The sequence below is a fragment of the Aulonocara stuartgranti genome, assembly GCF_965226115.1.
Source record: "Aulonocara stuartgranti genome assembly, chromosome: 23".
Lineage (NCBI taxonomy): Eukaryota > Metazoa > Chordata > Actinopteri > Cichliformes > Cichlidae > Aulonocara > Aulonocara stuartgranti.
In genome coordinates, this window is record NC_138958.1 from 29125469 (window position 1) to 29197557 (window position 72089).

Genomic DNA, 72089 nt, shown 5'->3' on the forward strand with positions numbered 1-72089 from the left:
AGCCATTAGAAGAGCTACACCAAAAATGTAAACTTTGTGGTGGTTATAGCATTCATTGTTAGATTTTATAAATCCCTGCACTACACTGGGTCCAACTAGGTAATGTTAGAATATGTTACTCTGAAAGCAAATTAAATTGGTGGACTGATGCATCAACAATGCACTGAGGAAAACTGATTGTGGTTTGTGCTAAGCTGTAGTGCACAGGACACTGTATTAAGAAAGGTGTGTATAAACCTTCAGATTTGAGCAGTTGTAATATACTGCTGCTGATCTTGGAGAGTTTAAAGAATTACATCATAGCACATCATGAAATGGCAGCACCAACAGTCAGTGTCCCTCGTGCTGAGCTGCTGCCTCAAAGCTTCACTGGCAACGAAATGCAGACTTAGCCCTTATGACAGTTTTCCAGGGATGTGGTTTCCCCCCCATTTCATAAATATCCACAGTGCTACCATAAAGCAGAACTGTAAATGTAAAGCTTATTTGTCTTTTTAAGCGCACATGTAAATTATCTGTCCTGCCTTCCATTCCTGGTCACTGGATTAACTCCAGAAACAACTCTTGGTTTGTTCCAGGTTTTTGCAAAGTTGTTCAATAAAAAGTGATAGTAAAAGTAAAAGACCTGGGCTAGGTCATGGGAACAAAAGTATTGGATGTTTTGTTTTTTATAGGGGATCTTCCTCCTGTTCCTAAAGAACACTGATTTATTGCTAACACTATTAATGAATACATTAATTATTATTATTACATTTATTTGGTGACACTGAGTGGCTTGAGTTGGAAGGAGGCTGGCTGTCTGTCGATATCTCATATTATCAGTTCAAGGGAAAAGATTCAAGGGGTGGCTGTAGCTCAGGTGGCTGTAGCTCAGGTGGCAGAGCAGGTCACTAATCAGCCACTAATCAGAAGGTCGGTGGTTCGATCCCAGGCTGCCTCCTGGCTGCATGCTAAATATCCTTGGGCAAGATACTAACCCCATGTTTGCCTACTGGTGGTGGTCAGAGCGCCTGTGCCCGGCAGCCTCGCCTCTGTCAGTGCGCCCCAGGGCAGCTGTGGCTACAATGTAGCTTGCTGTCGCGTGTGTGTGAATGAGTGAATGACTGAATGTAGTGTAAAGCGCTTTGGGGTCCTATGGACTAGAAAAGCGCTATACAAATGCAGGCCATTTACCATTTGATCACTCCTCGTGTACTTGCCCTCTGCTGGCTAAAATGGTTTAACCTCCTAAGACCCGAACTCTTTCATGGCATTCATTTTTAATTTCTCTTTGCTATTTGGGCTGATTGGAACCTGACGAATGTAAAAACAAAGAATTACCTGATTTTTTTTTTCTTTTACCTGATTTTTGTTTCTGAGAAAAATGAGATCCACATATGAGGACGTTTGTTTTAAATTTCAATAGTGGCAGTATAATGTCCTCGTAAGTGGATATCAGGCCCCTGTAGAGAAGAATTTTGTATTTTGGTCTAGACAACCCAAAATATGATGTCCACATATGTGGAGTCCAGGTCCTAGGAGGTTAAGAGGACCTCTCACTCCAAAGTCAACACTGACTCAGAAAGACACTCATATCATCGCGACAGTGAAGCAATTGGAGATGGCAGCTATTGTTTAAGAAAGAAATCAGCATCAGCTGTAATTCTAGCTTCAGCTTGATACAATGCACATGTTTGGAGTCGCTGCCTGTTGGAGGTCAATGAAACATGAAGTGCAGGTTAGAATGGCTGTCCTGCAACAGTTTGATTTACATCACATCACATATAAACATCTACTTCAAGAAGAACTCCAGAGCTTGACTACTTTTGTCCATGTAAATGAAGCTCCAGGAAGCCTTCTGGGTTTCTAAAATCTGATAAGCGTTCTAAAGTGATGCCACTTGAGATGAGATCAGTTGTGCTGAAGACTTTAAGTTTCCTCATGGACTCCATTTTAAACACAACAAGAGAATAGCGCAATAAAAATCTGCTGTAATGCAGTTGAAGGGCATCCAGAATCTTTTAAATCAGACATTATAAATTATAGAGTGACACTGACGCCCTTTCCCTTAACCCAGAGTGAGATTTCCTGTATTCGCTATCAGATTATAGGTCACCAGATTTCTCCAAGGAAACCAGCATAAACACAGTCAGACACTTCCATACTGAAGCAAATTGTGATTGCCATTTTTGGTGGGACTGCCAGTTTTCTGACTGACTGCCCAACTTCTCCTGGTAGTTCGTGCACTGACCTCTCTCGCTCCTGCTCCAGCAGGTTGGTGAACTCGTCACTCTTCTTTATGAACTCCCCGTGGTTCCTCTTCTCATCTTCCAGCTTGTACAAGGTCTGCTTGTGTGATTGTTCCACCATCAGCAGCTGCTCTAGCATCCGCCGGTGCGTCTCCCTCTGCTTCTCCACTAGCTTATCCAGCTGTGATGGGAGCAAATAAAAAACATCTGTCATGTCTGGACTGTACTGCATTGCTTGGACAGTGGATTAGTAGATTAGAGATTTTGAGTGACTGTTTGTTACCTCTGCCATGGGTTTTTCATAGATGTCTTCCTGGAAGATGTCACACTTGCCCTGGATGGCGTCTCTCTGCAGAGCTTGCAGGACCTTCTGTGGTGTGACAAAACCATATTTGGCCTCCAGCAGGGCCAAGTCAATCTTCTCTGCCTTCAGCACTGTGATCACCTCATCTCTGGCCTGCAGTGAGGGAAGAAAAGGAATGTGGCTGGTTTGAACTTTGTATTGCAGGATTAATATGCAGTGGAATAAACTGTTTTCCTGCTAATGTGCAGCAGCAAGATAGCAAGAGTCTACGTTCTGCAGTTACCATGGATTGTATGGAAACATTGTGGAGCACTGTTGAAGTAAATTGACAAATATATTAGGATTTTTTTATTTTTGTGCATAGATCCACCTTCTGTCATTTATTTGTGTCTACATCACAGGGACAGTAGTCTAAAGAGAAAAGCCCAGACCTCCCTATCCCTGCCCACCTCCTCTAAATTGGCAGATAAATCACAGAAATATTGAGCATTTTTCACTCATTACAGTTTTTCTCAGTTGCTTTGGTGCATTTCTCACAACAGAATTGATCTCTGCACCACTACTAAGGCTCTTCTCAAAACAATTAGTGCAAACTGCAAAACATGGTGGATAACTTGCAAAAGTGAGTCACTTCATCAAAAAGAAAAGTCAGTTGTTCAAAATAAGTAGTCAATGCTTCAAAAGCAAGTCCCTTAATCAAAACAGATAATACATTCATCAAAAGCAAGTACTTATATCAATCAAAGTGTCAGGGCTGTCACAATTACAAGTCATTACACCAGCACCTTTGGTCACAAAATCAAATGGTTTGAACATGTTCTCATTGTGACGGATTTCTTTGTAGGTGCTTCCCAATGACATGTCAAGTCTGGACAGCATGCATGGCATGTTGAAAACCATAAATTGTAAAGGAAAATCAAGACACTCCATATGCACTCTTGATAATATTTAATTGAAACTGTTCACAGCATTGTGCAAACTGGGGAAATACAGTAAATCAAACATTTTACAGCAAACATAAACTCACTTAGACAGTAAACCTCACTCCAGTGGTTATGAAACAAAAAAACAAAACTGAAAAACAGACACTGCTGCATATCAATCATTGATATCTAGACGCTCCCGTCTGTCTGCCCACATATTTGCATCAACATCACAGCGAATGTCAGCTCTATCGATGCATCGGGGAAAGTATCTTCTGGAGTGTCAACTCCACTCTCTGCAGGACTCTGCTGTGATGTCATCACAAGCTGCATCCATAGCTGCTAGCAGGGTCATTTGGGTATGTGGATGCCTGTCATATACCTTCCACCTCCAGGAAGAGAAAAACTCCTCAATTGGATTTAGGAATGGAGTGTAAGGAGGAAGAAACTCCATAAGTATCCTGTCGTGTGCTGCAAACCACTGCCCGACTACAGCAGAGTGATGGAAGCTAACATTATCCCAAACCACTACATACATTGTCCGATTGTCACCAGGATCATCCCTTTCATTTTGTGGGATTAGGTCCCTATAAAGAGCGTCCAGAAAAGCCAACCGGTGTTGTGTATTGTATGCACCAATACGAGGAATATGGGTGTGAACGCCATTTTCTGAGATTGCTGCACACATTGTAATATTTCCTCCTCGTTGGCCTGGGACATCAATGGTGGCTATTTCTCCAATGTGATTTCGTTCACGCCTTTTGCAAGATTGAATCCCGCTTCGTCAAGATATACAAACGTGTGCAGGGGTTTCATGGAAACTCCTTAAAAATAGGGTTTTCAAAATGGGTGTACAAAGTGTTTGACAAGATGTTCAACAATTTTGAGTGCACTGACACAAGCAATGAAATGAAGACTATTAGTTGTAAGGACAATGACTATTCAGCCGGTACAAGTATAAATAATTGTGACATTCATGATAAAAGAAAGGAGATAGTGATGAATAGCAAGTCAAAAGTGACCATTCTTTAGATATTTGTACTTACTCAACTGCTTCATGTCCAAAGGCATTTGCCTTTGGACGCAATGAACATGAAACCGCCACAAGGTTGTGCCAAAACGACTACATGTTGTGGAGGTTGAACTAACTGTTGTGCAAAGTTTAATTCTGTTGTGAGAAATGCACCAAAGCAACTGAGAAAAACTGTAACATGAGCCAAACTGATTAAATCTAACAAGAAATGAAACGGACCAAGGCTAAACACCACCATTTACAGGATTACTGTTTCCTGTATAGATTCACATGCCAGAAACCCACAAAAGGTTTTTCTCTGCGGTGAAAAACACTGAGTAAGTTTCAGAAGCTATGCAAGCTATAGAAGGCCAGTGAGGGACCCAGAGTGAAAGCTGAGTGACTGTCGAGCCCAAACAGCCAGACTCTTAACTTCAACAGGTAACAAGCAGGTGAGCAGTCAGGCTGCAGCTGCCCTTTCTACTTGTTCACATTTCTAAAGCCGAATCACTGTGGAGATTGCTTTTTTGTGCTGGTTTTCATCTTTGCTTTGTGCAGCCAGCTTTGTATTCTACTAAGAGAAAGATCTTAGAGACGCGTGTGTGTCTGCATTAGGGATTTGTGTTGGTGTGTGGGGTTGTAGCCTCAGATTTATTACTTTTTACCAGGAGTAATTAAGTTAGGTACTGTATTACTTTCAAGAAAAGTGTTCAGTGTTATATTTGTAAAAAATACTTTTTTGAGTAATGACTCCAACACTGATCACAACAAAGAGGAGAAATGCCTCAACAGACTGGAAAACATTTGACCCACAGCATGCAATTCACTGTCATGAGTGTCATTTCTTTATTGTTGCTTAGCAATGGTGGTGACTCTCAAAATGGAGCCAATGAGAATCGATAAGGGAATCGATAAGGAATGAAATGAATAACTGATAGTGATAATGGAATCAATAGAAATTCTTATCAGTTTCCATTCCTACTGCCAGGCGATTCTCGGCTCTAGTGTAGGAAACAGGAAGTAGCCTCAGCTGTCAGCTGTCTGTTAACACAGACCAACTTGAGAGCGCACTAAGCCAGGGGCTGGTGCTATGTCTGCAGGCCTACCTGCTGCTTTAATGGTTATATGTTGTCTGGGCTAAATCCACATTCCCCTAGTCATCTCTACTGTTTGGGTTACCTGTAGCTCTCCTTCAAGCAAACTCAGAAGAAAGACAAGGTCATCACGGGAAAGGTCCCTGCCCTTCTCCCTTCGACCACCCTTGGCAGCGCCGCTGGCACTGCTGCTGCACCCACTTCCTCCTGCGCTAGTGCTCTTCTTGGGAGTCTTGTTGTTCCTCTGAATGGTGCCGGTGTCGTCTGGTGGCTCGCGGTGTCGACCGCGACGCTCTGCCCTTCCAGAGGGCTCATCTCGCTCTGTAGATCTCTTGCGAGTGTCTGCCTGCTGCGTCAGCTTGGCCTTGGTTACGTCCTCCAGACTGTTGCTGCGGGATCGCATGTTCGTCTACCTGTTCAGTGAGGAACACGCTTGTTACTGTCTGTATGCAAATAAATGTACATTTATATATTTGTCTTTTCTGTCATTCGTTTTTGCATAAAGTCAAGAGGAATGGAAAAGAAACTGAACATATAAAGTGTCTGAAAACTGATTTCATTCATAACCTTCAATTAAAGGACAATGTCACAATGTCATCATTTACATTGATTTTATGGGCAAATATTTTAGGCCAAGAGTGTCAAACATAAGGCTCAGGGGACAAAATCGGCAAAGACTCCAACTCCAAAAAACTCAGATGGGCAGTTTTGAAACAAGTGAAGAATTACATAGTTTTGACCTTTAACTGTATTTTCATTAGTTTTACAGCTTTTCCCCCATGGCCATTCATTCATATTACAACAGACAGTAATAGATAAGCAATTAAACAACAAAAACCTTTCTGTTTTTTTTACTACAACAATCCACATCATCATTATTATTATTATTATTATTATTATTATTATTATTATTATTATTTTAAAAGAGAACATCTGTGATGCCTCAAAGACCTCAAAGGCATTTACACTATTCTGTATCTCTTTTCAACTACAGTTTTCACCGCTTGTCAAATGAAGATTCTGAGAGTAAAAGGTCAACACTACTCGGACTGTATTCATTGACAAAGGTTAGCTAGGTGTTTAATCAGAGTTGCTACACTCTGCAACAGAACACTACAACATCTTCTGTGAATTACCACAAAAAGTTTAATGGCATGTCATGGCAACAAGCTACCAGAACTTCTTCTGTAATTTTACACATTTATTACGTATAATTTTTTGCGTGTCATGGCGACAGCTTTCTTTCATTTACTACAGTAGCTTTGTTGCAGGAAATCTGAGATGTACATTAGGACTTGCACTTCTTTCTCTAATACAAACACATCTCAGGGATTAAGGGTGTAGTTAAACTTCTTTATACGAATAGAAAGGGGAGTCTCACTGGTCCGGCCCACTTAAGATCAAAGTGGGCTGTACAGTGAGTTTAACATCTCTGATTTAGGCCTTAGTGGGTAAAGGTGCCATTTAAGAGCCCTCTTCAAATGCTTGACAGGTGCACTTGCAGGACTGGTTCTGCAAGCATATTTAAAGAGGGCAGAGGAACAATGAAAATAGTCCACCAGATATACTCTTTCAATGACAGGAAAAGTATTTAAGAGGGGACCTTTCTCATCAGTGTCTTGTCTTTATCCTGAAGCATGTTTTTATCAACATGCTGGACTCCACATGGGGATCTCATCACACACCATCAAAAACAGCAGATGTAACCTGTCATCGTCCAGAAGTAGGTCATAAACTAGACCTGCATCCAGTTCCATATTTGCAATGCGTACAGCGCGGCGGCATGTCGTCATTCCCTGCTGTGTTATTACTAGTCACTCAGCGGAATTGATTCATCATCACCACGTCGTACCACCGACCACAAAGCCCGATTAGTCCACCAATTTTCTGACAGCACCAGAACCGTTTTTGGACTCTGGACCTTTAGTCCTGTCGCAGCGAATTACCCAGAACTGCTGACAGTCATTAGCAGCTGGTGAATTTTCCCAGAAAGGGCTTTATTTATTTATTTTTAACATAGAAAAAGCAGCCAAAATCAGTCAGACCCCTGAGTTCTGTAGTTTTAATGTGTACCTACTCTGTTAGTTTTATATATGATGATAGGTGGGCCCAGAGTGTGGTTAGAAAAAGGGTTAACATTAGGGTAGATGATGTTGTGTGCTATGAATAAAAAGCATCGTGGCTACCTACCAAGGTCTGTTTGGCATATACAGTGTGCCTTTGTGGCATCTGGTTTAGGAATGGGCTATTCAGGGGCTCATTGACTATGACAAATCAAACTACAGTATGATAAATAGATGAATGCAAGCTACAAGCTTGTGGGCAAAGAAACCCCTTTGAAAGCTCTTTTGCAAAGTAATTTATTACTTTTTCAGCATTATGCTCGGCTAAAGTAAATATATTCAAAAGACAAACCAGAACTGAAACATGCTGAGACTCATTTGTGTTTGATGTCAGAGAGAATAAGCTGCCCAAAGGCATTAGATCATAATTCATCCGGCTCCACTCACATCAAAATGAGTCCAACTAACTGAGCTCAAAGTGGCAGTTCTGGCTAACAGACATATTTCACAACAGTATACTTGGTTACATTTATTTTGTCATTTGTAACTGAGCAACATAACATAATGCAATACTGTACTCCTGGTAAATAGATATGAAAGGGACAGTGACAGAAATACTGGGATTAGAGTATGTTGATTTTCTTTGAAAGGGAACCAACTAAAGCAGCTCGAAATGACAGCAAGGACAAGGAAAAGGGAGGTAAGATGCTACTAATAAACAGTTAATAACAGAACAAGTCATATATATATAGAACAAGTTATACATATACAAATACATATATATATATAGATAGATCAGAATCAGAATCAGAATGGGTTTATTGCCAGATGTTGAGGTTTACAACATTAGGAAATTGCTGCGGTGCTTCAGTGCAGACAATAAGAATTAAAGTGCTATGTAGAAAGAAAGATATGTGCATGAGATATACATGAGATATATACATGAGAGTAAGAATTATGAGTGCTACGTAGAAAGATATATACATGAGTGCAGGTGGTGATCAGTGCCAGACATGAAATGATGCAGTGACACAGCGTAGGGTCATGTGTTAGTGGCGGGGACAGTCATGTGGTTATTGTTCATGTGTCCAACAGCAGAGGGGAAGAAACTGTTCTTGTGGCGAGAGGTTCTGGTGCGAATGGACCGGAGCCTCCTGCCTGAGGGGAGCAGGTCAAACAGACTGTGTCCAGGGTGAGAAGGGTCAGCTGAGATCCGAGCTGCACGCCGCAGAGTCCTGGAGGTGTACAGGTCCTGCAGAGATGGGAGTCTGCAGCCAATCACCTTCTCAGCAGAGCGCACAACACGCTGCAGTCTCTGTTTGTCCCTGATAGTGGCTCCAGCGTACCACACGGTGATGGAGGAGGTGAGGATGGACTCGATGATTGCAGTGTAGAATTGCATCATCGTCCGTGTTGGCAGGTTGAATTTCTTCAGCTGCCTCAGGAAGTACATCCTCTGCTGGGCTTTCTTGATGACGGAGGTGATGGTGGGCTCCCACTTCAGGTCCTGGGTGATGGTGGTACCCAGGAAGCGGAATGAGTCCACAGAGGTGATGGGGGTGTCAGTCAGGATGATGGGGGGGAGTGGGGCTGTGTGCTTCCTGAAGTCCACAATAATCTCCACTGTCTTCTGGGCATCCAGCACCAGATAGATAGATAGATAGATAGCTAGATAGATAGATAGATAGATAGATAGATAGATAGATAGATAGATATATGTGTATATATATATACATATATATATATATATATATATATATATATATATATATATATATATACATATGTCTCATGTATGTGCAAACATACATGATTCTTTTTATGTTTGACTGATTCGTAGGTCAGATTTGCATGGCTTAACACACAAAAAGATTATCTGAAAATGGTCAGGTACAAAGACTGGACTGAAAATGAGTGAAAAAGCAGCCAATGTCCAAAGAAAAATGTTAAAATTGGAAGCAATGAAGGTTAGGTCAAACCTTTTGTACAGTACTATATGTAATGAAATACTAAAAGTCCATGTTTCATCTACATTGTGCTGTACTTAAGGCACGAGTAAAGAATGACAACATATCTGAAGGAGACTGTCATGGCCACCACTGAATGCCAAAAGTCAAGGTGTAGTAAATCATTCCAGCGCCCGCTGTTCTATCATATCCTCTTAGTGTTTAGATTTCAGACACACAGTTTGCAGTAAAAACATGTTGTAGGTTTTTGCTTCTTTATACGATTTAAAACTGTCTTTAAACTGCAGATTAAAATGAGTGGAGTCAGCCAACATCTGAGTTTACCACAATCGTATCTTAAATGTTTTTTTTAAACATCAAGGCAAAATGTTTGTGTAGGTGTGTGCCCCATTTTTTTAAAGCTCCAGTCAGAACAGCTGAGTCACTGACCATATCCCACTGCAGGCTTAAGAAAATAGGGTTTTTAAGAGGATTCCCACATTTTTAAGTGGCTTCAAAATAAAGATAAAAAAGCCTTTTAATACAGTCAGGTACAAGGACTGGACTAAAAATGAGTAGCCTGGAGAACTGTTGCTCAAGACCACTTTAGAAGTTACAAGAAAGTCTGACAGCTCAGAAGCAAAGTATGAAGAAATGAGGGGTGGATCAGAACTTTTAATTACAGTACAACAGTCAATCATTTACGTTAAATTTTATCTCAAGTTGCCTGACCAGGAAAGCCACTTCATTCACTTCACCTATAATAAAACTCCAGTTTCCTCTTCCATTTGTGTTAAATACAATTCTACTGGAAGCATTTTACATACAGTGAACATCTACTCAGAAAACAGAAGACCAACTTTAGGGCTGTGCATTCGTATTAAAAATTACAGATCACATTAGCTTTTAAAAAAACAACAACAACAACAACACATACCATGAAAGTTACAAAAGTTATTATTTTAGCCTATGTCATTCCAGCGTTGTACTCCTCCATCATCACAACAGGATGTCTGGCCCAACAGCCATATGTTTGAGTGTGGCTCAGCTACACCTGCACAGCATATTTGGTGATACCCCAGCTACACCTAGGCTTGTGATCTGTCCCCATGTGCACTCTGTTTGAACTGTATCTGCTTACTATTTAACACAAAGTTCAAGTCATATTTTTAATCCTAATACAGCCCAATTGGAACAAGGAAAGAAACAGTGTGTTTGACTCGACTCCTGCAGTTCGTGTCCAGCCTCTGTGTGAGGCCCTCTGACAGTTTATGAGTAAGAAAGATGGCTGGCTGATTGCATTGTGCACACTCTAGGCAAGGCGCCACATGATTCAGAGCTGAGGTAATTCCCTGCAGTCTAAGACAGACTCCACATCGGCTTACTCAGAGATCTGGGCTACAGGCGATAGACAGAGCTCTTCGAAATGTGTGAGCAAGTGTGTCTGTGAAGAATTAAGTAATGTGCTTGCAATATGTAAAGCAAACATGCGGTTCAGTCTGTGTCATCAGAACAGTAAGTGTCCTAATGAAACACAGCTATTAGTCACTACAGCACAACTGCAGCCTGTTCAAGTTCACAAATGCAAGATACATATTTGGGGCTGGAGAGCGCAGATTTGATCGGGGATTGCGCAACAAATCCAAGGGTCACAGACATGTAAAGCCCTGCTGGGATTCTTACATGTGCAAGTATCACGTATCTGCAAAATTTCCAAGATGGATCAGAAATACATCACATAGTTCATAAAAAAAATGAAAATGTTCACTGAGGGAACAGGAAAATAGCACAGGATCAGATCGGATCTGATGTTTCTCCAAATCAGTCCCCTGCAGTCCTGGTGGGAGTCAAATAAATTAGTTTTGAGATCAGCATTGTATCTCGGGTGAGTGATGTCCCTGATTTTTCTGATCTGTATTATTGGTTACAGGAAGCCAAGATGAAAGCAAAGAAATCTTTGGAAACATTCAAATGGGTGTGCGAAAGCAAGCCGGCCAGCTGTGCTGATGTATTTTTAAACAGATGGGAAACTAATTTGTTTGACTGTAGTTACAAAGCACAAAACACCTTTCTTTTTTCTTTCTAAATGTAAGGGGGTAAAAAAAACAAACAAAACGATTTGATGGAGCAGACTTCGGCTGATCGATGCGATAACACTGGAGTTAATCGCCGTTAACTGTTAAAATCCCATCATCTGCTCTGCAGCATCAGCAGCACCATCCAAATCTAAATAAACACAGGATGTAAATAGACATTGGAAGGCAGCAGTGCCAAGAGAAAGCAAAGCTTACAAACAAAGCAAGATAAAACTAACAACAAAAAAAAAGATGCTGTTTGGAAATTTCTTTCAGGCCTTCCATCACCCGAGGAGTCGGAAAAACAATAGCTCTTAAAAGCTGGTGTGAGGCCATATTTTCTCCATGACACTGTTGTTGTCAGCAGAGAAGGTGTGAAGACCAAGTTCCGGTAACTGGCCACCATGTGTGGACAGAAACCTCGGATAACACTGTCAGGACCATTTTAGTGATTGAGTTTCTATATGGGAGGCGTAGGAGGGTTAACCTGGGTTTGAATCCACCCATTCTCTGTGGAGTCTGCCTTTGTTACCCCTGTGATGGACTGGTGACCCGTCCAGGGTGTTCCCTGCTTCTTACCCTATGGTAGCTGGGATAATCTCCAGCACCCTGTGACCCTTGATTGGATAAGTGGAAGAGGATGAATGGATGGATGGGAGTTTCTGTTATCCTCTGTGTATGGCCAAAGTCTAACTGGGGAAAACGTTGACTGTGTTCGAAGCAGAAAACCAGTTCAGACCTGTCAATATTTCAGATGAAGTCATCGTATTATCCAACTGTCAACCTGCTGAAGCTATCGTGTTTCTACCTGTGATTCTCATATAATAACAACAGATCACCATTTCCATCTGCCGAAGTGCTTATTGACACAAGCAGCATGAATGAATGGGCGTGCGACATGTGTGAAACTGCCCAGGGATGACTTAACCGCGCTTTGTCCTCTCACTAATCCCATCCAACCAGAGTAAGGCGTGCTTGTCAGCGCGCTTTGAATAAACTCTGCTCATTTTTCATTTTGCAAGCAAAGATCAGTGCCAGGAGTTGATGTTATGATTAACAGGTGCTCAGATCTTATGCAACAGAGTTGGCCGCTCAGTATGCTTTTTGGCAATAAAGACAAACACACTAAAAGAGAATCACTCAAGCACAAACACAATTGGACACAGAGGGAAAATTAATAGGTGTGTGTGTGTGTGTGTGTGTGTGTGTGTGTGTGTGTGTGTGTGTGTGTTTGTGTGTGTTTGGTTTAAACATCTCAACAGCTTCTCATTTTTAGGTGTGTATACACTTACATGTGGGTGTGTACCCACACACAGAGCCCATGCTGGCACAGCTTCCTGATATAATTCGGCTAAGTGGTGTTTTGAGCTAAACAGTGAGTAAGCTAAAACAACAACAATCTTAGTTTTCCAGCTTGTAGACATAGACTGTATATAAAAGATGGGTGTGAACCATTGACTGTAGAAAACATGGACGACGCGACACCGCCTCCTACCATTGTGCAAAAATGAAGCCAAAATACCCCGCTTGTGGAGGCTGCCATCTTGCAAATTTGGAGCCAAAGTCTGCGCAGTAGTGACTTGAGGTGGAGCGACTGTGTAACGCTCCCGCCCACACACCCGCTGGACGTGACCGCAAACACGCCCCCCTACACTTTTTACGTAGCCCGGCTGCTCGAGTTTTTTTGCCGGTTTACCGCGACTGACGACTCGTTTAATTAAGGTAAATACAACCATGTCACTGTTATAAAAAAGACACACAGTTTATCATCTTATAGTTCTAAAATCACTCTGTTGTTAATTCGTTAGTTAGATTAGCCGCTAGCATACGCACTGTGTTGGAGGCTTGTTGCTAGCTAGTTAGCGATGCTACACACCTGTTACTCTTAATAGTCTTCAACACTTGTGTTTTTTTTATCCATTTTTAGACAGCGATGAGATCAGCTGCACACTCTACAGAGGCCCAGAGTTACTGTTAATATCAAAAATATAATGCTGTCCTTTGAGATTTTAACATAAGACTGAGTGTAATGGATCTAAACCTGTTTAAATCTTCAGAGCCCCTGGTAACATGGAGACTTTAAAAACATCAGCAGAACGTTTCAGTAGTGTAGTCTAATGTGTTCTTTTCATTTAATAATAGAGTCCATATTATATCAACAGATACATTTACCCTGGAGAGAAACTAGTGAGGGAGACCATCAGGACCAAGCTGGGTTTCCTGGGTCCAGAGGTTTGGAGAAACTTCTTCCCTTTCTTTCATCACAGCTGTCCTGTGCCATAAGTTCTGTTGACCCGCTGTAAGAGGCAAACACCAGGAAGACTGAAGCTCATGACATTGATCAAGCAGGACTCATGATCTTCGCCAGCAGCTCCCTCACAGGGAAATCTTCAGAGCTCCTCTGTAGGCCCGCCCCAGGAGATGGATAAACCCAGCATTTCATGAACACTGTGATGAGACCTTTGGTTTGTGTAATGTTATAAATACTTGGATACTCCCCAGAGGCTCCGGACTTTTACATAAAGATATTATATTCAGTCCTGTAGAAAGTTATATATTTAAAAATATGTGATCCTCTCTGGTTACTCTGGTATGAATAACTCTGCATCACTTTATGGTAAATAACACGTTATGTGTAAAAAAAACTGTGAAAAAATTCCAGATAACAAGTTTGTAGTTCACCATACAAGTGACGACCTTTGACCCTCATCAGGTTTTATTTAATTGTGTTAGAGAAAATCTCATATGCTCTTCATGCAGCTGAGTACATCAAGTGTTTAAAACAGAAGCTGTGCAGGTCTGAGATACAAACTGAGGTCCTGTTAATGCTGATATATAGTGACACAGTTACATGAGTGATTAATCCTTTTGTTTTTTTGTCTTTAACTTTATCAATAAAACAGCTGCAGCTTTCACTACAGCACGTGTGGTACTTTAACCTTTGTACTGTTTTCATCAGTTCATTTTACAGTTAACATGTGAACATGTTGGATGATCTGTCTGCTGTCACTCAATGGAGCTGAGGTCTGAATCTGAGGGCAGCTCCTGTAATCACAAAGACAACAGAACCATCAAACTCAGATATAAATTTTATCCCTCAATATTGAAATAAAGCTGATTCTTCTGTCCTCACACACTCAGGATCTGAAGTTCTTCTCTTACATTTTTTTCAGTATTACAGTACACTACAGTACTTTAAACCATAGTTCCGGATTAATGAGGAGTTACTGAAGTACAAGCTTTCAAAAAAATTGTTACTGCCTTTACAGATGTGGCAAGAGACTGAAAACATGCTGTTGTTTGCACATATTTAATAATCAGCTCTGCACAGGAGCTGAAGCAGGGTGCGGCCTGTTGCTTTTACAGTATAATACTTGTAATAAAAGTACAGTAACAGTAATTAGTGACTGAGCAGCCCGGGCGTTTCTCTTGATTTCTTTAGTAAATTCATTCCCCTGCACAGCTAAACGAACCCTGACAGCCGAGTGCTCATTTTAGCTAGCTAGGTCTCAGGAGCTAGCTAAGGACGGTAGTTACGGATTAGCTTACAAACATGTTTAACTTACCGAAAAAGTGCAGCGGGGCCTCGGGTCCTTCTGTCGGGTAGTCCAGTTTACTGAAGAACACCTCAGGCTGTCAGGTTAAAACACTCGGTCGAGTTTCCATAGCGTAAACGCTGGGCGTCCTCTCAGAGCCTACGCTCTATCTGCTGTTCCCGAACAGAGATACGCAAGTTTCTCCGTGACTGCAGCTGTCAGTCAAAGCTGTTATGATGACGTTTCACCCCAATTTAACATCACCGCGGTAGGAATTGGAATCAAACTTATGGGAAAGGAGACCCCTTGAACATCAATCAGCGTGATGAGAACTATTGAAAACAAAAGAAAGAATCTTTGGAAAAAAATTATCTAAGGAGAATTAATTTATTTTAGTCAGACCCCAGTCCCATCCGCTAACATGGAGGAGGCAGGGTTTATGACACCACCTGTTGGTTGGTGAAGGTGCCGTCTTGGTATTTTGAAGTTAAATGTGACGATCGACGACTAACCGTGAAGCTCAGGGGAGCTGCAGGCTCAATCACCACACAGCCCCGCCCTAAATCACGAGCTGCTTTGTCATCTTTGGGAGCAGACTTCACTAAATGAACATGGCACAGAGTTAATGTAGAGGTGAAGTGGGTGCATCCAACTATATACCACTAAGGAAGTCTTTACTGAGGTCATTAGTAGGGATGGGTACCGATGTCGTTCTGACATAAATGGTAGTAACCAGACCAAAAGGCAGCGCACATTTCGGTGCTTTATTTTGGAGCTTTTTTTTTCCTGGGATGTCACACACTTTGGATTCTAGCCAATCATTTTACCTTTCCAAGGATAGTATGCGGGCTCAGGTACGTACGTTCTTTTAGAGCAGAGCTACAGATTAAAAATGCCCAAGGCGAAGTGGTCAAAGGTCTGGCTGTATTTCACAGCAAAAGATGCAAACTCAGCAGCCTGCAACAAGTGCTTTAAGGTGATACTGTGCAAAGGAGGTAACACCTCGAATCTGAGGAAATACCTGGCAACGCATAGCGTTTTTTTAAAAGCCAAGAAATGCACCGTATTTGATAGCTTGCTGCGAGACCTCACACCGAGCATATCTACTGCGGGTGTGGTGCCTGTTATCGGACCCGGAGTTAGCAACATCCCCCAAGAACCCAAAGAGGAAAGTCCTGGCCCCTAGCCCTGCTAGTGTAGCAGAAATGATGATGATGGCAGTGTTCCAGATCTACTGGCGTTTAGATCAACTGGCGTTGGTCGAACAGATGTGTGGCAGTCTTGTGTTTCAGTAGCTCCTACCGACAAACCAGCAAAAAAACGCCAAATGTGTCACCTGTGACACTTGTGAGGTTGTCTCAAACACACTCCGTCAGTCTTGATGCTGTTGAACAACAAAATGTTTAAAAATGTGGCGAGTTTACCTGGTGATATCCTCATGCGCGACCAAATAAACCATTGAAATGAATGAAATGATATCATGTATTTATTATCAGCCTACATTTGTACAAAATGCCAAATGACATACACATAGTCATAAGAAATCACCATCCTGATATCAATACTTTTGCCCATAAGAAAAATGTCGTGAACAAATATATGACACACTAATATTTCACCAGTGTTGTAACATCACATGTCGTTAGCATTGTCTGCCTGTGTCTTCCCTCTGCAAACGAACATGTTAGAGTTGGTTGTGATATACAGTCTGCATAAGTGTGGTCAATCTAATAAACATTTGTAAGGAGACGGCAGTTACTGTGAATGTACAGCAGGTGATTAGTAATAAACAGTCAGACAATGACTCTGACAATCTCATTCAATCTTGCAGATTGAATGCACCTTCTGTGGAAAGTGGTACCACACGGTGTGTGTGGACTTCCCCTGTGCAGAAGGCGACTACAAATGTTGTGGGTGCTAAATAAACAGAAAAAATTGATCCCTGTTGTCTTTGCTTACTGATTGTTTTCAGTGTTGACAATCCACATTGCTGGCATTGCATCTTTCAACATGTTTGTGGGTAGATTTGGATGTACCAGGGGTTAGTGCCATAGCTGGACTGGCCATTGGGCATACCGGGCATTTGCCCGGTGGGCTGCTGGCGATTTTTTGTTTTTATGGGCCGATCAATTTTTTTTTTTTTGGAAGGGTATAAATAATGAAAGGTGTTGGATTGGCCAATTGGTCATGATCGACTCTGGGCTGGACCAATTACAACCGAGGAGGTCGGATGCACCCTCCCCCTTGTTTAGCAATCTTATAGGCGAACTAAAGAAAATGGAGAACAAAAAAAGGAAAGGAGGTGCAGAAAAAATTAGGGCCAAAAAGAAACAAGCCCTTCAGGCAGATGCTGCCAAATGTGTAAAAATAACTGAATTGTTTGGCGGTAGCTATGGCATAGCTTCCACAGATTTAGCAACATCAGCAAGTGGTGGAGGCCAGCAGGTGGATAAGGGAAAGGGGAGGCAAGAGGAGGAAAGACCCGAGGCGGCCGCCGGTCATAGTGGCAGAGGAACTGAACTTCAGGTAAGAAGTTATGACCTGCTGTCTATCTGTGTCAGATATAAACCAAGTTTAGTTGTAGTTTGTTTAAGTTGTGCTGACTTTTTACAGTCGCTTAGAATAACTGGTACTGCGTACTAGCTAGCATGGCGGAGTTTATATACTGCTGGGCGGGTGCTATGAAGTTACTGATAGTAAATTTTATTTTATGCTTAAGGTTAGTTTCTCAAACTCCTCAAAATCTTAACAAATTGTGCCAATCCTTACATGTTGCACCAGGCTGATTTATCATCTAAAGTGGAGAAGTCTGTGACAGAGGAGACAGAAGAGCAGCAGAGAGAGATGGAGCAAGAGAGAGAAATAAAAGAGCAGGAGAGAGAGATGGAGATGGAGAGATGGCTTTATGTCATCCATGAGGGATGCATTTGACATATGTTTCACATATTATAGCCCAACAAGTTACTTATAGCAATTTAAATTTTTTGGGAAGTCTGACCACAACGCCATCTTTCTCATTCCCCAGTATAAACAAAACATACGGAGGGAAGACGTGACCACGAGGGAGGTAAAACGGTGGACTGCCCAATCAGAAGCTACGCTACAGAACGCACTGGGACATGTTCAGAGCATGCGCAGTCGACATCAACGAGTTTACGGAAGTAGCAGTATGCTTCGTCAATATGCTAGCGGAGGAGATTATCCCCACTGCGAGAGTCACCACATTCCCAAACCAGAAACCGTGGATGGACAGATCGATCCGCACTGCAGTAAACGCCAGGACCGCCTCCTACAATGCGGGTCTCGCCACTGGCGATATGAGCGCCTACAAAGCGGCCTCATACGGCGTGCGGCGCGCAGTGAGAGATGCCAAACGCCGGTACCGGGAACGTGTGGAGTCCCACTTCCACCAGGGCGACACACGGAGTATGTGGCACGGACTACGCACCATTACGGACTACAAAGCCAGGGACACTGCGCCGATCAACGCCGACTCTGCATTCACCAACGAGCTGAATCAGTTCTACGCCCTTTTCGAGGTTAGCCAGACAGCTAATGCTATCTACCGCCTGACTACTGTAAAATTATGATATTATTTTATGCCATGTTATACCCCTAATTAAAGATTAAAATAACAATCTCATAAGATGAAGATCAGGGACCAACCCAGAAGTCACTGACACTTCACTAACTGTAAACTATTGGTTTAGGAATAAGTGATGGCACTGAACTTTCTATTTCACAAAAGTCAATTTATTTAGGATATCTGAGGAAGTACTGATTTTATTTGGAGACACAAAGGAACATTTGGCACTTCCCTCATCTCACATCTGTTTCATTGTTGTACCCAATCATTCTACAACTGAAATGCCTTGGACTGCTAACCATTTCAGGCAAGTGGAGTGAACCATATTTTGCTAGACTCTCATCAGATGGGGGCTTCCTTTTATTGATCTTTGGAGAGAAGTCTTCATTACTGGTATTATTCAGGTCTTGTTCACATGTTTGTCCCAGGTTTCTCAGCCAAGAGGAGCTTAAACCCCAGATACTGTGAGTTCTTTTCACACGTTGAGATCACTGATAACTCTCAGCAACGACGTGATCTCGTAGAAACAATTAGGTGTTATGGATTCAACTATAATTGCGACACTTATTTTTTTTTACTTTACTGGAAAACATTTCTGCATTTTACCCATATTTTATTTTTAACTCAAAATCAAAATTCCAGATTCTATTACATGTTGGTTTTGCACCAGATAGGACGACAGATTTCAGGTGGCCCTGTGTCTTTCTCTATTACATCTGCCACTGCATCTCGATAATCTTTGTGTGGCTTTTAGTGGGTCCTGACCCTCTCATATTTTGAAAAATCTATGTTTGAATCTCCCTTAATAATTGTGTTAAGAATTCTCTCCGCCTTTGTCAAAAGTTGGGTATTAGGAAAAAGTGAAATAAATATAAATATAAAGTCCCAATGTGTAGAGCACACATTAATAAATTAGTCATGTTCCCTGTGAAAGTAAATGAGCCTAATTCTTAAAGACCCCTGAAATTATTTACCAGATGTTTATTTTTTGAATAAAATAAAAATCTGAGTTTAACAAAACATTTTAATTGTAAATATCAAGCTTACCTTTCTTTCTTCCATAAAATGTGCTTGTGGGCACGCCAGCCATTTTGAAAAGGTGGGAAAAACAATTGGCAAGGCCACACCCCCACATATGGGATATAATTTTAAAGGTTCTGTTGTCCTCTCTAAGAAACATCAGGACTTAGAGGAGTGGCAAGTAGAGTATGAGAGCTACAAGCAAAAAACTAAATGTGTACTACAGTGCGCAAAAATGAATTACTGGGTCATCAGGGGGTCTTGAGGGACATTTATAAAACAAAAAATCCCACAAACCTTAAAAGTGCACTTGAAAAGCTCACACAAGAAGGTTAACCTAGCTTACCTAGAAGACCTCATCAGGGGGAGCACGCTCCCCCTCGTTGAAGAGCTCACCCACTTAACTCGCATCCCAAGAAAATAGCTAACCCCAGATAAGGCAGCGTGATGTATCCCGAGATAACAGGACTGGGACATCTAAATAAAGGTGTGAAACAATCGCCTTCAAAAGGTTATCAATTGACTTCAACCAAAATTAGGTACACTCGGTGCGGCAAGAGTTAATAGTTATTAGTCTCAACACCCAAGGATAATTAGAAGAGCATGACTGATATGATGGAACTGAGATTTTGTTACACTTAACTTTTGCAAAACATAAATAGAACTAAATTGAAACTAAGGATTTTCAGAAAATAAAAACTAGACTAAACTAGCAAAGAATTGGTAAAAACTAATTACAACTGGCAAAAAATTGAAAATCTGGAGTCGAAACTAAATAAAAGATAAAACCTAATGAAAATGGCGAAACGTTTAAAACTCTGGTGCAGAGATTGGCAAATCTGACCAGGAATGTTATAAAATGGATTGTCAGAACAGTCAGCGTTAAAGCCACTTTTGACAGTCCATACTAGGATGGCATTGGACATCTTGGGGGTGGAAAGGGGGTTGGTGTGACCAAGGTGTGTTTTGGCTTGTCGTATGTATATTTGAGATCATATGGCTCTGGATGGACCAGTTACCAGGGCATGGAAGGAGGACAGACTCATTAAAGGAGGAGAAGGCATTTCCTGGGATTGGAGATCCTCTGGGTGAGTGGTTGATTAAAAGCATGCATAAAATAGAAGTTATCTGTTGTTATTGATTGGTAATAGATTGATAATTGGCCTCATTTACAGCTGTATTGACTTGTTGTGGACGTAGTCGACTTCAGGTTTAAACACTTTAATTAACAGGTTGAAAATAGTGACATTAAAGGAAGAGTATGCAGCACCACCCTGTCAGACGCCAGTGATGGTGGAGCTCACTGATGAATCAGGTGAGCTGGATTCATGGCTGATTCAAAACTAAGATCCCCCTGCTGTGGTCAGTAAGGGGAGAAAAGGGGGAAATAAAATCAAGAATTAAAGAGGCATTTATAAACGTTTAGGTGTCAAGTGAAACGGGACAAAAGGGGGTGTTATACTGTTATTTTCAATGTCAGCATTATTATTGTATGAGAATCATGCAACAAGCATTGCATCGATGATCATTTATTGAAGCTTTTGACCTTATACTAACATCTGTGTTCCTGTGATTGTTATAACTTCTGATGAATCTTCCATTTACAGGTGTTAGGATAATGATATAATTTTTCATTGCAGGTGTAACCATGATAATTTTTATACATATTGCAACTTGTTGCTCATTGTAGAGTTGTGCTCAAGTTAATAAGGGTTAAAAGCTACAGTCAGCGCGAATGTCTGACTGATCTATTGAGGGGAAAGGCTTCGAGCATAGAAGGCCGCACGCGCTTACAAAACACTGATATCATGTTATTTTTTGTGATCTTTTCTTAAATTATGTCTTTAAGGTTAGTTTAAATAGTGGCAGTTAATTAAACGAGATTCATTAAAATATTAAATACCTGAGTCAGAACGTTACACGCGGATCACCTTAAGAGTCTGGGAAACTTTGTAGCTGCCTAACTTTTTTGAATGTTCTAGCTCCGTTGATTTGACACATTGGAATGTGTCAAAAAAGGGGGGAAGGTTGAGCTTTAACATCAAACAAGGATTATTTGAACATTTTATAACTTCATTTGTGTCTTTAATAATTTAGGAATGGTAAAGCTTAAGCTAATAGCGGTCCGAGAAGACGGACCTTTTAGAGAATCAGTGAAAAAGCATAAACTATCACTTTCATGTTTAATCATTACTCATTGAAATGAACTGAATAGCGTTTAGAAGATTTGTTAATTTTTTGTCTTTTGTTAAAAAGAGGGGTTTCAATAATTTTCAGACACACCTTGCAAATGTGCTTATAACGAGTTGGCACTCGGCCTTTTGAAGGTCAGAAGCTTCGTTCGGCGTGACTGTCCGGACTGATAAAGTGTAAGAAATGCCTTGAGTGCGGAGGGCTAAATGCAAACACTGCTTACACACACATAAGATATGATTAGAATAAGTCCCTGGGACATTCTGAATGTTTTAGACCAATTCTGAATCACTAGAAGGTCAGTAGATAAGAACATTAGATTATTAGGGTTAGGAAGAGAGGTGTTTTGGTTTTCTGTCTCTTACAGAGAAAGGAACAGACACCAGACGAGGTCACAGAGATGCGAGGATCCTCCGTAGCAGAGTCAGACACAGTGACTGCCGAGACATCAACTGGGTCCAAGGGTCATGGCGTTTGGGCTCCAGCTAGTCACCACAAAAGGATGGATCCCATAAACACAGCAATAACCATGAAGGGGTTGGCGGAAATCCGGGAACACCAGACCAACGAAGTTCGAGAGGCTTTTGGGCAAAAAGGGGACACCTTCCTGTTCCTTTTTCTGGAGGATACACAGATCGTTGTTTGAAATCGGAGCAGAATAATCCCCTGATCTGTGTTACGACTGAAGGGTTGTCTAACCCCTAAGGTTGAAGAATTAAGAGCAGAGGATCACCCAACTGGACGACACTGGTAGCTGCAGCAATAAAATAAAGGTTAAGAGCTCTTCGGACAGAGGTTCTAGTCTACGTCTGAATGGTATAAGGGAACACCAAATAAAGCTGTGGGAGAACAGGGGAGTGTCATCTGGACCTGCTATCCTTGTAGTAATAGTTTGTCTTGCACCTGACTTGCGCAAACACAGAGGTCATCTTACATATGGTTTGCCCCTCAGGGGGACAAAGGACCTCAGGAGTGAGAAGAGATGAACCCGGCCACACTGGGCTACAGGGTGTTTGTGAGGTCATTATTCTAATGACCTCATCAGGGGGAATTGTAAAATTATGATATTATTTTATGCCATGTTATACCCCTAATTAAAGATTGTGAATTATTATGTAGTTTTAGTTTGCATTATTCTCCTGAATTAGAAGAAGCTGATAACTATTGCATTAGTTAAACTGATTTGCATTACATTAAATTGCTGACTTGTTGTGAATGAATGATATTGTTTTATGATGCATTATATTGCTGAGTTATAAGAAATACTGTTCGCAGAAGGTTATTGTCTAATTTGTCTGAGTAGAAGAGAACAGAGTGTGCTGGAGTTTTCTGCCCCATTTCAGCAGGAGCAGATAAACAGGGAGCCAAGGTCGTAGCTTAGGCGCTGTGTGAGAGAGAGCATGTGAATGTTTAGGCTTTTTATGATAAGGTGGAGGCACCAGAGGTTATAAAAGTTTGAGCAATGCTCCACCATTTTGAGATTTTGAGGCTGTCTGCATCAGTGTCCATCTCCCACGTGTATAATCATTAAATCATCGTTTGACTCAACCCGGCCGGACCAGTGTTGTTATTGTGGTTTTTTCTCTTGTCTCCATCCCCAATATTTTGAACCTTAACACTACCGAGGACAGTGACGTCATCAGCGAGAGACCGGTGACCAACATCGCGGAGCATGATGTCCGAGCGGCATTGAGGAGAGTGAACACAAGGAAAGCGGTGGGGCCAGACGGCATCACTGGCCGTCTGCTGCGCTGCTGTGCTGACCAGCTAGCAGGTGTGTTCACTTACATCTTCAACGAGTCCCTGGCGAAGTCTGTGGTCCCCACATGCTTCAAAAGATCCACCATCATCCCTGTGCCCAAGAACAGCAAACCCTCATCCCTGAACGATTACCGGTCAGTTGCACTGACCTCGGTAGTAATGAAGGTGTTTGAGAGGCTGCTGAAGAACATCATCTCCTCCTCCATCCCAGACACTACAGATCTGCTGCAGTTCGCCTACAGATCCGACAGATCCACAGAGGATGCCATCGCCCACGTCCTACACACCACTCTCAGCCACGTGGACAACAAACAGGGTAACTATGTGCGAATGCTGTTTGTTGATTACAGTTCAGCGTTTAACACAATAGTGCCCTGCAGACTGTTCACAAAGCTCAGGGATCTGGGACTTAACAGCCGTCTGTGTGCATGGGTGTTGGACTTCCTCACTGGCAGAACAGCATCACTATCAACACAGGAGCACCACTGCTCTACTCCCTCTACACTTCAGACTGTGTGGCCACCCATGGCTCCAACACCATTGTGAAGTTTGCTGACGACACAGTGGTGTTGGGTGCCATCTCCAACAACGATGAGGCGGCCTACATGGATGAAGTGAAGAATCTGGCATCATGGTGCCAGGACAACCACCTCCAGCTGAACGTCGGCAAGACCAAGGAGCTGGTGGTGGATTTCGGAAGGGGTCAGCACAGAGACTACAAGCCCATTATCATCAATGGAGCTCCAGTGGAGAGGGTGCAGTCCTTCAAGTATCTTGGAGGTCTACATCTCCTCAGACCTGACATGGGCTGCCCACATTCAGGTCCAGACCAAAAAGGCTAGGCAGCGCCTGTATCACCTACGACAACTGAGGAAGTTCAGGGTCTCTCCAAAGATCCTCAGGATTTTCTATACAGGCGCTGTGGAGAGCATCCTCACACAGAACATGACATCGTGGTTTGGGAACAGCTGTGTGAAGGACCAAAAAGCTCTCCAGAGAGTGATCCGTACAGCAGAACGCTGCTGCAGGATTGCTCTCCCCCCGCTTCAGGACACCTACACCAGGAGATGCCGGATTAGCGCAGATACTGAAGGACCCGTCCCATCCTGGCAACAAACTGTTCCAACTTCTGCAATCTGGTAGAAGGTTCCGCATCATCCGGGCAAGGACAGAGAGACTCAAGAGGAGCTTCTATCCCCAAGCCATCCGGACCCTAAACACACACACCCGCCCTCTCACATCATCTATAATTGACTGAGACAGGACTCTCTTCCAGACACTCTAAACCAAGGCACAATGGGCATTCCAAATTCCTTTAATTTTGAATAAGTTTACATTGTCTATCCTGTAAAATAGTCAGATGTCTATTCATATTAATGTACAGAATTCACCTGCTTGCTGCTACTACTGCACATTCACCCAATGTATGTATGTATATATATATATATATATATATATATATATGTTCTTCCTCTACCCCCCCCCCCCCCCCCCCCCATTTTTTCACATGTCAAGGAGCGTGTCAGGCTACATTTCACTGCGTGTTATACTTGTATAACTATGCATGTGACAAATAAAGAACCTTGAACTTGAACTTGAAATACGAGCAATAAATTTTTGGCAAATACCGGAAATCAGTTTTTGGCAGACAATCACTTTTTGGCACAACACCGGCTATTGCAGTTAATAATACAACAGCTTCTTGCCATTTTTTGTGTTTCTTTTTATCGCTGTGTAACTGAGTTCAATTGAAAGCCTGCATGCGCTAGTACCTCTTGCCACAAGTTCCCAGAATCCTTTGCGGTTTTACCCCTGAATGACGTCACATTTTTGGTGGGCCGGTCTCTAGTCAAAATGCCCGGGCCGATTTTTTGTCCCAGTCCAGCCCTGGTTAGTGCAGCCACTCAGCCTCTACTCAATGTGATCATAGCAGCAGGTGCAGATGTGTCACAAGTTAATCTAGTAGTAGGCTATGGTCAGTGTTGGGGAGTAACGGAATACATGTACCGCCGTTACGTATTCAAAATACAAAATATGAGTAACTGTATTCCGTTACAGTTACCGTTTAAAAAGGTGGTATTCAGAATACAGTTACTTTGTTGAAATAAATGGATTACACTGCGGTACTTTCCTGTTTCATTTTGTCGCGGGTCAGGACTGTTTGGGTTTTGTTTGACAGCTACGTTCTGTTGTTCCAGGCGGCAGCGTTATGGTTGCCATGGTTACAGGGCGACGCTCTCTCTCTCTGCGACTGTGTGTTTCCTGGGTGAGAGAGCGCCTTTTCGTTGTTGTTGTTGTGCTAAGCTAACAGGCAGAATGCTACAAGCATAGCCCTAAAGAATGTAGCATCATGGGCAGTGTAGTCCGTGCTGCAGGGAGAATGGACTGCCATACACGTTATGGGTCTGTGAGCGCGAGGAGGGAGAAAAAGGAGAGTGGAAAGGTACGAGCTGTCATCGAGGAAAAACGGGAGCTGGAAGCATGTAAATATAATAATAACCACTGCAGCCAAGAAGAGTGCCTGACGAGCCCAGTTGTACGTAAGCTATTAAGACTCGACTGTACGCTGTGTTGGTGTTTTCCTCCGAAACAATAAGTTCCGTTGGAGCAGCCTTTCAACGCCTCTCTCTGTCTCTCGCAAGAAAAGTTGACCCACACAACAAAGTAAAGCTATTTTTCGGCTACGAGCCGACAGGGACCCCGCCGTATTAGTCAGAGGTCCCTTTACTACAGTTCGGAGTCGCGAACCTTCAGTAATAGTAATAAATCACACAGCAATAGTACATTCACGTTGTTGTAAAAAGCATGATAATATATTAAGTAATCCAAAGTATTCAGAATACGTTACTGTCATTGCGTAACGTAACGGAATACGTTACAGAATACATTTTGGGGCATGTATTCTGTATTCTGTAATGGAATACATATTAAAAGTAACCTTCCCAACACTGGCTATGGTAGTAGTGGACTGAGCTCCATTTGAAACGGCTCCAGCTGCTGTGTGATAGTGGATCTGCTACAAATTGAAGATCATAAGCAAGTTTTGGAAAATAACCCTTGTATTAAGTTGAAGAACAAACAATTGACATTGATTTTGTTGCGAGTCATTTAGATCCGTACTGTGTAAATCCACTCAGAATTATCCAAAAACTGCAATAAAACAATAGCAACTTTATTTCCCATCAGATAAACATGTAGAACACAGACATACAACAGTTAGACTTTCCATAACTATTTTAGGAACAATTTGGTTTTTCGTTCTTACAAACACGTATTTTGAACTTGCCCAACGTTCTCAGTTTTTCAATGCCCAACATTTTCGATTTTGTCCACATGATGGACAGAATGTAACTGTGTGCTTTCTGCAGATGTACTTCTTGCATTTCTCACAAAAAGTGCTTGTTTTCAAACAGGAACCTTCCTAACTAAGATTTAAAACAAAAGATTTCTACGTCTCCTACAGTCCCACAAACAGATGACAAACCAAGCGACACACCTGAGTCACTGACTTTCTTATATCAGAATCAGAATCAGAATCAGAATGGGTTTTATTGCCAAATGTTGAGCGGGTTTACAACATTAGGAAATTGCTGCGGTGCTTCAGTGCAAACATACTGTTAGAAATACTGCTATAAATTAAGCTTAAATAGACATGAAACTAAAAATGAGAATAAGAATTAAAAGTGCTAAGTAGATAGATAGATATATACATGATATATACATGAGTGCAGGTGGTGATCAGTGCCAAACATGGAATGATGCAGTGAACACAGCGTAGGGTCATGTGTTAGTGGTGGGAACAGTCATATCCACTCACTCTCACTGACTGTTTATTACTAATCACTGTGTAACTGCTGTGAATTCACAGTAACTGCCGTCTCCTTACAAATCTTCATTGGATTAACCACACTTATACAGACTGTATATACCAACTACCAACTCTCCAGCCATGTTAATGGATTGCCTATATTGGCTGGAAATATTCATTTTCAGGGAAAAGACACAGACAGACGATGCTTACAGGATGTGATGTGACAACACTAATGAAATATTGATGTGTCATATTTGTCCAAGGTGTATTTCATTGTTATGGAAAAAGAAAATATTAAAATCATGATGACCAATTGGAGTGGTGATTTCTATGACTTTGTGTATATAATTTGGAATTTTGTACAAATGTAGGCCAATAAGGAATATATGATATAATTTCATTCTTTCCAAAGGTTTATTTGCATGACGCACAAACAGACACAATTGAAAGGTACAAATGTGCATGACACGAATTCAAACGTGCTGCAGATGTGTGTCACCAGTTGATCTGGCTGTAGGCTGTGGCACTTGGCCAGAGGTGGCGCTGGTTGACTCGACTCCATGTTAGTGCACAAAGTAAACTGCTCGCTTTAGTTGTGAAGCAAAAACGCTGAATTCGGAGAAATAAACCGTGCGAGGGGAACGATAACGACGACAAGAGTCTCCCGATCGTTTACTCTTGCTGTCCTGTGAACAACAACAGCGTGGTATTACTTGTTTGCTGTTTTCGCGATCGCGTCACGCATGAGGATATCACCAGGTAAACTCGCCACATGTTTAAACATTTTGTTGTTCAACAGCATCAAGACTGATGGAGTGTGTTTGAGACAACCTCACAAGTGTCACAGGTGACACATTTGGCGTTTTTTTGCTGGTTTGTCGGTAGGAGCTACTGAAACGCAAGTCTGCCACACATCTGTTCGACCAACGCCAGTTGATCTAAACGCCAGTAGATCTGGAACACCGTTCTTCTCTGGGTAAGTAGCTTAATGTTGTTCGTGTGTGTGTAGGCTAACCATGTTATTAAATTAATGCATATAAGGTGAACTAGCAAACACCATTGTTGTTACATGCGGCTGTCTTCTTGTCTTCAAAGTTTGTGTTTTCCATTGTTTAAGCACCGGTTCCAACCAAAGGAGGTATGTTGTATCAACAGAAAAGGCTAACTTGGTTAGCAGAAAAAAAGAGATCGCTAAAAATAAAAACATAAGAGGTTTTTGGACAAAGTGTGTGTTCTCCATTCTTTAAGCACCGGTTCGAGCACCGTTTAAGCACCGGCACCGTTTCAAAAGTACCGGTTTGGTACCAGTATTGGATAAAACCTAAACTATACCCATCCCTAGTCATTAGTCCAGTGAGCAGTGGGGGTCACTTTCTCATCAACCTTTAAGCAGCCAGAGTCATTTCCCCCTGCTAACTATCTGACAGAATGACATTTTAAAATACTTCTGCATTCATGTCACTTCTCATATTAGCATTTATTTACACAAGAGCATAGCTGATGGAAATTTTATTAATTTTGTGGGTATCTGGGCATCAATTAAATAAATAATTAGTGGACAAATTTACATTTAGGCCTATAACCATTAATACCAATTAGCCTAACTCCATGTATGTTTTTGGACTGTGGAATTAGGCCAGAGTGCCTGTTTATGTCAGTGGTTGTGTGTGGAGGCGAGGAAGAGATGACCCAAACGCAGGACTCACGGTGCAGGGTGATGATGTTTTTGTGACAGGTGAGACCTGAGTCTGGGAACCGCTCCTGGTTTAGTGTTTTACCCTTTATATACAGGGGTAGGCAACCTTTCTGATGACGAGTGCCATCTAAAATTTCCTCAGAAGTCATTGTGCCATATGATTGCATTAGGAATAAATTTAATAACGCTCTATATTAACAGTTACACACTATATAGAAGAACTTTATAGAATTATATTTGTTCGCAGATGTTGGCAGCTATCAGCGAATAGCTATCAGCTATTTTGAGACAAAAAAAGACACTTTTTATCCATAAAAAGAACTCCATAACAGCAAATGAAGTGTACAACGGAAAATACATATGCTATTTATGGTCTCCTCACAACAATGATAAGAAAAATAAACTGGGCCAATATGGCATGTTTGTTAATACAGGGATACACATGTTAAAGTGATCTCTGGTCTCCCACTCAGAGACACAGGTCTCCGAGTGTCCAGCATTCAGACGGCTACCTGAGGACACTCTTCATGTGAGAGAAAATTTGCTCACACAGACATGTAGAGCCAAATACTGTCAATAAGGCCTCTGCAATGCTCTGAAGACAGTTAAACTTGTCAGGTAGTGATGTCCAACAGGTGAAAATGCAAGCTCCATGAACATGCACAGGATTCCAGCTGCTTCGATGTTGCATTAACTGGCATTAACTCAGCCAGTTAATGCAAAACAAATCTAGCTGCTCATTAAAGCTTTCTGGTTTGATCAGAAAAAAAAACATTGGTCCATACACCTGAAAGTCCCAAAAACGCATTGTGAATTCTGTCTCGAGTCTACGGATGTATCCGTATATTTCCATGGTGCTCATGCTGTGCTGAGCGGAAAGCTCCTGAAGCTTTTTAAGTGTCGGAATGTGGAAAGCTAACAACGTCCCCCTCACCAGTAGGTGAAGTTATTTTTAGCCAATTACAAGTTAAATCTGGTAGTTGGGGTTGTTAGCTAAGATACCGTCATTAAGAAGCAGCACAACTAATGTGTCTATGCCAGCTAATTTGCGATGTGCACCGCTGGTGCGGCCATTTATTTTTTTTAACGCACCTTCTCAGATTAATTCACTGCGTGTCGTACTCAGGGCTGGACTGGGACAAAAAAATCAGCCCAGGCATTTTGACTAAAGACCGGCCCACCAGGTATTAAAGCCATAAAGCCTTTGAATGAAAACAAACACTGTTGTGACAGTGATGTACAGTCTTGTTGGTATATGTATGATTTCTATACATTTTACATCAGATAAAAACTTTGGTTGTAAGATTCAGATAATTATTTAATAACAGCCAGACATTTTAAATGAGAATACTGGTGGTGGTCAGAGGGCCCGGTGGCGCCAGTGTCCGGCAGCCTCGCCTCTGTCAGTGCGCCCCAGGGCAGCTGTGGCTACACTATAGCTTGCCATCACCAGTGTGTGAATGTGTGTGTGAATGTGTGGATGATTGTGTATAGTGTAAAGCGCTTTGGGGTCCTTAGGACCAAGTAAAGCGCTATACAAATACAGACCATTTACAGAATAAGAAAGTATTTCTTTGTGTCCCCCTTTCACTGTTAATGCCCTACCTGACCCCTGGCAAAACTTTGCTACAGTCGCCCCTGCACAGTTACCAGCTGTCAGCCACTTAGAAAAGAATCCTGGTGTTATTTGTATCTCAGAAACAGTTCATAACTTCCCTTCAACTCACCTAAAAGGTAAACCTGTTTCTCCATCACCTGTTCAGCTCTGATGATCCAGTAAGGACATCTCCTGGTTTCATCTTCATGTTTCCCTCTCACCAGATATCCAAACCGACATCATGACCAGCAGCTTTACAGCTGTGGCTCCAGCAAACATCGGCTGATACTAGAAATTAATATTAAATAAATTCTAACAACAGCTGATCAAGCTAAAGCTGTTGTTTAGCGCGACATCCGGCGGTTTCCTCTTTCTGGCGCAAAGTGGGTGATAAACAAACAAGAGAGAAAAGCCGATCAGCTGATCATTGATCAGTTTCATGATTGAAGTAGCAACAGGAGAGGGAGGGGGAGAGAATGAGAGGAGAAGATGCAGCTGACAGCGTAACGACAGAATAACTCCAGCTTTGTGTCTTTTTCCATTCTAGCTCAAGTACGGGGCAAACTGTGTTCCTTTTCAGCTCAATACGAAACGCATAATATTTTCTCTGAATGTGGGACGATTCCGTCTTTTTACGGGACGGTTGGCAACTCTACTAACTTATGAATAAAATAAAGTTCATGCTAGCTAGTACGCAGTACAAGTTATTGTAACTGACTGTAAACTTGGTTTATATCTGACCCAGATAGACTGCAGGTCACAACTTCTTACCTGAAGTTCAGTTCACCTGACACTCGGACCGGCGGCTGCCTCGAGTCTCTCCTCTTGCCTCCCCTTTCTCTCATCCACCCGCTGGCCTCCACCACTTGCTAATGTTACTGAATCTGTGGAAGCTCCGCGATAGCCACCACCAAACAACTGAGTTATTTTTATACACCGGCCAGCATCTGGCCAATCCACCACCTTTGATTGTTTATACCGTTACAAAAAAAATAAATAAAAAATCATCGGCCCACCGAGCAAATGCCCGGTATGCCCGATGGCCAGTCCAGCTATGGTCGTGCCATCAGTTAACTCTTTGCGTGCCAGCTATAGGGTTGCCGACCCCTGTATGTGTGTGTGTACATATATATATATATATATATATATATATATATATATATATGTGTATATATATATATGTATGTATATATATATATATATATATATATATATATATATATATATATATATATATATATATATATGTATGTGTATATATATATATGTGTATATATATATATGTGTATGTATATATATATATATATATATATGTATGTGTATATATATATATGTGTATATATATATATGTGTATGTATATATATATATATATATATATATATGTGTATATATATATATATATATATATATATAGATAGATAGATAGATAGATAGATAGATAGATAGATAGATAGATAGATAGATATAGAAGACGGCCATAGTGATCGATGTAGCGGTTCCGAATGACAGCAATATCAGGAAGAAGGAACACGAGAAGCTGGAGAAATACCAAGGGCTCAGAGAAGAGCTCGAGAGGATGTGGAGGGTGAAGGTAACGGTGGTCCCCGTGGTAATCGGAGCACTAGGTGCGGTGACTCCCAAGCTAGGCGAGTGGCTCCAGCAGATCCCGGGAATAACATCGGAGATCTCTGTCCAGAAGAGCGCAGTCCTGGGAACAGCTAAGATACTGCGCAGGACCCTCAAGCTCCCAGGCCTCTGGTAGAGGACCCGAGCTTGAAGGATAAACCGCCCGCAGGGGCGTGCTGGGTGTTGTTTATATATATATATATATATATTGTTGTAGACAGTAAAGACACTGTGTGGAAGACAAATCCTTTTTTGTCATGCCGCTTTTTGCATGCACCGCGGTGGGCCTGAGTGAAGACGGCACTGAAGATTTGCCTTTTTTTATAGTGTTTTGCCCAGTGGGGTTCAGTGTGAGTTGCCGTCCCTTTTAACGTGTGTGATATGTTGATTTGTTTTTAACAGGATCCCCGCAGCGCTTATCCTGTCTCCCAGGCAATCATACAATTTTATCGTTTTTACCGTACTTAATAAAGTAAAGCTTTCAATTGTTTTTAGGTGCCGCTGTTACACGTTTACTTTTATTTTGTATTCAAATTAAACCGATTTTAACTGACTGTGTGCCTACGGCTCTGTCCTATCTTAAATAGGTACCTACCACGGGTCATGAACAGAGCAGGAATGAAAGGACTGACTGAAAGACTGAATGGCTGGCTGAACTGAACACACGTGGGAACGACAACGTAACTGAAAACACTGGGTCACTGACCCAGGAACCCTGACAGTTTACAGCGGACCTTCAGTAATAGTAATAAATCACACAGCAATAGTACATTCACGTAGTTGTAAAATGCATGATAATATGTTAAGTAATCCAAAGTATTCAGAATACGTTACTGTCATTGAGTAACGTAATGGAATACGTTACAGAATACATTTTAGGGCATGTATTCTGTATTCTGTAATGGAATACATTTTAAAAGTAACCTTCCCAACACTGTTAGTTTAAGTGGTGAAAACATTGTGTGAGATGTCTGTTCACAATCAAAAACAAATGCATTTGATTTCTCTTTTGCAGTAATCTGCTCTCAATTTGTAATCTACTCTATTTGGAAACAATGTTGACATTGTTTCAGTTTTTGTAGACAACAACAAGCAGTTTTGTTGGGTAGTCATCATCTGGGCACCCCAAGAGTCTGTTTTCAGTCTAATTCAATTCAGTTCTGTTTTATTTATATGGCAACAAATTGTAACAACAGTCACTCCAACAAGTTTTTGCAAGGTAAAGACTCCACAGTATTAGAAAGAAAACCCCAAAAATCAAATGCCCCACTGTGACAAAACACATGGCGACAGTGGAAAGGAAAAACTCCCTTTTAACAGGAAAAACCCTCCAGCAGAACCAGACTCAGAGAGGGGAGGCCGGGTAAAGTAGAGACAGGAAAAAAGACAGACTGTGGAAGCGATCCAGAGATTAATAATAACTAATGATTAAATACAGAGTGGTGTATAAACACAGAGAGAGTTTATCGTAAGCCATCCAACAGCTGTTGAAAAATGCCACGACATTAAAATTAATGGTCTAATATTACCACCAAGTCGTTGGCAGTGGATCCATCGGGTCCTCAGGGCTGCGTGGATTGGGTTCACTCTCACCCATCGCATGAATGATTGATCTGATGGAGATGTGAGGGGACTGCATTTGGTATTTGCCTGCTGCCACTGTGGAGTTGCATTGCCATGAGGCATGGAGTTGATATCTCCTTATATTGAACCCCTTTACCCCCGCTGCTATTATATTTTATAACACTGATCATTAGTTTTATGGGGATGATATGCACCTTTTATTTGTTTCTTTTACTGCTTTTATGTATTGTGGACATTTTGTGCTTTGCCTGTGCTTACTTTATGTCTACAGGATGCCTGAATTTCCCTGAGGGGATTAATGAAGTGTCAATCTATCTATCTATCTATGAGCTTGTTTGGACATGTGGTGTGTTTCAAAGTAAGACTCCAGGTTTACTTCACCTGTCAGTGGTTTTAATGTTGGGGCTGATCTGTCTGGAGCCAATGATGTACTTACAAACTGACAGACGAACACTGGCATCCATTCTGGTGTGGCGCTATTAATGAAAAGAGCTAAATTATTTAGTCATGAGTTCTCTCCCCTGCCTTTCCCGAGGCCCTTCCATTACCTTGTGCTCTCATTAGGCAAAGAGGACGATGGCCGAAGCCAAAAGCAGAGCTGTTACTGGAAACAGTTGGCAGTTTAGTCTTGTCTAGCAGAGACCACCAAGGTTTCTTTGACTTCCTACCAGGTCAAAAGGCTCATTCATTCAAAGAGTTTTTACGCAATGAACTCACCAAGCCAGCCAGCCAGGCAGTCACTAACTCATAAAGCCTTATAAGGCCAGTTATAATGGCCATTAAGTTATTTTATCACACATGTGAGTTCCTCACAAAGCGATTAAGCTTATTATTATGGAGCTTTATGATATTGGGTCTTTTCTAGGACTGCTGGGACTCACAATCTTCGACCAGGCCCGTTCTGTGGCACATTAAGGCACGAGAAGACAAAGCCTTTCCCCAGATGTTTTTTAATCTTTTAAGAAAACAACTCATCAGGGCATCAGGACTCTCTCCTATAAGCATTTGGTATCCCTGAAAGATAAAAGAGGACTTTTTTTTTTTTTTACTGTAGTGATGACTTCACTTTTTATATGTGTTGGATGTGAAGCAGAGGAAAAGGGCCATTAAAGTCGCTGGGGTGAAAGGTGAGCAAACAGGTGTGCTACAAAGAGAAGGTACCTCACTCTTTTTCAGCCAAACACACACACATACATTGAAATGCAAACAGCAAGCTGGTGGCATGCGAGCAGAAATCTCGCAGACACGCACAGAACATATGCATGCGTGCACACACCCACCACTGCAAAGACACATACACCGAGAAATTACAGAGAAAATTCCTGCAGCCTGACATCACGCTGCTGTCGGGATGATTGAGGGGAAGAGAAATGCAGATCAAAAGAGAGCAGAGAAAGGGAAGAGAGGGGTGGGAAAGACGGAGGGGCAGATCTTCTGGTAGCATGCTGCTTACTGAACAGAGTGTGGACTAAATCACCACTTAGAATCACTTTAAGAGGTAACCTTTAACAAATCGCACTGGATTTGGATGGAACATACCCAGTGTTATTAAAAAAAAACAAAAACAGCTTTTTTGCTTATCTTGGTTCCTAAAAAGTTTTGACACAGATGTTTTTCATTCAGCGCAAACAGAATTGTCTGTGTTAGCCAGCTTAGAGACTAAAGTATACACCTCTAAACCAGCACTGGGAAAAATCATTTCAGCTTTGAGGCAGCAACAGGTTAGCTTACCTCAAAAGCTTTTATTAAAAAGAAACAACAGATGTTAAATGTGAGGTTTCTATAACTATAAGCTGTACAAAAACAGTCGTTCCCAGCACGAGGCTGCTATTTTACAGTGGACTCCAACAACCGTGGATTTTGGCATGGTTGTTGGACTATTTCAGAAACTGTTGAACTACTGGGATTTTCCCACACAACCATCTCTAGGGTTTATAGAGAAAGAGAAACCATTCAGTGAGCAGCAGTTCTCTGGGAGAAAATGCCTTGCTGATGCCAGAGGTTAGAGGAGAATGACTGGGCTGTTTCAAATAATAGGAAAGGGGGGGAAAAAAAACCTCAAAAAATCAACCCATTACTACCAAGGCATACAGAAGAGACTCTCTGAAACAGATGGGGTACATTAGCAAAAGACCACACCATCCTATCAGCTAAGAAGAGGAAACTGAGAATTTCATTTTAAAATATAAGCCCCTCAAACTTCGCTAGCGTTGGAATGTTTTTGGCAACATTATTACACCCAGTGCAGTAACCAACACAGGCAGTGTTGGGACTTGATATATCATTGTTTTGCTTAGATGAGCTCAAGTTTAAGTTTTTTCCTTAACTGAAAATAAAATTTTACAGCTGCTGTCTTTTCACTCAACAGCATTAACATTTACCACATTAAATTGTATTTACAAAGACCAGGACATTGTACAAATGTTCCTGCAATTTTACAGCAGTTCCAGCAGTTTACTGTATACAGGAAATTCTATTCATTCTACTCCCAGAAGATGGAAAAAATTTACTCTTTGAACCATTAAAAGTGATGGTGTGAAATAGAAAGTTGTTCTTCATGGAGGGCAAATTCATAATGAAATAATTGAAGAATTTACTTAACGCTGTACATTATCACACATAACTGTAACATGTCACTTATTTTTAACACCACCAAAGTTTGGTGTAATCAAAGTCCAGTTTTAGTGTTTGGTCCCAGCTATGCTGTTCTTTCTTGTTTATTGCATTAGTTATTATAAACTCATTTATTCATCTTTTACTCTGCATGCATTTCTGCTGAATGATGTCACGGCATCTTCGTTTTCGATCATGTGCATCATTATTCACAATCATAATTATGCGTTTTTGTGTATGCAAGGCCATGTGCTCTAATAGCAAAAAGGAACACATATAATTTGAGGGTCAGCGATGATTAAACTGCAAAGGCATTTGGAGCCAAAGAAGGTCACAATGTCGTGAGATCCCAAAACAGCGCTTTTCCTTTAAGCTCAAACTTAGTTGCACCAAAAAAGGGATTTTGATGTTTATATGTGTTTATTTTATGCCTAATATACTTGCTTATATTGGTAAATAGACTGCTGTAAACAGGATTTACAATGGATTGCACAGTGCATAAAGAAATAACCTGCTTTGAAATGATCTTCTTGACCTTGTGTTATTGTCCCCTACAATATCTTGATAGAACTGTGATGTTTCATTTGTTGCCATTTCTGCTGCTCTCTCAGTCAGATCTCTCTTGAAAAAGACATTTTAATGTCAGTGACACTTTTTACCCAGATATATAAACTTTACATCAAGTTGATTTCAGCTTCTCCCTAGTGACAGGGATGTCCTTTCTGGCTCATAATGAGAGATATATTATACACAATCAAGCCATTTACAAGATTTTAAATACTAGAAGTCACTTTTTGGCAAGAAAGGAGAAAAAGCTACAATGGCCCTGAAAGGTCAAACAGACTGCAACTTAAGAAAACACCAGCAAATAGGGGGAAAATGCCATAAAAGTGTGTTGTTGTGGGGGTTTGTTGTTTTTATGTCTATTTTCATTGTTTGATTTAACTTGAGTTGTGTTTTGTTGTACAACGTTTTCCTATTTGCTGCTCTTTCTTTGAGTGACCTCTCAGGGCCACCACAGAAACTACTTATAGCATTTTTAAATCAAAGATAAAAAAAATACTTGACAAAAAATACAGAAAGACTCAATGAAATAAATAAAAAGCACCTCTTAGGAAATATGCAAGCTTGCCTGTGATCTCAAGACAGTGAGCTTCACAGCTGTTAGCAGAGGTCTGCTGTTTTGTATTTAACTTTTTAAGAGTGTAAGAGTTTAGAGGCCAATAATGTAACAAAAGTCAGCGAGTTTACACCGAAACAGCATCTAGGTGTTTTACTCATATACAGGCACACATACTGTGCGTTAATGGCCACAGTAATACCCATTAAGGGGCAAATATGCACACTAGAGAGGACAGGGACACTTTTAAACTGTGGAAAAAAAGGTGTGGGTCTTCTCAAGAAAAGTGTTTCCATTATAAAATAAAAATATATGTCTAGTGTTTCTACTCATACTGCTTCACTTAAAGTGTTATTAAACACTGCTAAATAGGTCAGCACCCAGAGAAAGGCTGTCAGAGAGTAACACGCTCAGCTGGAGGGGTTTCCTTCGTTGGTCCAAGAGAAACAGTGAAATGTTTACAAACAGTGCGGTTGCCGCAGCAACAGGTAGCGACCAGGATTCGGGCCTCGAGGCTGGAAGAGGTGCCGTAAAACCGTTGAAGATGTTTCCTGCGAGTATTAGTGTAAAGCAGCAGGAGAAGCAGTTTTGGGAATTCCTCTGCACTGAAGTCGTCCACAGCTTCAGGCACACGCTGTAACTCCTCCAGAGCGACGGAGGAGTTACGCTTGGAGACGAATAGAGATGTTTCAGCTCAGATGTAGGCATGCTGGTTTTTGTAAATCAGCAGGGTGGATGATGGCGACTTTCTGCTGCAGGCCTTATGGCTGCTGAAATGTGCGTCTAATGAAAAAGAGCACCGTTGCACATTTTTGTCTTATATCTAGGCCTCCTCTCAGCGGGATGATGCAATCCAATGAAATGTTTGGACTGGCCCGAAACTGTAACAGTGTCATCTTAGCATGTTTCCAATACATGGATTATGCCGCAGAGGCAGGCATCAGATTCAGTAATCATCTAGCATTTCAGAAGTGGAGCACTGATGATGCTTTTTACTGGTATCGACTGGAGAAAAATAGCTCTGCATGCACAGTCATGGGGAATATCTCTTATTTGTTTTTGTTTTTTGGGCATCAGTTCTTGTTGGATTAGTAAAAATGTGCAGCCACACTGCTGCACAGTGGGCAGCAGGGACGTATCTGTTCATCAACAGGGGGCGCCATGCTGCCATTCTGGGTACATTCAGGTGAATATTCCAAATGTGATTCAGCATATTCAAAATCAAACCTGGGTTTTCTGATTGTAAATGTAAAAAAGGGGGCACACAAAAGAAAACATTTAAATCTGCAGGATCAGTGTTTCTTTCTTTTTTTTTCAGGGATCTGTACGATGAAGAATATTGTTGATGGAGAGATTTTAGTGTTTTACAGACATTTGGTGTTGACAAAATAAGGTACTCACACACATGGATGACTCAAGAAAGTGCCAGGAACATTTTGATCCATGTTCACATGAAAGCATCACAGAGCTGCTTCAGATTTGTTTGCTGCACATTCATGATGTGAATCTCCCGTTCCACCACATCCCAAAGGTGCTCTATTGGATTGAAACCTGGTGGCTGTGGAGGCCACTTGAGTACAGTACAACTCTTTGTCATGTTCAAGAAACCAGTTTGAGATTATCTGAACTTTGTGACATGATGTGTTATCCTGCTGCAAGCAGCCATCAAAATGGGTGCACTGTGGTCATAAAGGGATGGACATGGTCAGCAACAACACTCAGGTAGGCTGTGTTGCTGCCTACCTGAGTGGCGCACTTTGGCGCACTGACGGGCCCAAAGTGCGCCAAGGAAATATCCCCTAGACCATTACACCACCAGCCTGAACTGCTAATACAAGGCAGTGTGGATCCATGCTTTTATGTGTTTATGCAAATTCTGAACATTTCCTGTTCTTACTGACTGACGTGGACCCAATGTGGTCTTCTGCTGCTGGAGCCCATCTACTTCAAGGTTTGACATGTTGTGCATTCAGAAATGCTACTCTGCAGTCCTTGGTTACTGTGGTTATTTCAGTTACTGCTGTTTCACTTTGAAACAGCCTGACCTCCTTTGCACTCATTATCTGCAAGCCACTTGTGTCAACTTTGATAATAAACGAAGTGAGAATTAGGCTTCTGTCCTCAAAATATTCCATGCAATCTGACTTTTTTTGCATCCAAAGGAGTCACCCTCTGCTGGTCAATAGTAATAAAGCAGGTTCAGTGCTTCTCCACTGGCTTCACTATTCACACCCATATAAGCAGTCTATGGCCAAAACACTGTTCTCCAAATGATGAGCTCATTCAGGTAACACGTATAAAAAAAAAACAAGACAGGGAAGGAGATGAATCCTCTGGGAAAACAGACGAAGAGCATTCGTTTACATTAAAAGGAATAGGGGAGAAGGCCCGAGTTGGAAACATGAAATGCGGTCGAGCATACATGCAGTTTGTCTCAGTTGCTGCTCTAAATGTGTAAATGCACACACACAGACACACACATACTGTATTCTGCCTGGTATTAGTCTGTATTTGAGCAACTGTGGTGCCAAAAGGATATCTTTCTCATGACCTCACGGCTGGCTTCAAATGTTGCGTTTTACAGTGTGTGTGTGTTTGTCTGCATGAAGGCGTGAGTAATATCATTAATTGTCTAGGTCTTCACTGTATGTCAGAGATTTGCTCTTGTTCTTCCTCATGTTGAGGTCTACGCATTTAACAAGGTCAAGCTCATGAAAACAAAGCCAGACAGCGGAGCAGAACTTCTTCGACCTCTTAACCAGAACTAAGACTAAAATGACTTTTTAATGGCGCCGGTCACACTGTTTTGATTCAAACATGAGCGCAACAGAAGATGACGCACACCAAGTGAGCCTCACGCTGTGACTGTTGCTCTTTAAACCCACTCAAACAGGCTCTATGTTTAGCCAAGCTGGCTCCCATGGCAGCCTCAATACGAGGTCTAAACATGCCCGATATATTTAATATCCTGTATCAGCTTTCATTTTTTTGGCAGATGCGTCTTGCTCAGTGTCATCAGACTGTAACCTTGTCGCTTCTGGAGTAGGTGATTATGAGAAAGAGGAGTGATGGAGCTTGAGTTGTCCAGGAGCTGCCGGGGGTGTCACTCCACTGGATGGCACAATGAACAAACCAAATGTGAGGGGTCGTCCGGTTCAGTGGAAGGCTCACCGGCGTGTTTCAGACGTTTGCATGACTTCGTCAGTGTTGATTGTTGCTTGGCTGTACAGCTGCACTAATCAATATTCAATGTTGGGAAGGCTACTTTTGGTAACCTTGATTTCTAATCAAATTTATGCAACATCTACATTTAATAGCATTTTACTTGCTTTGCTAAAAGTTATTTTAAACTGGAAAATTAACTCAAAGAGTAAATGTTTGTGCAGGTTTGATGTCAAGTAAGTCAATGTTGGCTGCATTTTGATGGCTAGTACTGAAGCTTTAGCACCTCTTTTGTATTTCAGAAGGAAAGGTTTGGCACATTTCCAGCACTGAAGGTATTTTTGTCCAACTAAATGGACGCCCACTTTGACCGCTAAAAGCTATGGGCATTGGTAGGATTGTAAGGAAAGAAAAGCACATCCCCCTTTCACTGGCCACCTCCTTCAGCTCACCTGGGTGGTCACACTGGGTCATCCCCAAGCCAGCCAAGATATATATAAATAATAAATATATATGTCCAGCATGTCCTGGGTCTGTCCTGGGGTCTCTTAATGGTAGGACAGTACTAGGACACCTCACAAACAACCTCGACTGCCTCCTTTCAATGCAGACTAGCCTCTGTGAATCATTGTGGGGTTTGTGTGCCTTTGTGATCCCAGGACCTTTGTTGTCAGGGACATATGCTCCTAGTAGGATCTCCCAAGGCAAGCTGCCCAACTCAGGGACAGCTTTTCCTGGGCCTGACCCTGAAACAAGGCCAGGGAGGGGGTTCGAGTAGCTGCTGGTTTTACTCAATGGGGTGCAGCCAGGTGCAGCATGAGGTAGTTCCTGTGGAAGTCATAGTGCTAAATGAAAAGAGCCTTCCTAAGTCGTATGTGTTATTGTAAGTACAATAGTTTTAACGAAACCTGTGATAGGAAAGACCTAGACTAGACCTCAAAAAGTGCTTAGAAGATGCTCTGCAGTATCCAAACAAATTTGTATCCTGTTCACATCCTCGTTGCACTAAAGCTGACAGAGCTGCTAATTTAGTTCATAGTGATATAGAATTTCTATTGCACACCCCTCATTTGGTATTCACTTGGAGTTTCATTTATATTTTGCCACAAAAGGGAAACAGACTGCACACTGTTAGGCTACAATTTAATAATTAAATTCTCTTTAGAAACCTGCTTTTGAAAGCGATGTTTTGATCCACTGTCACCTGCTAGGGACAGTAATCTGAACTGATTATTGCCTGTAAAAGAAGAGCCTGTTTTTCACACTTTGAAACATGCCTGGGGAAGATCCTGTGGATTGAAAACATTGTCTTCAAAAGAATGTTTTATAAGTGACTTCAAAGATTCAACTGGAGCCTGGTTGTGCGCTCTCTTTTCACTTATATTTATACCAGTTTCACCTATAGCACTCAAAACAAGGCACATCTTCACAAATTTCCCAACATTAGGCAGAATTTAAAAAAAAGAAAAAACATCCAGTTCTGTTTAAACTTGATCCTCTGTTCCTGCTCTCCCTCATGTGTGCCCAGCATGATGGAGCAGCTCCAGACAGATATGGTGGTAAGGAGGTGTGAATAGCTGAAACAGCCTGTCACCACGAGGGCCACCGTGGAAGATGATGGATCACCCACAAACTCCCACATCCCAACACCTCATTCCTCCTCTGTTTAATCCCAAAGATAAACACATATAAACACCTGCAAAAGTCAACAATTGTATATGAATCCAGTGTGAAGGGCAGCAATTTTTTCCAACAAATTATCAAATAAAGTTTCTTTAAATCGACTGATACAGAAAGATACAACCAAAAAATATTGCAGCTGTTTATGCGTTTTCTTAAGCTTCCCATGTCAGGCACTTTAAGACATGGACATGCTTTTCTACAAGATAGTCAGCAGATCGGTGTAGGTAGGGTTTAGGCTAGGTTTGAGATTTGAGATGGGCTTACTGTGTTTTTGTTCACATCAGAAAGTGTGTGTTAACTAAATGATTCTGTTACAAACCTTTTCATTTTCCCAGGATTTCTGTTGATACTTTCATTGATTTCATTTATTGTTTTTGTACTGTTTCTGTGGCATTTCATTTTCTTATTGATTTCCTGGGTGAGGTGTTCCAGGCATGTCCCACCGGGAGGAGGCCCCGGGGCAGACCCAGGACACGCTGGAGAAATTATATCTCTCGGCTGGCCTGGGAACGCCTTGGTGTTCCCCCGGATAAGCTGGAGGAGGTGGCTGGGGAGAGGGAGGTCTGGGCCTCTTTGCTTAGGCTGCTGCCCCCGCGACCCGGTCCCGGATAAAGCGGAGGAAGATGGATGGATGGATGGATTTTATTTTGTGTACAGTGCTTTGTGACCACTTGTCTGAGAAATGTGCTTAATAAATAAATGTTACTTACTTATTTGAATACTTATTTATTTACATACTTCACTTACTTCTGTGTGACTTCAAAAGTTTCCCTAATTTTTAATTTCATATCATCATGTAGGTGCCAATTTGGTCTGGTGTTTGCCACAAGTATTATGAAGGTGTTATATGATTTACATTTTTTTTATTTACTCAAAGGCAATGAGCTACAGAGCTGCACTGCTAAACATTTAAAAGATACAAAATGTTTTTCTTGTTTTGGTGTTTCACTCTTTTTAACAGCAGTTTTATAGCATTATAAATGTTTCTAAATTGTTTTAACAGCTGGAGTCTTTCTTAATTTGAGGTTAAAGTGGAGTCTTGTTTTAAAGTAGTTTTCACAGGAACCTCTGCTTCAAACAGCCAGCAGAGGGCGGCACTTTTTTGTGTTTTGGGGAGTGGCCTTGTGGAACTTCTGGACATTATCAGATATTCATTTGGCTACATAGACTACCACTGGCTTCACTGTACATAGTTGTTAGGGAGTGTTAGGGAGTTTAGCAATATTTTCTTATTCATTTTAGCATTCAGTGTCTGTTTTTATGTAGCATGAATGTGTTTTGCTCTTCCTGTTTACCACTGCTGCTGTCTAATTTACTCTGTTGTAAAAGGATCATTGCATTGGTGGCAGCTTTCATTGTCAGATCCCTTCATGGACCTGGCACTAAGCAAGCTGACCCTCTCACAGATTAACCAATCAATGAACAAGTTGGGCTGTTAAAGGATTGTCTTAGTGTCTGTGGGTTTACCCCAACATTTTAATGTATTGTGAGTTCACAGTCTATCCCAGACTGTGGTCTGAGGGCAGATTAGCTGGTAAGCAGGCTGTTAATTTGTCTCGTCATGGAAATCTGCCGCATCACTCATGACATAAATAATTACATCTGAGGGTGTGTCTTTCTTGGACGTTTTAGCGTTCGCTACATAACAAACCTCACAAGGCATCAGCATGCAAGTGTTCATTCATGCATGTGATCCCAGTCAGTCCATCCGTCTGTGCAGTGACAGCAGATTGAAAGTAGAGGATTACAGGTTCGCAGCATCGATCAGCTGGCCCACATGGTGTCACTTTGCCCTCACACCTAATGCCACTGATTAACAGATTACCTCTGTAAAAGCAGGGGGCTTTTCCCTGTCACTCATTAATGACTCACAGATTGGCTCAAAGTCTTCAGTCAACATCAACTGAAAAGTCCAAAATCTGAATGTGAGCTTTGGTATTAAGACACAGAATTCTGAATACATGTTACAACAGTAACGGAAGGTGGGCGTGACAACACATAGATCATCAAATGGCATTAAATCAATTGTATTCATGTTCATTAGCCATGATGTTAGTCCTAATGCAGAACTGAGTAAAAACACCAGCAGAATTGTTGACATTCCCACCAGCCTCAGCTGTTCCAAGTGTGTGGTGCTCGTCAGGGAATGTTAAAGTTAAAATTAAGACAGCGAACATTGTAAACAGCAGCATATTAGCATTGTCAGTGTGAGAGGAGCATTGCTGTGCTTTATAAGTCCTCTGAGTAATGCTAGCGTAGCTGTGAGGTCATACATTACAGATGAAATAGAAGGTAAAACTATTATTGGACACGTTTTATTCTGCTTCAAGTCATTGTGATGATTTACTCTTGTGGGAGTCGTTTTGTCTAAATAAGTGAGATTTTTTAAATTGGAAAATTATAGTAGTAGTAAATAATAAATGAAGCACATATGTGGTGATATTCCTCTTTATCCTCTGAATTATGACTGATGTGTCAGCTCCTTTTTGCCTGTAATCCAAACTGTCCAGCAGCCAACAAATCAGCCTGGGCTAAAATTAGTAGGTCACCCAATCCCCTGCACGGTAGAGGTGAGGAGAAGGCAAGAAGTCAGATAAGAACTCTACTCTAGTCAGCTCCAGCCAGGGTTTCATTTAGAAAGCTTTGAAGGTGCTTTTCTCTGATTGGCCTAAATCACTAGACCTGTGGTTGCTGCAGATTTGTCCTATATTCCAAAATAAGCTGTTTGAATAAACTTAAATGGGACATTTGAAGCTGCTACTGTAACAGCACAGTGAACACAAAGAAAACCTGAGTCACTAACCAGGCTGGGTTTGAAGAAGTGGAAAGTTTTGTATGATTTCTAAAAATGTGTGAGGACTGAAAGCTTTAAAGGTGCACAACGCTGCTCCTTTGTGCATTTTAAATTAGTTCACATTTGGGTGTTTTTTAATTGATGTGAGATTGTCAGTCGGTGATTACAGAAAGGTTAGCAGTCTGTTAGCTTCATTTAAAGTCTAAAAGCACACGCAGTGAACCTGCTACAGCATATTGAGAGCCAAAGTACTGGCTGCAGCAATACAAGTAACATGTATCCAGGTGTGCACACGTGTACTGTGTGCCATACACAAGAGTACATGAATTGGTACAAATGGGAAAAGGAACAGAATGCAGTGATTAGCAAATTTCACTCACCTGTATTATGTTCACAACAGAATAAAGAAAACATATTGAACGTTGACACAGACATTTCACTATTTCCTGAAAAATATCAACTCATTTTGAATTTAATGCCAGCAACACATCTCAAAAAAGTAAAAGTAAGTGGTACTACAGAGAAACAGCTGGAGGAACATTTTGCAGCTAATTAGTGAATGTTGCTGTAGCACTGTAGAAAGGCAGAGGGTCATCAATCTGCAAAAAAACTGCATCTACAAATTATGGATATTCCTCAAAGTAAAATTCATCATCTTTAGTGAATAATAGCAGCAAAACATTTAAAAAAACTGGAGAAATCTCTGAGCTGCTGCTATGTACTGCACTCTATAGAGGACTGAAGCTGTCAAATAATAATAATAAATAAAATTAATAAGTGACTACATAAAAATAAATCAAAATCCCATAAAATACTGACACCAGATCTACACGTCAAATAGTTTTACAAATGCATGAATTAATTATCATTTTTATTTATTTACCTTTGTATTAGTCCCCTTATTACTTTCAAATCTCGTGATCCTACTTATTTATTTTCTTGTTAAATAGCTTTATCTTTGGCTAGGCTGCTTTAACACCTTGGTTATCTGGTAAGCTGACATTTCTGCTGTGATCCTGGTATTGATTAACCTCTAGATGAAAAGATGACCTCGTCACACATAATTATTTGCTCACTAGAGCAGGAATGGATTGACGATAACAATTAAAATGATAATTCTATATTAAAAATACATTTTGATCATTTTAAGACAGAAATGCAGTTGAAAATTGTAAAAAATTGTATAAAATTATTACAAAAGCTAATTTTGAGAAAAATAATTACCCACTATGTAGGGAAGGGAGATAGTTATGGTTCCCTAAGCATCTTTATTCAGTTTTTAACTTAACCCAGTTGCCCAGCAACATCCTCAGTAAGCTGTCCAGTGAATCACAACAAGGGCAATTTACAAGTCAAATGTCTAAGCTGTAATTACAGCACAACATGCCACTGAAAACTGTAATAAACCGGGTGGATGTGTCTGATCGACAAACAGGTATTATAGATGTGATTGTCTGAAACGTCTCATTGGAATTTCATTATGTGTGATCAGGATTTTTGGTTTTGTTTCCTAAAGTGAAAGTGGGGTGAGTTCAGTTTCACCTGTGCTGGTCATTCATTTTAATCTATTAGAGGTGACTGACAAGTACGTATAGGTTAATCATCATAGGTAAAAATATATCATCATACATAACAAGATGAGGTTTGTCCCGAGGTTGTATCAACTCAATATTTAGTGGCTATGCTGCATCCAAGCAGCAAAGCAATATTTCTCCAGGAGCTGACTCATGGCTTCTTTTGAACAAGATCTGAGCATTTCATTTGTAAAGAACAGAGCTGCAGATCTCTTTTGTTTTTTGTTTATTATTCTTTGAGTCATCAGTGCGGTTTATCAGCTGAGGAAAATTATAAATCCTTCAAGTTAGTTGCCTCTGCATTCATGTACTTTTTTGCACAGCAGTTGACAAAAACAACGTAACATGTCGTGCAAAAAACACATCCCTGATTCAGGCACAGGGATCGCAGCGCTAGAGAGGACGAGAGGTTATAATAAAACCGCAACACTTTCATGATGAGCTGTGGAAAACCGCAGTTCATCCTGTCCAACTTGGACACCAAACTCTGAAGCACTATTGTGGCTTTGCCCACCCACCCCACCCCCCGCCCGCTCTGCTTATGAGTCATCTTGGCAGAGGGGTGTAGCGTTCTCCGCTTCATCCGCACCAACACTGTCTGCTGTCCAGCCTTTGGCCTCGTCCCAGACGGACACTGCAGCACTCGTGCCAAATACAGTCTCTCTGTGAGCAAAAGACCCCCAGTTAGGACAACTTCCCACTTCATCCAGGCGAAAGTAAGCAAATATGTCCCAGGGTGCAACAGTGACATTTCTCACTGTGACATTTGTGTCCTTTCCACTTCTGCCCCTGTTTGCTCTCCACATGCCTCACTTCTCTTAAATAAGAGGCAGCAGGGAAAATGTTAGGGAGGGGGGATCATCAGAAAATAGTCTGATAACTGACCCCGTCATTTAACGAATGCAAAAGCCACTCACAGTTACAGATCCATGCTAAGCCCGCATCTCAACTAGGACCATTTCTATGGCAACACCAAACACAGACAGGAGCAACAATGGAGGCTTAGGCCCAAAGAGGAGCACAGACACACTCACGGACCCCTTTGGGTGTTTTATTTTTTTCCCCTGCAGAGAATTTTTAGCATCAGGCTGCCACCTCTGTCACTTTATCCCATCGTGTTGCATATGCCAAGAATTTCACAAGCAAAGCCAAGGCCCCTAGGGGAACACAATGCAGATATAGCAGCAAGATGTGAGCTGGTTCATGCTGAGGTTGGATTGTAAAGAGCTCTATAGAGATTACATTTATATAATGTTTCTCCACAAAGCAGGCTAAGCTACACCCATGGACATGCTATGTTTTAGTCAACCATAGATTTATCCCATAGTGTGACAATCATTGTGTTTACTTTTTCTTCCAGTAAGAAAAACTATTGCTGTCAGAATTCAGGTGTGTGCTGAATGCACAATGCCAAGAAAGACAAGAGCAATGAACAGCAATTGTTGCTTCAACATGGGAAGGGTTATAAGGTCATTTCCAAACAGTATGCAGTCCATCATTCTACAGTGAGAAAGCTTATTTAGAAGTGGAGAACATTCAAGACACATGTCAGCCTTCCCAGAAGTGGACGTCCCAGCAAATTCACCCCAAAGTCAGATAAAGCAATCGTCTGAAAAACTGAAAGATGCCAAAACCTACATCTCAGACTCCACAGCCTCAGCTAGCATCCTGACACATTCTGCTGCATCATGGAAACAGCTCTGCAGTGGCCCCTTATTGTATATTTAACTTAGAGTAGAGGGACTAAACAAAGTAAAGGTGATGACGCGCCGACAAATCCCAACAATGCGAATGACGAACATTCACAGCACGAGGAAATGAAAAGACAGCCAGGGTTACAAATCCGATAAAGGTGACAAATGTTTTCTGGTTTCTTTGTAATAAGCACACATAGTCGAGTTTTCATGTGTATCAGAGTCCTATAGTTCATTAGGTGCTGTATGAAGTAGCAGTTAATAATATGACCAAGGTAAAAGTGATAAAAGTCTTCCTGTTACATATTTAATGGGTTACGACCTGTAGACAAATAAATATTGTGCTTTCTTTGATAATTTACACATTAGTAGAGTTTGTCCCTTGTTTGAGAGTTTTATAGATTTTAGTTGTCTATTTATATTACTTAACAATATTAAGCTATGTTCCTCTAACATAGCTAATCTTCACAGGCTGAGCAAGATCATATTTGTCTGTTATTACAGCTTCAGCTTCCGACGTGTGTTTTGTTCAGAGCACCAGTTCGATTCAAAGTAGCGACTCCGTTGTAGTTTAGGACGTCTCTCGAGAGCCAACGCAAATCTTTTTTTTGTTTATTCTGCTTCTGATGTTCCTTTTCAAGCGTTCTTCATTTGTTGCAACATATGCAGACACAATACAAGATTCAAATGAGAATGAATGGTTACAAGTATATACATATGACTCATAGCTGACAAAAAGAAAGTGATCTGAGCTGTCTGGCAAGTTATTGAACTTTGCAGATTATGCAGAACTTCAAAGTGAGTTCAAAGAGTTTTTTGGGTCTGGGATTTCACCATGCTGCCTTTTTCACACATATAATTGAAGCCTCCAGCCAACCCCCCCCCCCCCCCCCCCCCACCTCCTGCTGATAGTTTTTAATGCAGCACAGGCAGTCATCCGTCACTAATGCTCCACGGTGTGCTAATGCACCTCGAGTGTTACTTGCTTTACTCTTGCACGGAGATGAGCGACGACCACGACGACCGTGTCTGCCGCAGCAAATCATGCTGTAACCGCTCAGAGCAGAACAGGCTTGGAGATACTCTGGTGAATTATTTATGCGCTTGGAGTTGAGCTGTTCCTGTAGTGAAGCACCTGCAGGAAGAAAAGCTTTGCTGAAGCAGCGTAAAGATAATTTAGCTCCCATCCCGAGTGTGTTTCATGTGTTTTGCACTAAACACACCGTCTACGGTCACCAGTGCACCTTTCTCACTTTTTTTATTGCCACTTGTCCACGACACTCTGTTTGTTTGTCTTGCCTTGCTCTCATGGGAACGTCTTCTGCGAAAGCACACTCCAGCTGATCTTTCAGTGCCCCCCCACACCCACCCCTGCCTGAAAAATGGATCTCGGCTGGCTTATTTTGACTTTGCTTGACAGCAGAAGGCAAGCTGTGAGAAATGGAGAGAGAGAGACTAATGTTGGACAACACTGGGGTATATATAGTGCTCTTTTCCCAGAGCTGTGAGCTGTTGGTATTCTGTGAGAGAAACAGGATCCCCACCAATGAAACGAGTCACTGTTCCTGCAGCCAAGCACCATGTGGCCCACTACCCATGCACTTCTTGTACTTGTCGACCCCACTACGCCCAGCTCAATTAAACAATCTGCAACACCCGCAGTTTTTGCGTATCAGCTCTGAAGCTTTTTAAGGAGCCACTTTCAACCATCAAACTGAGAAGCCGAATCCCCCGCTAATCGCTCAGTACTGATACATTCATTCAACAAGTCCTCCAAATCAGGGGCGGATCTAGAGAAATTTTCTTAGGGTGGCATGAGGGTGGCAAAGAAATCAAATGGGGTGGCAAAATCAAAGCCTTTTTTTAAAACACATATGCAGGTGGTTACATATGGTTAAAATAATTCAAATGCAGTAAGTATACACGTTTTTCATATAAATATAGTCTATAACTTAATTATTGTCTGTAGCCCACATAATGACACACTTTAGTTACATAAAACATGTGAGTTTTGATCTTATGTACTGTATAGCCTTTATAATAAATAAATATGTAGCCCAATAACTATAAAATCCAGAAAGCTACACAAAATGAGGCGGTTCATTTACAAACACAAGTCTAATTAAGCTTCAGACTGTTTTTTGTTAGAAAACAATCACATTGTTATATGCTTAAATTACACAAAATGTCAGAAATCTGCACTGTCATGAACCAAAATTTAAACCTAATTTGTTGGATTAACCCACTGAGGTCTGAAATACAACTGCCCATTTTTGATTCCTTTTGAGTTTACGCTTGTATTTCACCCTCAAATTGTTTCATTTTGGTTTTTTCCCCTTGCCTTGTTTGGTATCATTCTTTTCAGCTCAACTGAATTTAGTTGTTTTTTTCACTGACATACTGCATTAGTATTACTGATCTGAAATCACACAAAGAACTTAAAAATACGAGTAGTATTTTTTTTTACTGTAAAAAAAACCACAGACATGTTGAGTAAATTTTTATAACTTGAAATGCAAATATAAATTGTACGTTTTGTAAACATATACAACTATTTATCTAAAAATGCAGCCAATACACCTGCCGTTTTTTGTTTTTTTCATTTTCTACAACCATTTAAAAATATTACTAAAACTAAAATGAGAGAACAATCAGGTGTTGCAATAAGATGCCCCACAAATGATGTGTGCCAGTAAAAAAGAAGTTTGTCCACCAAAAGACAGAACAGCACAGGGATAAACCTGCAGGCCTGACAACAGGAGGTGTATCACTCCGCTGGTTGACAGTGTTTACGTTGCAAATGTGCCTCTGTGACATTCATTAGTGCCCTCACTGACACACAAAACAAAACGACTACACAACAGAACAACTACACAAGACAACACAACACACTAAGTATACACTCCACACTAAACGTCACAAATCTCCCACATCTAAAAACTCTCTCGCTCTCTCTCACTCGCTCTGTCTCGCTGCGTGGCTGCAGCTTGTTGCTATGTCAGCTTACATCAGTCATGTGATTTGGAGGTGCAGCGTGTCCGTGGACCACAGAGGGTTAATAACATTCACCTTCCTTCCATTTCCAGAGTGTAACATCTGTGTAAAAAGTGAAATTCCCATGATGTTGTTCAAAATGTGCTCTGGCACAATCATAAACATCGCTTGCTACTGAAAACAAGAAAAAAATCCAGTCCTGCTATGGGCTGAACCATTTGTTAATGGTGGTGGGGGGAAACACTATGCAATCAGTTTTAGCATTTATATTCACCGTTGACTGTAACTATGCTCAAACTGTTAATGCTATCTTATTTTAATAAACAACACTGTCATATGGAAAACCTGGGGTGGCACTTGGGGTGGCAAGGGATAATTTTAGGGTGACACTTGCCACCCCATGCCACCCTTGTAGATCCGCCCCTGCTCCAAATTAAACGGCAATCACCTAATTTTCCTTCACAAATGGCCGTTTGACGATTACTGCCACGTTTTTAGTAGACTAATTTAAACTGCCTTGAAAAAGCAAGAAATAAGGATTGTAGTGTTCAGGTAGACTATGTGTAACGATTACAGACTCCTGTCATGGTTAAAGTTAGGTTCAGATAACTGACACAATGCAAGCGGATAGTCAGTTAAGAGCCTTATTTTGGTTTTCTCATCCAGGGAAATCAAATACTGTTTTAGGTCACAGACTTGCCTGAGCATTGTTAGACACTGACAGATAAAGTTTCTCTATTTAGAAAGTATAAAAGCCCACATTTGGAGGTTGGAGGGGTTATTAGGTTGGAGTAGGTTATAAGTTTGTACTCGCCTAACCGTTGCAGTTTCCAAGGGGATGAAAAAGGAGTAAACTTCAAGCATCTTTGATCCATGTTTTTAAACCCTGAATTTAACCACCAGTCGCTTCCTGCTGATGAATCAAACACCTTCAATAAGACCTTTTGAGCTAGACCTTCTAATCCAGTCTACAGCTGGTGAAGCTCAGGGTGCCAGGAGGTTTGCCTTAATGCGTGTCTTGCTTAGCGATCTCTGCCCCACTACCCTCAAACTGTCAATCAGACTGAAAGCAAAGCACTTTCTAGCAGGGCAGGATGTCATTTTTAAAGTCATTTGAAGGAGTTTATACAAAACAGGTATAAAAAAAAATTGGAGTTTGAAAAGTTTCTGTCAATCTAAAATCTGACATGTGAGGGGCCTGTCATTGCTTCGACACTCCCATCAGGGCCTATGGTGAACTGTCTATAAATCATTCACACACATACTATAAACACCATTCACACTAAACCTGCTGATCATCCTGCTGGCCAGCCCCCTTTTGTTGTCTTACAACAGATTACAAGCACCAGAAGGCCGTGGCTCTCGGCCCCGCTATCATACATGGTTAACCCGATTAACCGGTCACTTCCAGTCACAAGCTAAACTGCAAGCCGTTTAAACCTGAACGGCAAGGCATCCTTCTGCCCAAATATTTACTCACAGGAAGAAGGTTTCTTCCATTCGGGAAGGAGTGCTTCGAACACCTGTCGATGCTTTTATTGCAGACCTTTAAACATCAGAAAAAAAGAAAAGAGGTGGAAATGGCCAACTGTTCCAGGAGCCCAAAAAAGAGCCCCAAATTCCACCTATAAATACCAGCCTCAAGCCATCATCGTTCACATCCTGTGAGTAACCACAAACCAAAATGTTATGTGATGATCTTTAAAGGCTATGCTAATCCTTTTATTAGTAACATCTCTCGCTCTCACTGTGCTGACCACCACATACCAGCACATCATCAAACTATGGATGCCAGCACAGCACCTCCCCAATCCCATAATATGATGAAAGATTTGGCATGTTATAAGCCAAAGGAGAAAATAATAAAGTGAGAGTTTCATAATTAAACCAGTGGAAATGCTTCATTGCTACCAGTCTCGCCCACGTCTTTCAATCTGAGACTTGAGTCCAAGATTGGTAACTTGACTCCCTCCCTCCCTCCCTTCTTCCCGTCACCCACCCCTTCTGGTTGGTCTCAGATACTGTATGACACTGCTGTGGGTTCTCATGGACACGCTGCCCTTTGGAAATTCCCCGGCTGCAACTAATACAACCCCGCCGTGTAACACCAGCGTCCGCTCGAGCTAGTGTCACCGCACAGGAGTGGATGAATTATCACCGCCAGCTTTGATGTGGTGGGCAAATTGATCACGAGGCATGCTGCCACTGCCGGGGCCATATCATGTTCTGCCCTCATCAGCAGATTCAGCTGTAATGGTGATTCCCTCCAAGAAAGCAAAACAAAAGTGTCACGCAGAGCCAACCGCAAAAAGAAACCCAAATGTGTGAGAGCCTTGTCTGTCCCAGCCAAAGAAATAAACCTAATTAGAGCAAATTCAACCTGATTAGATTGAATTAAGATCAGCAGGAGTTCACTGTGCCCTCCCCTCCTCAGAGCCTCGGGTCTCCTCTGGCCTCTAATCTTTGTATCTATTCAATTAGCAGCAACCTTGCAGAAAAGCTGCCACAATGCAGATTATGTTCTGCTCAGTGGTTGTTCTGAAAATCCACTGAAGTTCAGCGCATCTGCGCAAAAGGCTTTGCAGAAATACAGACTATACTTCAATAATAAATTCAGGATTTTTTTTTTTTAAATCAAGATTTTTTTTAATAAATAAAATACAATTTTGAAAATGCCAGGCTGACTAGGCTGAAAATGAAATACTTGTAATTTATTACAAACATGACTCAGTGATAGTTTTCCATGACATCCATGCACAATCACACAGGCTCACAACCTTTTGCATTTGTGTATTTGCCTCCAAAGGAAACAGATGATATACACACATCTTATGACACAAACACACACACTGTCTCATAGCCAAGCTCCAGCCTTACCTCTCGCAGCAAATCTTTAGCCCACGGTGCTGATGTGCCTCTGCAGTGCCACTGGCTGTGCCTTCAGCCTGCCAGCTCGGATGAAGTGTTATCCTCAGTGTGAATGTTTGCTCCGCTCTCCTTCCCTTTGCAACGCTGAGCGTCCCTTCTCTCTCCTCCACTGCCGTCACTGCTGCTGCCGCGTCCTCAGCTGGCCTCTAGTACAATCCAGGTGGTCTGATGAGTGAGAGAGAGGAAGAGGACAAAGAGGACGAAGAGGTGCGTCTCCTGACAGGGAGCTGCTGCTGCTGCTGTGTGTGATGATGTCTGTGGCTGGTGACTATGAAGACAGACTGTGTGTGTCTGTGTGTGAGGAGAGAGAGCAGAAGGGGAGAGACAGGACCTGCCATGCAGAGATCAGCCCTGTTGCTGTTAAATTTAAACCACCCTGCCTGCTGACACCTTGAGCCACGGCTGCTCTCCCTCTCCAGCACACTAACACACTGGGACGCAAGTGCACACGGATCCCTGATGGTGCCATATGGCTCACGAGCCTTTGGGAGTCTATGACTATCAGAAGAGAAATAGTGAGCGGGGGTGTGAGGGGTGAAAGGAAATGTAGGTGTTTTTTTAAGGTGTTAGTGGCTCAAATAAACTAAACATTGCCCCAAAACTGCTTGAAGATGTGAACAAAATGACTTTCAAAGTCAGCAATGTCAAATCCACCAGTCAGTGAATCTATCCTGTCAGTGTAAAGAAGAGGGATGTCATAACTTTTTTATACTGTGGGCCATATGCATGAAGTTTAACATTTACAGTGCAAATTAGATTTTATACTGAAATAAGTGAAAAGCAATGAAAAATTACTGCACAACTTTTTGGGCTTAAATTGTAAGAAATAAATGTGTAAAAGTACAGAAAAAAGTGCAGTGGCTCATTGCCCAGACTGTCCCGTAATTATAAAACACAAAGCTTTTGTTAATTCATACAAAATGTCCTTTTTTCTGTGGACTTATAAAGACATTTCCCTAGTAGATGTCATCATTTACTTGTTTATCTGCTACCTAAATGTAGTATGGATGATTATCCAGGAGGTCTTTATCAGTGGGAAAACTGTACGAAAATAAAGTTAAAAGTTGAGAATTTATACCATCTTTCACATTTTCCAAAGCCGCCCAGTGGACCAGATTGGTGACATTGCTAGGCCAATTCTGGCTCCTGGGCCTTATGTTTAATACCCCTGGTTAAGAAGTCTAACTACACATTTACAGTACATGCCAGTTTGTTTTTTTAATGATAACGGCATGCTGTTGTAGAAAATAAAAGAAAACATAAGCTTCCTCCTCACCTGCTTGAGACAGTCTGCAGGTGAGGAGCTAACACTGGCTAGCTTCTATTAGTATGCTAGTCGATAGGGGCTTAGCTAGTTTTTACATTATTATTATTATTATCATCATTATTATTATTTGCTTATTTTTGAAAGGAAATGCCCAAATTATTATGTACTGTATTTTTCTTTATTGTTTTAGATGAGGTAATGATTAAACTGAATACCAACATTTTACTGCGTTTTTATTATAAGAATATGAACATGCAGTGCATATTTACACTATGCCCAGCTGGCTGTGCACTGTGCTTCTAGCACAAGAGTATCCCTTCTTTGATAGTTAAAAAGTTGGCAACCCTTGGTAAGGATGCACCAAAAATAGATACCTGGTGCTTTGAGTGCTTTAAAAAATAAGGGTTACTTTCTGATGCAGTCTGAGGCAGGAGGGTTGCAGACGGTTGAGTCACAGGCAGCTTCTTTCCCCTCAGCGGACGTCACAGCAGTAATAGAATTATGGGCATTGTTCAGCTTCAAATGGCATGCAGGGCTAAAATAAACTGCTTCGAAATGAATTAGTTTTCTATTCAAAGTCTGCCTTTCACTGAAGGAGAAAAAAAGCAGACCAAGGACTGACCTGTGGATGTGTCTTTCTTTAATGTGTGCCTGCGTGACCTGAATTGCATCAGGACTGGGAGTCCTCCAGCTGTCAGTGGCTCCTCTCCTTGACACTCTGCCATAAATCTACAGCCAACTCTCTTTTCTTTCACCTTTATTTACCCAGAGGTGTGTGTGTGTCCATGTGTGTCCATGGCTGTCTGTATGAGAATTTTTTGTTCAGTTCTTTGATTACTTGTTTATCAGTCTGATTCAGAAAGAAGAAAAATAATGTGGGTGTCCTCTTAAAAGCCACCTTCTTTTAAGCCTGCAGTGGGATATGGTCAGTGACTCAGCTGTTCTGACTGGAGCTTTAAAAAATGGGGCACACACCTACACAAACATTTTGCCTTGATGTTTAAAAAAAACATGTAAGATACGATGTGGTAAGCTCAAATGTTGGCTGACTCCACTCGTTTTAATCCACACTTTAAAAACAGTTTCAAATCGTATAAAGCATCACAAAGCTACAACATGTTTTTACTGCAAACTGTGTGTCTGAAATCTAAACACTAACAGGATATGATAAAACAGCACGTGCTGGAATGATTATACTCTGACACGTTGATGACCCTGGACAGGTCGCCAGCCTGCCATGGGGCTAACACACAGACAACATTTCACACTTATGGGCAATTTAGAAAACTCCACAGGAATTAAACTCAGGACCAGAGATGGGCAGTAACGCGTTACTTGTAATGCGTTACTGTAATCCGATTACTTTTTTCAAGTGACGAGTAAAGTAAGGGATTACTATTGCAAAAACGGTAATTAGATTACCGTTACTTTCCCGTAGGAACGCTGCGTTACTGCGTTACTAAAACCGTGATTTTTTTTGCGAGAATGTCTCATGACAGTGACGTAAGCGAGTGCACTGTTAGTGACAACAGCTGTGTGCAGATCAACAATGGATAATATATCGAGTGTGGGAGAGAGTATGAGCATGCAGCGTTTAAAGCGTGGAAGTACTGACCTTATTTTGAGTTTGATTCCATAAAAAGTGACAAAAACATTAGTGTCTGTTGTGCGTGGGAACAAAACTTCTTTTTACAGCGAAAAAACCCTCTAAACAAGCACCGAGTGCGCTATGACGTAATGGGAAATTCACAGAGAAACTCGCGGATTCTTCCACTGACCGCTGCAGCACACCTGCACCAGGGTAAATCTCCGCCTACCCTACTCCTGCTTTACAGGTGAAAATAGAGCAACAGGACCGCTAGTCTTTGATTTTATTTATTTTCTGCTGTGTTTTACTTGCATCTATTTGAAAGAGTGAGTGTAAACACAAAAAATATATATTTTATGTGCTGGAATGTGCAGAAAATAGGTTTAAATGTTAAACAAATTTCTTCCAGTCAGTGAATGTTGTATATAATTAAATGTTTGCTTGATGCCTGAAGTTAAAAGATTAAAACTAATAAAACAAGTTTTAAAAAAAGAGACTTTTCCATTTGATTACATTTTGTATGATGGATTATGCCAACCGTTCTCACTCCCAAAGCGTAACATTTTACGCTAGGTGACAAATCGTCACCATATTACGTTTTCGGCTACCCACCACGTTCCTAAATGACGACCTCGGAAAAAAGAGGAATATGAGAACCGTCTGGACTGAATCTACACATGTTCGCTCTTTTTCTTCAAATCACTTAGAAACACGCTATTTAACATCATTAAAGTCCTGGTTAAGGTCAGGAATAAGGTTCTGGTCAGGGCTAGGGATAAGGTTAGGTTTAGGGCTGGAATACAGGGCTGGAACGTCTGTTACCGCGGGAGCGTCATTGCACTGGATTCCAGCCATAACCCGCCGCGTACCATAAGAACGCCGAAGGTCTCCTTTCGCGTTCCTCGGGAAAGCCGCGGGACATGACAAAACGTCGACATGTTACGCTTCGGGAGTGAGAACGCTCTGATTATGCAGAAAAAGTAGAATTGGGCTGAAAGATCTATCGATTTATCACCTATTCAGGTTTTTAAATCGTGTTTTTAAAAAGTAACTAAGTAACTAAGTAATTAATTACTTTTGAAAATAAGTAATCAGTAAAGTAATGGGATTACTTTTTGGGGGAAGTAATCAGTAATTAGTTACTGATTACTTTTTTCAAGTAACTTGACCAACACTGCTCAGGACCTTCTTCGTATGAGGCAACAGTGCAACATACTGCCTGTTGTTAAAAAAATATCTATAATTTGACAGAGCTAAAAAAAACACAAAAGAAGAAATAGTAAGCCTAAAAACTACAGCAGATGAAGAGTATCTGAAAGTCATGACCTTAGGACAAAGGAACATATCAAGGAAAGACCTGACACAGGATGCATCTGGACCTTCAGCTGATTCATCTACTGTTAACTGAAGCCTCATCATAAAGGGTCTCAGTAGAGGGGTGGCTGTCAAGAAGCCATTTTTAAGGAAGGGAAACAGGGAGAAAAGGCTGAAGTATGAAAATCAGAAATGTGGCAAGTCTTGAGTGATGGATCTGACCATCATCCACAGCATGTCATTGTCCTGTCTTCACCCCCCCCCCCTCCCCCCATCCCTAATCGGTTGCAGCAGATGGCTGCCCGTCCCTAAAACCTCGTTCTTGTGATTTGGTGCTATACAAATACAATTTAATTAAGAATTGAAATGAATTTAGGTATGTACAGAGCAGGTCAGGAGAGAAGTACAACACTGAGTGTCTACAGCAGGGGTGTCGAACTCCAGGCCTCGAGGGCTGGTGTCCTGCAGGTTTTAGATATCACCCTGGGTCAATACACCTGAATCAAATGATTAGTTCATTACCAGGCCTCTGGAGAACTGCAAGACATGTTTACCGGCCCTCGAGGCCGTGAGTTCGACACCTGTGGTCTACAGCCATCTGTAAAACACAGTGAAAGCTCTGCCATGCTTCAGGCTCAGCCAGTGGTTTTGGAGATTTTGTCAAAATTGATGGAATTATGAACACAGCAAAGTACCACCAGATATTGATCCATCATGCAATACCATCTGGAAAGCAACTGATTGGCACAACTTTATTTTTCATTGTGACAATGATCCCAAAGACACTGCCAATCTGGATAGAAAAGCAGGGGCGATTTTAGAATCAGAATCAGAATGGGTTTATTGCCAGATGTTGAGGTTTACAACATTAGGAAATTGCTGCGGTGCTTCAGTGCAGACAATAAGAATTAAAGTGCTATGTAGAAAGAAAGATATGTGCATGAGATATACATGAGATATATACATGAGAGTAAGAATTATGAGTGCTACGTAGAAAGATATATACATGAGTGCAGGTGGTGATCAGTGCCAGACATGAAATGATGCAGTGACACAGCGTAGGGTCATGTGTTAGTGGCGGGGACAGTCATGTGGTTATTGTTCATGTGTCCAACAGCAGAGGGGAAGAAACTGTTCTTGTGGCGAGAGGTTCTGGTGCGAATGGACCGGAGCCTCCTGCCTGAGGGGAGCAGGTCAAACAGACTGTGTCCAGGGTGAGAAGGGTCAGCTGAGATCCGGGCTGCACGCCGCAGTGTCCTGGAGGTGTACAGGTCCTGCAGAGATGGGAGTCTGCAGCCAATCACCTTCTCAGCAGAGCGCACAACACGCTGCAGTCTCTGTTTGTCCCTGATAGTGGCTCCAGCGTACCACACGGTGATGGAGGAGGTGAGGATGGACTCGATGATTGCAGTGTAGAACTGCATCATCGTCCGTGTTGGCAGGTTGAATTTCTTCAGCTGCCTCAGGAAGTACATCCTCTGCTGGGCTTTCTTGATGACGGAGATGATGGTGGGCTCCCACTTCAGGTCCTGGGTGATGGTGGTACCCAGGAAGCGGAATGAGTCCACAGAGGTGATGGGGGTGTCAGTCAGGATGATGGGGGGGAGTGGGGCTGTGTGCTTCCTGAAGTCCACAATAATCTCCACTGTCTTCTGGGCATTCAGCACCAGGTTGTTGTGGCTACACCAAGACACCAGACGTTCAACCTCCCTCCTGTAGGCAGACTCATCCCCGTCAGAGATGAGCCCAATGACGGTGGTGTCATCTGCGAACTTGATTAGCTTGACAGACTGGTGGGTGGAGGTGCAGCAGTTGGTGTACTGCTAGGGGGTGCTAGGGGGTGCTTCAGCAGATTTCTTACTTTTTTGGCAATATTTGCTGTTTGTGTGACACACTACTAAAAATATAAAAAGCATACAGTACTGTACTTGTTTGAAACGTAACATTTTAACAACAAAAGTATAGATAACCCCCCCTCCCAAAATGGTTTGTTCCAACTCTCCCCTGCTCTGGTTCTAGCGATGGTGGCTAAGACGCAGCGGAGCTGAGGTGGAAGTGCCTGGCTTAAAACAGGACATATTAGCTGCATTTAACCTTCAGTTACTCTTTATATAGTTGGTAGGAGTCAGACCAGGTTTCTTTTTAGCTGAAAAACATTACTGCTTCAAATCCACCTCCATCGTCCCGATACCCAAAAACTCCAACCCATCTTGCCTCAATGATTACCGCCCAGTAGCACTCACCCCCATCATCACTAAGTGCTTAGAGCGACTGGTCCTAGCACACTTCAAATCCTGTCTCCCCCCCACCCTGGACCCCCACCAATTCGCATACCGCCGGAACAGGAGCACAGAGGATGCAGTCTCCATCGCAATGCACTCTGTCCTCTCACACCTGGACAACAACAACACCTACGCCAGAATGCTGTTTATAGACTTCAGTTCAGCATTCAATACAATCCACCCCTCACAACTCATCAGGAAACTGACAGACCTGGGTATCAGTTAAGGGGACGGCTGTGGAGCGTGTGAGCAGCTTCAAGTTCCTGGGAGTCCACATCTCCGAGGATCTCACCTGGACGACCAACTGCTCCAAGCTGGTCAAGAAGGCTCACCAGCGCCTCTTCTTCTTGAGGACTCTGAGGAAGAACCACCTGTCCTCAGACATCCTGGTGAACTTCTATCGCTGCACCATCGAGAGCATCCTGACCAACTGTATAACAGTCTGGTACGGGAACTGCTCTGCCTCGGACCGGAAGGCATTGCAGAGGGTCGTGAAAACTGCCCAGCGCATCGCCGGAGCACCACTTCCTGCCATAAAAGACATCTACAGGAAGCGGTGTCTGAAAAGGGCTGGGAAAATCATCAAAGACCCCAGTCACCCATCACATGGACTCTTCACCCTCCTGCCCTCTGGGAGGCGCCACAGGAGCCTCCGGACTAAGACCACCAGGTACGGGAACAGCTTCTTCCCCACAGCTGTCAGACTCCTGAACTCTGCCTCCTGACGTGACCCACGTTAAACTCATGGACTGAACATACACACACCCACAATGGACAACTGTACCCTCAAACACAATAATAACATGGACTGAACCACCACTCACAACCACTAGCACTTTATATAGCCTCTGTAGAAACTATCTACACCCTCACTTATCTTAACTGCACTACTGTATAGCTCTGTGTAAATAATCATTCTGTACATTCGATAATTTTTAATCCTACAACTGTTTACAACTTACATAGTTCCCATTTCTGTATAGCTGTATATCCCAGATTCTGTAAAGTTATTTATTTCATATTCTGTATAGTTTTTCATATTTATATCCTGTTCTTATCCTGTACATAGCTTGTACTCACTACAGCCTGTACATACTTATAGTTATAGAATATTCACAACATACTTCATACCGTGTACATTATAACATAACATAATAGACCCATTTCTGTAATATACTCACATATCTATATTATTGCTAATATATATTGTAATATATCTATATCACTAAAGCACTTCTGGATGGATGCAAACTGCATTTCGTTGCCCTGTACCTGTGCATGTGCAATGACAATAAAGTTGAATTCTAATTCTAATTCTAATTCTAATTCTAATTACACCAGGTAGAGCAGGGCGATATGGCCAAAAATATTTATCACGATATATATTTGAAAATTTGCGATAACGATATAACTGACAATATAATTGATGCGTGACAAAATACAACTCCACAACATTACTAGCGCAAAAAGACAACCTATCATTTATTTTCACTTAAACAAGAAGCTGGTTTTTATGTACATTAAAGCTTTATAAAAATGTAACAGTGCAAATGCAAATTCCTTGCTGAAAGTTTAACCAAAAGGCATTTCCAGTAGAAATGGGCTGACATATACTGAGCATAACCATGTATAATATCCACTGAAGTTAAAAAGAGGTGCTTTGCAACATTAAACTGCAGTGTGCAGTACGTATTTTTCGGACCATAAGGTGCACGGGATTATAAGGCACATTAAGCGAAACAAAGCAGTCAGATAAATCAAACTTTATTAAACTCATTCTTCTTGCTTCCTCCACTTCTGTACCATTGATTCATTAATGTTGAATTCTCTGGCAGCGGCTCTATTCCCATGTTGTTGCAGTATATTAATGACTAACCTCGTATTGTGGATGGATTATCTCAGTTGTTCTCCTGACTGAAGATTGGTCCTTTTACAGCATCCTGCCATGCGATTGCATTTGTCTCTAACCATGAGGAACCTTAACGTTAACTTTTATAAGTGGAAAAGTGTTAGTGTTCGTCCTCCAGCTTCACTGTTTATGTTATGCTAACATAGCTGTGTCGCTAGCGATCACGTAGCACATCATTATATACCAGCTAGCCCAACTTCAATAACCCTACAAACGTCACTGCTGTTTAGTTTCCTGTCTTCATTTATGTTGGAAGTGATAGCAGAGCTGTACGTTTGATTTTTTTCAGAAATCTCTCAATCAGAACATGCAATATCATGCTTAGGTAACTAGCGAGCTAACTTCCGCTAGCTTCCTGCTAGCTTCTAACTCCTTTAAATGTAATACATTTTGTTTTCATGGATGCCTGGAAGTTAAACTTCATAGTTACACCTGGTAAAGCAGCAATGCTGATCGTTTTATTAAAGATGAAAGAATTTAGACAGTTTTTAACTCTTAGTGATGCTGCAGTGTTCGTTTGACCTGAAAAAGACGGAGTTTAGGACCCAGATTACTCCCAGATTTAAGGGCATCTTAGTCCGACGGCCGCTTGCATGTTCTGCAAAAAAATGTGCTTTGTGGACAAACACCAAACCAGTTCCACATCACTGAAGTTGCACCATTTTTACAAACCAATTCTGGTTCATCTCTTTCACTCAACAATCGGCCATGTGCGTATGAAAACAAAGGCACTGCGCATGCGCGTTTTACTCATATTCTATCGCGATATTTCATTTTCCTATCGTTGCCTAACATTATACCGGTATTACCGTGAACGGTATAATATGGCCCAGCCCTAACACCAGGTAACCTGCAGTGTTGAAAACTTGTTTTCCAACGATGTTTGCTACCCTACAATCCGTCCTGCTCTGTAGTAAATTCAGCGACATTTCACCGTCCTGTTGCTCCCATTTAAATGTATGCAGACTATTTAAAAACTAAAACTTTAAATTCTCCGTAGCCTGCTGTTGTTACCACTGTCCTGTTTGAAATGGATACTAGCTAACTAACTAGCTAACTGACTGAATGCCCATTAACCTTATAACTCCTGGTGTGTGTGTGTGTGTGTGTGTGTGTGTGTGTGTGTGTGTGTGTGTGTGTGTGTGTGTGTGTGTACAGAAAGACAGCCAGGTTCATAATGGATATGAGGAAGTGTTTTCAGAAAAAGGAGCCACATTCAGGTATCCATCCATCCATCCATCTTCATCCGCTTTATCCGGGGCCGGGTCGCGGGGGCAGCAGCCTAAGCAAAGAGGCCCAGACCTCTCTCTCCCCAGCCACCTCCTCCAGCTTATCCGGGGGAATACCAAGGTGTTCCCAGGCCAGCCGAGAGATATAATCTCTCCAGCGTGTCCTGGGTCTGCCCCGGGGCCTCCTCCCGGTGGGACATGCCTGGAACACCTCACCCAGGAGGCGCCCAGTGGGCATCCTTGTCAGATGCCCGAACCACCTCAGCTGGCTCCTTTCGATGTGGAGCAGCAGCTGCTCTACTCTGAGCCCCTCCCGGATGGCCGAACTTCTCACCCTATCTCTAAGGGAGAGGTCAGCCACCCTTCGGAGGAAGCTCATTTCTGCCGCTTGTATCCGCGATCTCGTTCTTTCGGTCACTACCCACAGCTCGTGGCCATAGGTGAGGGTAGGGACGTAGATCGACCGGTAAATTGAGAGCTTCGCTTTTACACTCAGCTCCCTCTTCACCACGACGGACCGGTGCAGCGTCCGCATTACTGCAGCTGCAGCCCCAATCCGTCTGTCGATCTCCGGCTCCCTTCTCCCATCACTCGCGAACAAGACCCCGAGATACTTGAACTCCTCCACTTGGGGCAGGAACTCATCCCCAACCCGGAGTGGGCACTCCACCCTTTTCCACCTGAGAACCATGGCCTCAGATTTGGAGGTGCTGATCCTCATTCCCGCTGCTTCACACTCAGCTGCGAACCGTTCCAGTGCGAGCTGGAGGCCCTCACCCGATGAAGCCAACAGAACCACATCATCTGCAAAAATCAGAGATGAGATTTTGAGGCCACCAAAGCGAAAGCCCTCCGCCACTTGGCTGCGCCTAGAAATTCTGTCCATAAAAATTATGAACAGAACCGGAGACAAAGGGCAGCCCTGGCGGAGCCCATCACCCACCGGGAACGAGTCCGACTTATTGCCGGCAATGCGAACCAAGCTCTTGCAACCGTTGTATAGGGATCGAATGGCCCGTAGCAATGGGCCAGACACCCCATATTCCCGCAACACCTCCCACAGGACACACTGAGGGACACGGTCGAATGCCTTCTCCAAGTCCACAAAACACATGTAGACTGGTTGGGCAAACTCCCATGCACCCTCAAGTATCCTGGAGAGGATAAAGAGCTGGTCCAGTGTTCCGTGACCAGGACGAAAACCGCATTGTTCCTCCTGTATCCGAGGTTCGACTAACGGACGAACTCTCCTTTCCAGCACCCTGGCATAGACTTTCCCAGGGAGGCTGAGGAGTGTGATCCCCCTGTAGTTGGAACACACCCTCCGGTCCCCCTTCTTAAAGATGGGGACCACCACCCCGGTCTGCCAGTCCACAGGTACTGCCCCTGATCTCCACGCAACATTGCAGAGGCGTGTCAACCAGGACAGCCCTACAACGTCCAGAGCCTTCAGGAACTCGGGGCGGACCTCATCAACACCAGGGGCTCTGCCACCAAGGAGTTGTTTAACTGCCTCAGTGACCTCGCCCCCGGAAATTGGCGGGTCATTCCCCTCATCCCCAGACTCTGCTTCCTCCTCGGAAGACGTGTCAGTGGGATTAAGGAGGTCCTCGAAGTATTCCTTCCACCGCCTGACAATTTTCTCAGTCGACGTCAGCAGCGCTCCGCCAGCACTATACACAGTGCAGGTAGAGCACCGCTTTCCCCTCCTGAGACGTCTGATGGTTTGCCAGAATCTCTTCGAGGCAGTCCGAAAGTCTTTTTCCATGGCCTCTCCGAACTCCTCCCACACCCGAGTTTTTGCTTCAGCCACTGCCCGAGCCGCATTCCGCTTGGCCTGTCGATACCTGTCGGCTGCCTCCGGAGTCCCACAGGCTAACCAAGCCCGATAGGACTCCTTCTTCAGCCTGGTGGCTCCCTTCACCTCTGGTATCCACCATTTGGTTCGGGGATTACCACCACGGCAGGTACCAACCACCTTGCGGCTGCAGCTCAATGCAGCAGCTTCGGCAATGGAGACGCTGAACATGGTCCATTCAGACTCAATGTCCCCAGTCTCCCTCGGAATGCTGTTGAAGCTCTGCTGGAGGTGTGCGTTGAAGATCTCGCGGACTGGGGCCTCTGCTAGACGTTCCCAGCACACCCTCACTACGCGTTTAGGTGCACCAGGTCTGTCCAGCGTCCTCCCCCACCACCTGATCCAACTCACCACCAGGTGGTGATCAGTTGACAGCTCAGCCCCTCTCTTTACCCGAGTGTCCAGAACATATGGTCACAGGTCTGCTGATACGATTACAAAATCGATCATCGACCTACGGCCTAGAGCGTCCTGGTGCCACGTGCACTTATGGACACTCTTATGTTCGAACAGGGTGTTCGTTATGGCCAAACTGTGATTAGCACAGAAGTCCAATAACAAAGCACCGCTCGGATTCAGATCAGGGAGGCCGTTCCTCCCAATTACGCCCCTCCAGGTCTCGCTGTCATTACCCACGTGAGCATTGAAGTCTCCCAGCAGGACAACAGAGTCTCCAGGTGGAGCACCCTCCAGCACCCCCCCCCCCCCCCCAGGGACTCTAAGAAGGCTGGGTACTCTGAACTGCCACTCGGCGCATAAGCGCAGATGACAGTCAGGACCCGTTCCCCGACCCTAAGGCGCAGGGAACAAACCCTCTCGTCCACCGGGAAAAACCCCAACGTACCGGCAGCAAGCCGAGGGGATATTAGAATACCCACCCCAGCCCGCCGCCTCTCACCAGGGGCAACTCCAGACTGAGACAGAGTCCAGCCCCTCTCCAGGAGACTGGTTCCAGAGCCCAAGCCATGCGTAGAGGTGAGCCCGACTATATCTAGCCGGTACCTCTCAACCTCACGCACTAACTCAGGCCTCCTTCCCCACCAGAGAGGTGACATTCCATGTCCCTATTGCCAGTCTTGGCAGCCGGGGGTCAGTCCGCCAGGGCCTCCGCTCCTGGCCGCCACCCGGCACACAATGCACCCGACCCCTATGGCGCCTCCTGCGGGTAGTGGGCCTGCGGGAGGATGGGCCCATGTCTCCTCTTCGGGCTGTGCCCGGCCGGGCCCCATGGACTAAGGCCCGGCCACCAGACGCTCGCCCTCGGGCACCCTCCCCGGGCCTGGCTCCAGGGCAGGGCCCTGGTAACCCTATCCCGGGCAGGGTAAACTGTTCCCTCGGTGTCCTTTTCATAAGGGTCTTATGAATCGCTCTTTGTCTGGTCCCTCACCCAGGGCCAGTTTGCCATGGGAGACCCTACCAGGGGGCAAAAGCCCCCAGACAACATAGCCCCTGGGATCCCTGGGACACACAAACCCCTCCACCACGATAAGGTAGCGATTCAAGGAGGGGTATTCAGGTAAACACATTCAGGTAAAAGTGTAAAATCAAATGATCCGTCAATCAAGAATAATGTTGGATCAGTGTTTCAATGTTTATATCTTTTATTAGATGTTCATGTGGTTTGGTTATTTGCCTTTTGGTTGAAAGTACACTGAGAGAGGACTTTTTGTTAGTGATCTTAATAGTATTTTTTTAAATTAATTTAATTTTTCATCTAATTGAATACAATCTATTTGTGTATGATTGTCAGTCCAAAGAGGGAGAGAGGAAAGAGGGAACGTGAGGAGAAAGGGCAAGGTCAGGAAGAACCAGGTAAGAAAACAGACAGGGAACAGTGACAGGCAAAACAGAAACTGTTAAACTGACAAAGAGAAAAAAACTGATTTTACTCACACAATCTGGAAGTTGTGTCCTCCCTATATTAAAGCTGCTATACAGAATCTGCAAAACAAACTGGGTTGAAACATTTTTGACCCTCTTTAACAACATTCCAACATAACATTTTCATTGATTGAGGAGATTAAAATTAATGATATATTTTTATGTGGTTCAGCCACAACTCTACTAAAACCTCAGCCAGTGATAGGTAGGCCAACATTTGGACCGTCCAGTTGTCTGTATGTCTGCTGCATTACATACATCACATTTGCGCACTATCAGAAAGTGCCAATCAGCCCTGGTGGAGTGAGGAGCTGTAAAGAGAAGCAGATGCTCTGTTTATATTCTAAAAATGTTTTAAGCTTGTTTCAAAGATTCTGTACAGCAGCTTTAAATGTTTTCCAAAAGCACACATACACTTATCAGTGTTTCTCAAACTTTTTATAGTGTGTACCACAAATGTCAAGCTCTCCTAAGTACCACTATGAAAGCATGAAACTCATAAATCTTACAACACAAAATTAGTATTATTAAATTAGTAAAATTAGTATCTGCAGTAAAGATTTTTTCATACATTGTATACATTCTACCACAGGCAAAGTTGCCTCCATTTCTATAGTTTTTTATTAATATTTTGTAATAATTTATTTGTAATAATTTATTCTGTTTTGGGAGTGTTTTTTATTTATCTGTATTATATTATACATATACATTAAAAGTGAATCTCTGTCGAAAAAATACACTCAGTTTACTTTTTACTCACTATGAGCATCATTCATTATTCTCCCCCAGTAATTAAGGTCAGGAAATTTTTTTTTTTCCAATCCATTCTTCTTTTGCAGCATTTAAATAACCTTTATCAGATTTGATGATTTTGTTACAGACTTTTCAAAAAAGTGTTTTGTTTTTCTTTCACAAATGTGGGAATTAAATTGTGTTAAAATGTACAAAACAGTGATGTCATGTTTTGTGACAAGGACCCAGGCACAGAGAGACTTGATGAATTTAAGAATCTTATGATTTAATAAAGAAATCTGCAGACTTGCACAGAGATGGTAAAATTATGATGACTGATAACAGAGATGAAGACAACAGACAATGAGGACAGGGAGGAACAGGGGTTTAAATGCACCAAAGTGACAGTCAGAGAGAACTCGGGACAACATTTAAGGATGCAGGGACTGACAGAGACAGGTTTATCTTGCCTGGCTGGGCAGCTCTCTGGGTGCTCAGCACCCCTAAAGCTCTGATTCTAGAATCACCCCTGTAGAAAAGCATACAGTGGAGCACTGTCAGTCATGGCCTCTGTTTTTGCCTTATATACTTTCCATGTATGTTTGCAGGAGTTTCAATACATTTCTGCACCTACAGCCAGCAGGAGGTCGCAAAAAGAACACTGATTGGACAGAAGTCTATAATTTATAATCTCATTTATAATCATTTATAATCAGTGATGGGAATAACAGCGTTGCAAGTAACGGCATTACTACCGGCGCTACTTTTTTCAGTATTGAGTACAGACGGTTGAAGCTGTGTTCAGCTTACCGCATCTTATATCAGTTGACCGGAAGTAGCTGTAAGTAATCTGGGCGCTACAGCTTTAAGCAGCTGCGCGCACTCCCACGGACCGCAATCACTTTCTGGCAGACAATCACTTTTTTGCACAACACCTGGAGCTAAGGGGGCAAAACAATTGCATGAGTGCTGCTGTTTGACTGAGGAAGAATAAAGTAGTCGTGGTAAGCCAATCACATGACCACTTCAAGATGACAAAGCAACAAGGTGATATATACCAGTTTTTAAATTGTGTTGATAGGCCATAAAACCAGACTCATGATTAACAATATATACGGAGCGTTTTTTTTCCTCAATAGTTTCGTCACGTTTACTGTCTAAGGACAGCGCTAGCAAGTACTCTCTGCTTATGAGCAAAACAAAAAACAAAAAAAAACCAATCCTTTCGTGTTGGTTGGAAAATGCACCATGTCGACCAATCAAAAAATGATATGGCAACATGACATTTGGTTGTTTAGGAAGAGGGGGAAGTTTTAGGAGTGATGGCAAGAGAGAGAGAGAGAGAGAGAGAGAAAGACAGCAGAAAAAGAGAGAGAGCGAGTTTTGAGATGTGAGAGACGTTTAGCGTGTTTGGAGTGTGTAGTTCATGTGTTGTCTTGTGTAGTTAGTGTGTAATGTTATGGATAGTTTTGTGTTGTGTGTCAGAACAATAAGGCGACTGCTGTCTCCAGGTAGAAAACAGGAGTGATACTCCTGCTGCTGTCAGACCTGCAGGTATCAGGCTGTGATGTTCTCCTTTATAGTGGACAGAAATATTTGGAGTGGTACAAATAATTTGTGTGTCATCTTATTGAATGGAGAACAGCTGATTGTTATGTAAATAGTTTGAAATGGTTATTTTAAAAAAAGGGTAATAAAAGGTAAATGGCTGCAAATAACTTGCAACATATGATTTTAAAATTGACAATTTATATTTGCATTTAAAGTTATGAAATATGATTCATTAAACATTTTTGTGGTTGTTACAGTAAAAAATATCACTTTTACTACTCGGATGTTATTTTGTTTTTTCTGATTTTAGATTTAGTAAATAAAAAAGAAAACATAACTGTAAATTCAGACATGTGAGGCTGTGCTGAAAAGGATGATACCAAACAAAACAAAGTAAATAGTTTTTAAAGGTAAAATGTGGAGGGGAAATCAAAAGTAGTTAAAAATGGCCAATTATACCCTGGACCCCAAACTTTTTTTTAAGTAACTCAATAGTTACTTTTCAAGTAATTAATTACTTTTAGAATCTTGTAACTCAGTTGCTAACTCAGTTACTTTTTTGAAAAAAGTAACTAGTAACTATAATTAATTACTTTTTCGAAGTAACTTGCCCAACACTGTTTATAATCATCAATCTCAGCTTCATCGTCTTGATTATTAATTTCAAGTGTTATTTAGTAGAACATGGCATTCATTTGCACATTTGCAACCAATTTAGAGTAAAATAGATGACAACAAATGATTATCAAGTGAATAACAAGTCTCTAATGTACGAGTGTGCAGTGCACTCAGTTTCTCAATCTCATCCATGCTTTGCCAGTGGGGAACAGTTTTTTAAAAAAAAAGTCCATCTATTTCTACACAGTCTGTGATTTAGCACAAGAGAATCCACTCATCAATGCTAAACATTAACACTATTAAATTTTGTGTGGCTGCTCTATCAAGCCTTTGAAAACTATGTGAACTATGTAATGAAACACTACACATATGTGATGAAATGTCATACGTTTCAAAACTTTTGTCAAGTCCAGACGTTTGCAGCGTAAGTCCTGGACTGGTCTTGGGAAGCTGTAACCTTACACCGGTCACTAATCACAAACATCACAGAATTAACCTCACTGACAGCTCTGAAGGTGGCACGACAGAAAGTGCAGGCCTCGAAGTTTCCAACTAGCCATCTCTCATCACTCGCAAATGGTTGTGTGTCTATGTGTGTTTCTGATCTGGATGTGCACATGCTCAGAGGTGTCATGTTGCTTTACTCTCATTCACTACCATATTCAGTCATCAAGTTTGTTTATGTTGATTAGACAAGATAAGCATGATAAGTTACAGGGAAGACACGGGGGTGGGGGGGGGGGGGGTGGGGGGGTATTTTTGTTTAGTATAAACTGAATTTCAGTTCTTTGCCTTGGAAATGGCAACAAACCGAAAGCACCACAATGCTCAGCTTTTGATTATGTAACACAGGTTGTTTTCATCTGATGATGAAGATTGTTTTGTCTAAAGAATAATATACTTTAATCAGCCCAACCACCACACAAGTCATAAACTTGCTAACATGAATATACACTCATTATCCACTTCGTTAGTTGCACAATGCTTGTACTGGGTTTACCGTCAGAGCCATCTTAATTCTGCATGGTGTAGATTCAACAAGGTGCTGGCAACCCACATTGTTGGGACAAAGCAGGATGGATCCATGCTTTCATGTTATTGACACTAAATTCTGATCCTGCCATCTGAATGTTTTCCCAATTTTCTATTGTTCAGTTTTGGTGAAACTGTGTTAATTGTACTTTCCTGTTCAAAGCTGTAGGGAGTGAGTGATCTTCTGCTGCTGTCATCTTTTTGTTTGAA

General features: G+C 42.1%; 1 protein-coding gene across 1 annotated transcript; it reads right to left on the reverse strand.

Moving 5' to 3' along the window:
• Nucleotides 1-2091: 2091 nt before the first annotated feature.
• LOC309701259 (filamin A-interacting protein 1-like) lies at nt 2092-54983 on the reverse strand (the record flags this gene model as incomplete). The annotated part of the gene is made up of 4 exons (XM_082525353.1): nt 54568-54983; nt 5647-5974; nt 2512-2685; nt 2092-2409 (listed from the first exon to the last, which is right to left on the reverse strand). Exons 2-4 carry the CDS (start codon nt 5962-5964, stop codon nt 2092-2094), a joined length of 810 nt encoding a protein of 269 aa, XP_082381479.1. The 5' UTR covers nt 5965-5974; nt 54568-54983.
• Between the last annotated feature and the right edge of the window lie 17106 nt (nt 54984-72089).